The sequence below is a fragment of the Hylobates moloch genome, unplaced genomic scaffold (assembly GCF_009828535.3).
Source record: "Hylobates moloch isolate HMO894 unplaced genomic scaffold, HMol_V3 SCAFFOLD_13, whole genome shotgun sequence".
NCBI classification, from domain to species: Eukaryota; Metazoa; Chordata; class Mammalia; order Primates; family Hylobatidae; genus Hylobates; species Hylobates moloch.
This window is the reverse complement of record NW_026652288.1, coordinates 68,396,394-68,468,482: the sequence shown is the minus strand read 5'-3', so window position 1 is coordinate 68,468,482 and position 72,089 is coordinate 68,396,394.

The window sequence follows — 72,089 nt, the reverse complement described above, 5'->3', positions numbered from 1 at the left end:
TTCGAGAGAGTCTGACTCCTCGGTTTCCAGTCACGACTGCCCCTTAAAGGGAGCACAAAGGGCTAATTACAGGTTTTGGTCCGCAAGAAACCGCGGAGTTGCCAAGTTTTTTTGCAGGGAGTGGGAGGGGGCTAGGAGCTGAAATGGGCCACTTGGAATTCGTTTCACCCGGTGGGGTAGGGGAGTGTCCAAGCTTGCCTCAGAGGAAGCGTCCTGGCTGGCGGGCCGGGCAATTGCTAGACTTGGCTGGGCTGGCGCTCCCGGGAGGTGCGAGAGAGATGCCCCGACTTGTTCCGACTCCCTTGCTCCTCGCTGAGGAGGGATGTCAAGACCTGTCTGCAGGCTGAGCGCGGCGGCGGCGGGTGTGGAGTGGGGAGGGAGGCGGTGGAGCTGCGTCAGCGCTGGCTCCCAGTCCTGATGTCACTGCTCCCTGGTTTCACCGTCCGCATCGGAGGGTAAACCTGGGCATGGCTAACACTTGGTTTCAGTTCCTAGTGCCGCCGTGACTCACGCTGCGTTTGCTAGTTAACCTCCAAAACCCTGGCCGAAGCTTCTTCCATGCACGTCTGCAGCGTGAAGTCATTGGGCACAGAACCGGGCGGGACGTGGGCTGCCCCTGATGCCTTGGGTGGGGTGGGTGGTGCCTACACCCGCGCCTCACCCCATCGTTTAGTGGAGAGAGGAGACTTTCACCTTGACTGTCAGAGTGCTTGGATGTAATGAAGCTTACATAATTCTCCAGAAAAACCTCTCAGAGGCAAACTCGCCTGAGCTGGAGAGAACCCTGCCAACATTCACCCAATGTGTAATGTCCGCCAAGCGTTTTACATGTACTGTCACTCCTCATGATAATCATTATTTACCCATTTTAAAGATGAGGAAACTGAGGCTGTGAGATGATCAATAATTTGCCTGCGATACCACAACTAGAAAGTGGCCAACCTAAGATTCTAACCCAGGGATTTGCCTGCAGAGCCTAGTGTCATAACCACTAAACCATACTTACCCGTCACATGAATGTTCCGGTATGTCATTCTTTCTTAGGGTGATTTTAGAGGCAGTGTGATCAGACTGGCTCTTAAACCCAAGAGGGACCTCCGCCGACAGCCACCCTCTGGCTCTCCTCTGGCAGTGCCCCTCTTGCGGTCAGGCTGATGGCCCAGCTGGAGCCTGACCTTCTTCTAGACTACATACGCTCCATGTAGTCAGAACTCTGGACTGCTCTGCCCAGATGGTGCCAAGTTCACTTTCAAGATCTGGTCAGGACTCTGAACTCACTCCTGTGTCCAAGAAATAGCTCTTCTTTGGGGTGTGGACAGTACCTGGACCTGTGGGCTAAGGTGTGCACTCCCAGGTGCTTTGGGCCCCTCATAATGCAGGAAGAGGGATGATTCGCGATCAGCTTTATCCTTCATGACACCTTCCAGCCTGGCCCTTAGAGAAGTCCAGGAATTCATAGTTCACAACTGGCCATCCAGCTCCGTGTAGGAGGTATTTGTCAAGGTGGTAGGAGAGATCATATTTTGTTTAACAGTTTGTTATCTTGATTTATGGCTTAAATACTTAGGTTAATGCTATGTGGGCCTCTATTGGTACTCTTAACCACAAATATTAGGTGTGGTTCTGAGTGTGATATAGAAGCAGACGCTTTGTCCTTCTGGGCCTGACGTCTGATCTCAAGTATTGGATATCAGTTATTATCTGAGGCCTTAGGCGAGTCTCTTAAGCTCTCCTAACCTTAGTTTCCCTTTCTATAAACTGGTGATAATATAATTTGCCCTACCCACCTAGCTACACAAGGAACCTTGGAGAAAATCTGGTCACCAAATCAATCATTTTACAGCAGAGAGAACTGAGCAGAATTAGGACCCTGCTGTCTTAGCTGCCGTTACCATGTGCCAGGCTGTCCAGAGGGATAATAATTAACAGATAATAGATGGAAACATGTTTCTAAAGCTGCAGCACCCCATACATGCATCAAATTACTGCTCAGACCCAGACAGCCTGAGAGTCCCTTGAGAAATGACCATTCCTAAGACTCTAGGTAGCCATGTGGATGGGTATTACTGAACCTTTATGGCCTCCTCAGTACCAGAAAGATGCCACAATTTGAATACTTTTTATTAGGGATTCTTCAATAGCAATTTTTATTACATTCAGATGGTCTTCCACAGAAAGATTTATATTGGAGCTTTGGGGTTTCAAATGAAGCAATGAAAAATGTACAATTTTTTTTTTTTGAGACAGTGTCTTGCTCTGTCGCCCAGGCTGGAGTGCAATGGCATAATCTCAGCTCACCGCAACATCTGCCTCCCAGGTTCAAGTGATTCTCCAGCCTTAGCCTCCTGAGTAACTGGGATTACAGGCACGTGCCACCATACCTAGCTAATTTTTGTATTTTTAGTAGAGACAGGGTTTCATCTTGTTGGCCATGCTGGTCTCGAACTCCTGATCTCAGGTGATCTGCCCACATCAGCCTCCCAAAGTACTGGGATTACAGGTGTGAGCCACTGCGCCCGGCCCACTGTACAAATTTTTAAGGTTGATCATTTCTTCATGTAAAATTTGTTAGGAAAATTTTTACCCCCACTCACAGCATGAAACATTATCTATCCTGTACTATAATTATTACATTTACATAGCTAAGTCTGGCCACCTTAAGCACCATGTGAAATACTCAAGGGCAAGGTCCATGTCTAGTTTGTCTTTAGAGCCATGTTTGTCCTTCATAGCACTTAGTACTGTAGAAAGCCCTCAAATATTTATTAATGGATGTGTGAATGGTATTTTATCCTTTTCCAAACTCTATTTGTGTTAGAAGATCATATCAATCCTTGATAAGACATAACACGTTCTCGATCCACAGAAAAATGTATACTAATGTGTCAGTCTGTCTCCCTGAGTCACAAAGATGCTGGAGTCATCGAAGTCTTCATTTATTGGGGTGAAAACACTAAATCAGTGCTATCTTGAGGAAAGATACCAAAGCATCCAACGGATAAACCTTTTGTCTGAAGAAGACAACATTTTCAGATCATGTGGAAAGGCATTTCTGAAAAACAATCCAACATAAAAGCTATCAGGAAGACACAGCTTAACCTTGATACTTTACATAAACAGGGGTCCCATTCCTAACCTTTGCTCACACAGTATCCTTCCAAGATACACAGGTTGAGCCTTGAAAGAATTAGGTTTCTTAGAATGTGACTCTTTCAAGTCCTCAAGAAAATAAGTACCCGCTTGTTCTAAAGTGGAGGTTTATTTCATGATGTTCATAGTTTTAGTGTCATCTATAGGTAAACAAAAAATTCTAAACAAATTCTAATTTTGAAAGCATCAAAGGGAAGTTGATAGTGACCATATATCATTATTTGAAAGTGGACGTAGGCCAGGCGCAATGGCTCACACCTGTAATTCCAGCACTTTGAGAGGCCAAGGGGGGCAGATCACGAGGTCAGGAGTTTGAGTCCAGCCTGGCCAAAATGGCAAAACCCCATCTCTACTAAAAATACAAAAATTGGCTGGGTGTGGTGGCACACGCTTGTGGTCCCAGTTACTTGGGGGGGCTGAGGCAGGAGAATCACTCGAACCTGGGAGCGGAGGTTGTAGTGAGCAGAGATTGCGCCACTGCATTCCAGCCTGGGTGACAGAGTGAGACTCCATCTCAAAAAAATAAATAAAGTGGAGGTATAAGTGTGAGAATAACTGTGACTTACTGTGTTCTCAATATGTGTTAAGTAACTGAATATATTATAGCATGACCACATATCCACTAGTAGGCTTAGGATATTTTACTTTATCAATGGTCCTTTTTTAATAATCTTCAGTAATGTCTCTAAAAATATTTTGTAAATCAACCAAACCGTCATTATCATTTCATACTATTCATACTATTCAGATTACAGTTTGGGTAGACAACATATTGCACATTATTTCACACTACTATATACTATTAATATTATACTTTGGGAAGCCACTTTGTAAGAACAATTACTTGTAATGAGATTTTATGTCTTTATATTTTAACAGTGTCCTAAAATCCTAGCATGATAACTAGGAGAGACAAAGATCTGCCTAGTTTTCTAATTTCAGTGTCTGCCTATATAACTTGTACTCTGATTCTTTTTTCCTATTTTAATTATTCTTCAAAGGAAAGTGTGTAGAGGAGTCTTAAATTGGCCAGGCGCGGTGGCTCACGCTTGTAATCCCAGCACTTTGGGAGGCCGAGGCGGGCGGATCACGAGGTCAGGAGATCGAGAGCACGGTGAAACCCCGTCTCTACTAAAAAAAAAATTAGCCAGGCGTGGTGGCAGGCGCCTGTAGTCCCAGCTACTCGGAGAGGCTGAGGCAGGAGAATGGCGTGAACCCGGGAGGCGGAGCTTGCAGTGAGCCGAGATGGCGCCACTGCACTCCAACCTGGGTGACAGAGCGAGACTCCGCCTCAAAAAAAAAAAAAAAAAAAAAAGAGTCCTAAATTTTAAATTAAATAACCTCTTAAAATCAAGTTTTCTATAAACTTTTTTACAGGCAAAAACAAATAAAATCAAAATAGCTGTGTCTCAAAGCTGTTAACAGTTTAATATTAAATAATGATCTCAACATATAAATTAATAGTCTAAGATTTGTCTCCTCACAACCTTCTGTTCCAGAAAACCAAATACAGCAAGAATGAGAGAAATTGCACCGTTGCATTAAAAAGAATTTTCCTGCCCAGCGCGGTGGCTCATGCCTGTAATCCCAGCACTTTGGGAGGCCAAGGCGGGTGGATCACGAGGTCAAGAGATCGAGACCATCCTCGCCAACATGGTGAAAGCCCATCTCTACTAAAAATACAAAAAATTAGCCGGGCATGGTGGCGGGCGCCTGTAGCCCAGCTACTCAAGAGGCTGAGGCAGGAGAATCACTTGGACCCGAGAGGCGGAGGTTGCAGTGAGCCAAGATTGTGCCACTGCACTCCAGCCTGGAGACATAATGAGACTCTGTCTTAAAAAAAAAAAAAAAAAGGAATTTTCCTCTCACTTTCTTTTCACTAGCACTAGATTAAAGGGGCCCCCTTTTCTCCTGCAGGTGAGAGGTGACAGCATACTGGCAGTCCTCACAGCCCTCGCTCTCTCTCCGCACCTCCTCTGCCTGGGCTCCCACTTTGGCGGCACTTGAGGAGCCCTTCAGCCCACCACTGCACTGTGGGAGCCCCTTTCTGGGCTGGCCAAGGCAGGAGCCAGCTCCCTCAGCTTGCAGGGAGGTGTGGAGGGAGAGGTGCGAGCGGGAACCGGTGCTGCGCGTGGCGCTTGCGGGCCAGCTGAGTTCCGGGTGGGCGTGGGCTTGGCAGGCCCTGCACTCAGAGCTGCCAGCCGGCCCTGCCGGCCTGGGCAATGAGGGGCTTAGCACCCAGGCCAGCGGCTGCAGAGGGTGTACTGGGTCCCCCAGCAGTGCCTGCCCACCGGTGCTGTGCTCGATTTCTCGCCAGGCCTTAGCTGCCTTCTTGTGGGGCAGGGCTCGGGACCTGCAGCCCGCCATGCCTGAGCCTCCCACCCCTTCCGTGGGCTCCTGTACCCCCGAGCCTCCCCAACGAGCGAGTGCCACCCCCTGCTCCACGGCGCCCAGTCCCATCTACCACCCAAGGGCTGAGGAGTGCGGGCACACGGCCGGGGACTGGCAGGCAGCTCCACCTGCAGCCCCAGGGCAGGATCCACTGGGTGAAGCCAGCTGGGCTCCTGAGTCTGGTGGGGACGTGGAGAACCTTTATGTCTGGCTCAGGGATTGTAAATACACCAATCGGCACTCTGTATCTAGCTCAAGGTTTGTAAACACACCAATCAGCACCCTGTGTCTAGCTCAGGGTTTGTGAATGCACCAATGGACACTCTGTATCTAGCTACTCTGGTAGGGACTTGGAGAACCTTTGTGTCCACACTCTGTATCTAGCTAATCTGGTGGGGAGGTGGAGAACCTTTATGTCTAGCTCAGGGATTGTAAACGCACCAATCAGCACCCTGTCAAAACAGACCACTCAGCTCTACCAATCAGCAGGATGTGGGTGGAGCCAGATAAGAGAATAAAAGCAGGCTGCCGAGCCTGCAGTGGCAACCTGCTCAGGTCCCCTTCCACACTGTGGAAGCTTTGTTCTTTCACTCTTTGTAATAAATCTTGCTGCTGCTCACTCTTTGGGTCCGCACTTCCTTCAGGAGCTGTAACACCGCCAAGGTCTGCAGCTTCACCACGAACGTGCAGCTTCACTACGAACCCACCGGGAGGAACAAACAACTCCAGATGCGCTGCCTTAGGAGCTGTAACACTCACTGCGAAGGTCTGCGGCTTCACTCCTGAGCCAGCAAGACCACGAACCCCACCAGAAGGAAGAAACTCCGAACACATCCGAACATCAGAAGGAACAAACTCCGGACACGCCGCCTTTAAGAACTGTAACACTCACCGCGAGGGTCCGCGGCTTCATTCTTGAAGTCAGCGAGACCAAGAACCCACCAATTCTGGACACACAGGGACAACAATCCACCACTTGCCATGATGTAGGATCGAAGCCTATCACCCCTTCTGCAGCAGTGGCTCCAGTGAGTCTTTCAAACTTTGTGGTTTTGATGGAGACAATGAGACATCAATTCCCCCAATTTCCTTTGGGGGAAAAGAAGTTTCCTTTGTAAGTTTTCCTTCAAAAGCTAGCCACAGGGTCTGGTTTAAGGAATCTGCCTAATAGGAGTTCTGTTTTACTGGCCCCTTGTTACATAATCTAGCAATCAGAAGATAAAAGAAAAGACTGTGTGTGTGTGTGGGTCTTAAGAAGATAACACATGCCGGGTGTGGTGGCTCATGCCTGTAATCCCAGCACTTTGGGAGGCTGAGTTGGGCAGATCACTTGAGGCCAGGAGTTCGAGACTAGCCTGGCCAACATGGCAAAACCCCTAAAAATAAAAAAAATTGCTGTGTGTGGTGGTGCACACCTGTAGTCCCAGCTACTTGGGAGGCTGAAGCAGAAGAATTGCTTGAACCCAGGAGGTGGAGGTTGCAGTGAGCCAAGATCACGCCACTGCACTCCAGCCTGGGTACAGAGCAAGGCTCTGTCTCAAAAAATAAAAATTAAAAAAAAGACAATAACACATAATACTGCAATATTCAGGCTATTTAAATAATTTTGTGATTGTTATATTCAGTTCTGTCTAGAAGTTTGTAAATCTTTTGAAGTTTTCTCTAAATCTATTTTAAAACACATGTAAAATGGAAATTACTGCTCTATTATTCAACTATTATAATATGAATATATTACCACAAAATATGAAAATAAAATTCTTTCTGTCAAGAAATTTACATTTTTAAAATACTATTGCCTTGTAGACTATAATGTGAAATTAACAAGACATGATCCTGGAAAACTGAACAAATATTTCTGTGTTTCACATAAGCTAAATATCCTAAATAACCAGTTCAGACATTTTTGTGTAAAGGGCCAGATAGTAAATACTGCAGATTTTGCAGGTCATACCATCTCTGTTGCACCTACACATTTCTGTTGCACCTTGTAGCATGAGAACAGCCATAGAAAATATGTAAATAGATGTGTTCTAGTAATACTTTATGAAAATAGGTGGTGGACTGCATTTAGCCCACAGATCCATAGTTTGCCAATTTCTAAACCATGTATTGAGAGGAAAAAAATCTTTGTTTCTGAAGGTTCTTTTAGTCAAAATAAACTACTAATCTGTCATTAGATAGAATCATAACTCTTGGTCATAAGTTATAGTAAAATGGTCACTCACATAGTGAGTATATTTCCACCAATATGACTAATTCTGTATGGTTGCTATTTTTACATAAATCATGTAAAATTTCTTCTCAATTCACTCTATCACCCAGACTGGAGTGCAGTGGCACAATCTCCGCTCATTGCAGCCTCCGCCTCCCGGATTCAAGTGATTCTCCTGCCTCAGCCTTCCCAGTAGCTGGGACTACAAGTATGCGCCACCACACCCAGCTAATTTTTGTATTTTTAGTAGAGACAGGGTGTCACCATGTTGGCCAAACTGGTCTCAAATTCCTGGCCTCAAGTGATCCACCTGCCCCGACCTTCCAAGGTGCTGAGATTACAGGTGTGAGCCACTGTGCCTGGCCAGTATCTGCCATTTTTTATTGTACTTCTAACATATTTTTCTTATCAATTTGTAATTGTTGATTATGAATTATGGTTATATATAGGGGAAAACTAGTCCCATGTCAATCATATGCCTCACAAATAACTTTATAAGTTTATTAGACTTTTATTTGTTTATGCTTTTTTATTTAGTTTTTTTAATTTCTATTTTGAATATATTGATCTCTTCCTTTATGAGTTTCCTTTGTGAATTTCTTGCTACAAATTGGAAGACCCCTCACACTCCAAGATATTTTATACAATTAATGTTTTCTTCTAGCATTGTTAGGGTTTTATTTTTAATGGTTAAATTTTGGTTTGTTTTTCCACTGAAGGGAGAGCATCAGTAAAGATGGCAAGATTGAAATCCAAGCAATAGGATTTCCACTGAATAGAAATTTCTGAGGAAAGTGCAAGGACAGGTGTGAGAACTCTGGTGGCAAGGATGAGGAAGCATCCCCCTTCTCAAACAGGAAAGAAGAGCCAAGAGACCTGAAAAGGAGCTGGAGCCAAGAAGGTGAAAAGGTGAGAGTTCCCACTGCAAATAACCTTCTCTCTGTAAATAAAAATGGTAAGGCACCTGCTGAAAGATGGGAAACCATGTGTGAATTTGGGAATCTGCTTAATAATAAAGCTGTTTCTAACAGTGACTGTTCAGTGCAGCACAAAGTTGCCAGGCTGCTAAATTTGGGTTACAGAATTTGTGAAGATGCCAATTTAGGTTTGTTTTTATTAAGAAGGATTCTAGCAATTCTTAAATCTATCAGATCAGATTATCTTAAAATTTCTGAAGGCTTTTTTTCCACACAAATAAATATTTATAAAATGAACTATGTGCTCATACCCTTAGTGAAAATATGCACATCAACTTATGACTTATGTAAGTCAATTACTAATTCAATTACTAATGGGAAATTGGATGAACTCAATAGAACTGTCTTACCTATATCTCTTGAGTTTCTCTTTCTATTACATGCTAAATTACAATAAAACCTTGACTACCTAAACTCTCAGAGATTTTTTTTTTTTTTTTTGAGTAGTTGAGTATTTGTTTAGAAAACATTGCTGTTGTCTGAGTTGTTCTGTCACAGTAAGAAAAATATTTAGGCCGGGCGCGGTGGCTCACGCCTGTAATGTCAACATTTTGGGAGGCCGAGGTGGGTGGATCACCTGAGGTCAGGAGTTTGAGACCAGCCTGGCCAACATGGTAAAACCCCATCTCTACTAAAAATACAAAAATCAGCCAGGCATGGTGGTGGGCACCTGTAATCCAAGCTACTCGGGAGGCTGAGGCAGGAGAATCACTTGAACCCAGGAGGTAGATGTTGCAGTGAGCTGAGATTGTGCTATTTCACTCCAGACTTGGCAACAAGAGTGAGACTGATTAGAAGAAAAAAAAAAGAAAGAAAAATATTTATATTCTCTTCATTAGATAACTAGTATGTATTTACTGTAATAAATTTGGAAAGTATAGAAAAGAAAAAAAAAGTAAAAATAACAAATTACCCAAAAACAAAAAATTAACATTCTGGTTAACAGTCTTCTTGTCTTTTTATCATAGAATTATTTTATATATTCCATAGATCTAGTTTTCTTGTGCCTGTTTTAACTTGCCACTCAATGTAGGCCTCAGGTATTCTATAAACTACTGGTCAGGAAATAAGTCAAGAGAGAGATCTTCACATTTTTTCTCTCTTATTTAATAGTTTGGGGTAATATAATATTTATATTTTTTATGCTAAAGTTGTCTCAATGCTACCAAGGTTAAAAGTTGTCCAGGCAGTTGCTTTCCTGACAAAGCCCCTTAGGGCAGCCTGGTTGGGGTTGTTCGCCTGTTTGTCCTGCAGGTGGGATAAAGCATGTTCAGGTTCATGAACTCTGGGGCAGCAGAATATGGTTGCCCATCTGCACAATTAACCAGTGAATCGAGGGCATCAGCTGCATTCTCCCAAATGGTTTTGTCACTCTCCAGAAATTATCTTCCTCTTTGTTGCAGACAGTGCCCTTTGATGTGTCAGCACCATTCAAAGCACCAGCAGTGACTTCTGCATCACTAACACATTTCTGCTTTCTTTGTCAGTTTGCACCCAGGCTTCTATCTCTTTTGCTCAAAGTTTTTCCTGAGGCTTAAAAGAAATCTGCCCCTTACTCTTACCAAAGTATGTCCCAATAAGCATTTGGAAATGACTTATTCTCTCAAGGCTACAAAATATTTACCAGAAAAATTTTTAAAAAGGTACTTATGCTGACATGATTTCAGGCTATTTTCTCTAAATTGTTCGTGTTTGATTTGACTAGAATACCAGGCATAAGCAGTATTTAAAATTGTATATTCATTATAATAATGGAGTGAGAATTCCTAAATATTATATGCCTGATAAACCTACTTCTTCATTAAACCTCATATGCAGTACAATTTTCTATCTTGAATAAAACTTTTTTTTTTTATAGGCTAACCCAGGGAGTTAATATTTGGTGGCTAGGAGATAGAAATAATGTTCACAGATACCACAGTATTTCCTCTGGATGAGCTGAATAATTGTGTGAAAACAGGATATATTGTTATCCTCAGATAAGCCTCTGGTTCTGAAAGATCCTTCATCAAATGTAAATAGAAATGGTTCAAGGAGGTTGGGTATGACAAGAGAAAATATCTTTGACTTTCCAAGCATTGTTTATACTTTGGGTACTACACTACACTCTAGCATACTCTAGTAACATACAATTTCCTAAATATTAAACTGTCAGCATATTCTTATTCTGTTTAATTCAAATAAACTTTTTTTTTTTTTAGATGGGGTCTTGTCAATTTGCCCATGCTAGTCTCAAACTCCTGGCTTTAAGCAATCCTTCTGCTTTGGCCTCCCAAAGTGCTGGGGTTACAGGCATGAGCTACCATGCCTAGCCCAAATAAAATTTTATTGAATGTATAAAGCTATAAGTGACATTAGACTGGCCGGGCGAGGTGGCTCACGCCTGTAATCCCAACACTTTGGGAGGCCGAGGTGGGTGGATCATTTGAGGTCAGGAGTTCGAGACCAGGTCAGGAGTTCGAGACCAGCCTGGCCAACATGGTGAAACCCTGTCTCTACTAAAAATATTAAAAAAATGAGCTGGGCATGGTGGCATGCACCACCAGCTACTTAAGAGCTGCTTAGGAGGCTGAGGCATGAGAATTACTTGAACCCAGGAGACAGAGGTTGCAGTGAGCCGAGATCACGCCATTGCACTCCAGCATGGGTGACAGAGTGAGACCCTGCTTCAAAAAAAAAAAAAAAAAGTTACATTGGACCAACTTTATATGACTTTCATGTATCAAGCTTGAGCCTAAGTTTATTTCATTCTAGGATGCAGGCAAGTCTGGGAAGGAAGGTCTAGGACAAGTAAATCAAGCCAGGAAATAGACCATTCTGTAAAGGTTCAAGTTACCACTGGGGAGGTATGAGAAGGGAAGATGGTTGAGGCTCATAAATGTGATTCAAGGACAACAGAAATCAAAAGAGAAAGGGAGATGTCTGTCTAAAGTAGAGTTTACATCTTAGATTATCCTTTGGAATTTCCCCAATAAGTCTATGTGGGGGAAAGAGACTGTAATAGAATAGCAAGACGTTTTAACCATTGAAATTACAAGATACAAGCAGCATTGGGGCCCATAGCTTCTGCAACATGCCATGCCATGGTCTGCAGCTTTGATGGCTACAGCAGTCACAGGGGGTCTGTGATAGACCTCTAGGGCAGCAAGCAGTCACACTGGGCATTGGCAGCTGCAGCAAAGACCTCAGTATAATGAGTAAAGAAAGGCAATGGTCCAGTACATAGAACAACCAGGGAGGCTGGTCAGGGAAAGGGCAAGATAGACCACCATAATGGTGCTGTTCGTGAGGAATTCAGGAGGCCTGGACTTCCTGCACTGTTACAGACTAAGGCAAAATAATAAAAATAAGATATATCATTGTTATTTTCTTACCCCTAAGCTAGAATAATACAGGAAATTAGGTTATATGGGAAATTGTTTAGAAAGAAGTTTTCTACAAGCCACAAAAGTTTTCTAACATCCCTCTCCCACTTCATCCTTACAGAATTTGCTGGGTTTCTTTTTAATGTCTTCTAAAGTTATCTCACACTGAAGGAATTAGAAATACTTATGGCTGCACTTACCAGGAAACCCAACTGATACAGTTTGGCTGTGTCCCCACCCAAGTCTCATCTTGAATTATAGCTCCCATAATTCCCACATGTCGTGGGAGGGACCCAGTGGGAGATAATTGAATCATGGGGGCGGTTCCCCCATATTGTTCTCATGGTGGTAAATAAGTCTCATGAGATCTCTTGATCTTATAAGGGGTTTCCCCTTTCACTTGGCTCTCATTCTGTCTTGCCTGCTGCCATGTAAGACATGCCTTTCACCTTCTGCCATGATTGTGAGGCCTCCCCAGCCACGTGGAACTGTGAGTCCATGAAACCTTTTTTTCTTTATAAATTACCCAGTCTCAGATATGTCTTTATCAGCAGCATGAAAACAGACTAATACACCAACTAAGGGTGGTGGGACTAAACAAATAAATATTTATTTATCACATAACAAGAAGTCTGAAAGAAGACTTCTGGACTAATTGGCCTTGGTCCAATTGCTCAGTAAAGAGAATTGCTGTCCCAGAAACATAGTCTGTTTTTGTGGCAGGAAAAAGATGGCCTGGGAAGGTGGAATGAAGAATGCACAAGCACAAACTTCAGGAGACTTTCAGTTACATTTCTTGGCTGGTACTGCATTGAATGCCCTTCTATCTGTAAGGGAGGCTAGGAAAATTAATATTTAATGTTTCCACCTTCTATAGTGGAGGGAGACAAAGGAGAAATAAAAGGAGAATGGTGTTGAGTAAGCCAGACTATAGTGTCTACCCTAAACCACTCTTCAGAAACTCAGTATTTTTCTCTCTATTGAATTTGCACATCATTTCTTCATGCCCTTGCAATAAATATTGGGCAAGAGGTACAATCATTTATCTTTTCATTAAAAAATACATTTAAAAGGCTTTATTTGTTTTCCAGTTTGGTTGCATAGTTTTTACCAACTCAACTTTTAAAAAATATTTTATGCTGTTCGAAACAGGGCCTCCATCTGTCACCCAGGCTAGAGTGCAGTGGCATGATCACGACTCACTGCAGCCTCAACCTCCCAGGCCCAGATGATCCTCCCCCCTTTGCCTCCTGGGCAGCTGAGACTACAGGCATGCACCACTATGCCCACTAATTTTTTTTTTCTTTTTGAGACGGAGTCTCGCTGTGTTGCCCAGGCTGGAGTGCAGTGGCGCAATCTTGGCTCACTGCAACCTCCGCCTCCTGGGTTCATGCCATTCTCCTGCCTCAGCCTCTCGAGTAGCTGGAACTATAGGCGCCCACCACACACCCAGTTAATTTTTTTGTATTTTTAGTAGAGACCAGATTTCACCATGTTAGCCAGGATGGTCTCGATCTCATGACCTTGTGATCCGCCCATCTCGGCCTCCCAAAGTGCTGGGATTACAGGCGTGAGCCACCGCTCCCGGCTAATTTTTTTATTTGTTGTAGAGACAAGGTCCTTTTGCCTAGGCTGGTCTTGCACTCCTGAACTCAAGCCATCCTCCCACTTCAGCATCCCAAAGTGCTGGGATTATAGGCATGAGCCACCATACCCAGCTGTCAACTTTCACTTACATAGAAATCTGCCAAAACATAACTTTTTTTTATATATTTTTTGAGTCCTGACATACAATTCATAGTAAAAAGAGCACTAGATTTTTAGTCTATAGACTTACTTTTAAATTTTGCCTTTCGCCGGGCGCGGTGGCTCACGCTTGTAATCCCAGCACTTTGGGAGGCCAAGGCGGGTGGATCACGAGGTCAGGAGATCGAGACCACGGTGAAACCCCGTCTCTACTAAAAATACAAAAAAATTAGCCGGGCGTGGTGGCGGGCGCCTGTAGTCCCAGCTACTCGGAGAGGCTGAGGCAGGAGAATGGCGTGAACCTGGGAGGCGGAGCTTGCGGTGAGCCGAGATTGCGCCACCGCACTCCAGCCTGGGCGACAGAGCGAGACTCCGTCTCAAAAAAAAAATAAAAAATAAAAAATAAATTTTGCCTTTCTCTTTTTAGTAGAGACGGGGTTTCACCATGCTGGCCAGCATGGTCTCGAACTCCCGACCTCGTGATCCACCCATCTCAGCCTCCCAAAGTGCTAGAATTGCAATTAGCTGGGCATGGTGGTGCATGCCTGTAATCCCAGCTACTGGGGAGGCCAAGGCAGGTGAATCGCTTGAACCCAGCAGGAGGAGGTTGCAGTGAGCCGAGATCACACCACTGTACTCCAGCCTGAGCGATAGAGACTCTGTCTCAAAAAATAATAATAAAAGTAAAAGTAAAAAATTTGACTTTCTAGATGTAAAATTTGGGACAACTTAATTTCTATGGTAGCTAGTCTTCAAGATGGCCCCTACCGATCTCACCACCTGCTGGCATTCATACCTTTGAATCGCCTTTACCCATGGTGTATAAGGTTGGTCTGTATGATCAATGGATCATGACATAAGTGACGGTATGCCACTTTTTAAGATTAGGCTGTAAAAAAAGACAGCAGCTTTTGTCCTGGGCTCTGTCTCTCTTGGCATTTCTCACTTTGGGGAATCCAGCTTCCACTTCTTCCAGACATCCAAGCAACCCTGTGGAGAGGGCCATGTGACAAAGAACTTGGACACATATGAATTGTTCATGTTCATTTTCACAGATTTACTCTTTTTAAAACTCCTTTTTTTGTTTAAGGTTAGCACAATTTAAAAAATGTCTTTGCCCTTTGCTTTTTGCTGGAACTAGTGTAGTATACATGTCATTGTACACAGCTGGCTCTGTGACATCGCCTTGGCACCCTACTGCAGTGAGGGTGGTTTGTTATTTAAGGTCACTTGTATTTAATAATGAATGTCTTTCCCAGAATGTTGAATGGTCAGTCTGATGTGTCTTTAGTGGGCTACCAACTAAATAAAATATTGACCTATTGATGTAAATGGCCCTGTCTGCCACTAGAAGGCCTCAGGTGATTTTAATATGTCCCACTAGGGGAATGCACCTCCATTACTGAATCACTGATATGGGGAGGATGTGGTGAAGATGATTGTCTGTCACACACTCTGCAGAGTTTTCCAGTCTTATTTTGCTTTGTCTCTAGCCCTTTGCCCCTTTCCATTGCCACATCCATTTCCATTCACAGAATCCATGACTGCAACTGCTGCCAACTTTGCTACACAGCCTCAGATCATCTCTACTATTTTTCTTTACACTTTTTAAAAATTACTTTCTTATTTCTTATCTTATGCTACTTCTATACCTCAGTGCTTTCATGCCAGAAAAGAAGTGTGCATAGATAAGTGTATATATACACACATATATGTGTGTGTGTAAACACATATACACAAACACATTTATGTGTGTGTATTCTATCTAATTATATATTCAATTAGACCATCCCTTTTTTTCTTGGTCAACGTAGCATGCTGGGAATAATTTTCAGTTCACTGAACTGTCTTCACTATCATTTGTTGCTGGATACTCAGGGCCTACTTCTTTGCCCCAAGGCAGGGCTTTTGCATTGTTGTTGCTGTTGATTCAGATTTTTAAGTTTGTTTTGTATCTGCAGTGGTTCTAAAAGTCTGAGGGTTTTGAAATACTGATTTCTAGAGAGAAGACATGTCCTGTGCTATTATTTATGGGTCCCAGGCTCTCACCATGGTTATTGCCAATTAGCCCTACCTCCTAACTGGTCTCTTTGCCTCCAGTCTTGCTCTCACCCATGTACCAATCAATCCTATGTAATTCTGGTAGATACAGCTCATTGAAAACATAACTGGGAAAATGAATGAATCATAATATGGATGACCCTTAAAGACACAATGTTGAGTGAAAAAAGCCAGACACAACAGAAGACATGCTGTATGATTCTGTTTATAACATTCATAAAAGGCAAAATTAAACCATTTTGTTCAGACATGTAGAGAGTAAACTGTTAAGGAAATCAAAGAATAATGATTAAATGCACTATAGGAGGAATTTTGCATTTGGATATGTTGCAGAATGAGGATTGGGGGCAGGAAAGGCTACATAATTTGTGGGGTCCAATGCCAAATAAAAATGTAGGATCCCCTATTCAAAAATTATTATGAATTTCAAGTTGGCAACAGCACAACATTAAACCGAGCAGAGGACCCTTCTCGGTACCAGGCTCTGTGCAATTGCTCAAGTTGCAAACACCCATGAAGCCAGCCCTAATTTGAGGACTGGCTTCTGGGATTCTGTTAATGCTTTTCTTTTCTTTTAACTTGGGAGGAAGGGAGTCATACATATATTTGTTTCAGAAAAATACTGAAGTTGAACATTTACAATATAAGTACTTTTCTATAAGTTTATATATTTTACAATTTTTAATGTGAAAAACAAAAGCAATCAGAACTGACCAGACCACTTCCTGCTCAAAAACACATAAAATGTTTTCCCATATATTAAAATGCTTCCCTTTGCATTTTCATTTGTTGCAGGCTCAGCTCAAATGCCAGCTCATCTATGAAACATCCTAGATTTCTTCTGTTAAAATTAACCATTTCCTTCCTGTCCTCCCTTAGTACTTTCTCTATTATAGCTTCTAATTTCCCTGCTTCAAATCAGAGTTCTTTGAAATTGTTTTTTCTGATGAACATGAAATCTTGGAGAAATATTTCAGTCTTATTTCATATTTAGGACCCTATAGGGCATTAGATAAGTGATTATTGAATTTAATTGAAGTTATTTCCAAAGATTATCATAACCCATTATAAAACTTAAAATGCTCAAAATCCTACACATCGGAAGTCCTTAAACTATTCAATGACGCAAGGTAACAAAGGTAAAAGTTCCTATGCAAACTAAGGTATGTCTGTTCACCTGGTAAAAATTTGAAATAGACACCAAGTGTTTCATGATATCATTCAACATTTTTCTGTGATATCTTTCAACATTTTTCTGTTTCACACCTGAGATGAATCTCATAGTCATCTTTTTAAGACTTTTAACATTGTAAATGTAATATATTAGGAGGCACTTTTTATGTAATAGACACCCTAGATACCATTTTCACCAGGAACACATTTTAAAACACTATTACCCACTATTTTCTTTGAATTTTTTTCTGGGCATGTTTTAGCTCTCACTAACACTTTGGGTTTTTTTGATAAACATGTGACTTGGACATTTTCTTACAACAGACAGATGGGTGTGTTCTGTGGGTATTATTTCTCAAATGAAGAAAATGTTCCTCTTTACCAGCATCTGGGTAAGATTTGGATTTCTGTTACAGATTCAAAATATAGACAGAAGTATCATCTCTCTCCTACATAAGGTGACTCTGCAAGTAATCTTTTTCTTTTTTTTTTCTTATGCCAAGCTTTGAAATCACAAATGAAGTATGGGTTCAGAAAAGCCACTATATCATTAGTATTAGTATTTGGACATATCTATTCATCATTCATTTTTATGGATATCTCCAATCATACTGCCCAGAGAGCCAGTTTACAAGTCTGTGGTAGCATAAATGCCTTTCATATGTAAGTAAAACACTGATGAATAGACTGAAAATAATTTTTTTTTTAATAGTGATGAGGTCTCACTATGTTGCCTAGGCTGGTCTCAAACTCCCGAGTTCAAGAGATCTGCCCACCTCGGCCTCCCAAAGTGCTGGGATTATAGGCATGTGCCACAGCGCTCAGCCTGATGAATAGACTTTTAAATGTATACAGAAATAAGAATATTTTATTCATCTCTACATGTAACTTAACTGTACAAATCCTGCCCAACTGAATTATGACATTTGGCTGGCAAGCATGATTACGTACTCAATGGTACAGACGTAAGGTAAAATAATTCAAGGAAAAATGTCTGCCATTTCTATAAGATAATTTATCTTAATTGACACAAAGATTTTTAAGGCTTCTTCTCTTACTCTGCTAAGTAATCATATGAAAAAATCAACCTCTTATTCTTTGCTGGAGACAATTACAGGAAGAGACTATAAAATTTCATTGAAGGATTATTTATGCCCTATGGCATCCCTTTCTCCAACACTTGTCACCTAATGACCAGGGATCAATACCCACAAATACAGTAAGACCTATTTTTAAAGGTTTTCAGCTTAACTGTTTTGTCTCTTAATAAATTTTTGTATAGAACATGTGGTTTCTAGGAGCTCCAACTGCTCCCAGGTCTTTGCATTTGTTGTTTTCTCAGCCTGGGGTACTCTCTTTTCAGCTCTTCCCATAACTGGTTTCCTCGCATAAACTAAGATGTTACCTCTTCAGAGAGGCCATAGCAACCTGTATCTATGTCAACAGCATTCCCTTCTCCCTGAACCCTGTAGCCAGAAGTTAATATAGAGGGCATGTCTGCAGGCCAAATCTGATCCTCTCTCTGTTTTTGTACAGCTCATAAGTTAGGAATGGTTTTAAACTTTAAAAAAAAAAAATAGTTAAATAATATTTAATGACGTGAAAATTGTAAGAAATTCAAATGTTAGTGTCAATAAATAAACTTTTATTAGAACACAGCTCTGCATATTCATGTGTACTGGCTCTATGGCTGCCTGTAGGCTTCTTCAGTAGAGTGGAGTAGGGGCAACAAAGATAGAACAGCCCACATACAGTCCACATGGCCCTTCCCAGGAAACATTTGTCATCCCCTGCTATAGCCTATTTCACACGATATATCTTGTTTCACTGCACTTATCAAATCTGTAATTATGTTTCTTTTTTGTTTGTTTGAGACAGAGTCTTACTCTGTCACCCAGGCCAGGGTGCAGTGGCACAAGCTCGGCTCACTGCAACTTCTGGCTCCCAGGCTCAAGTGATTCCATGCCTCAGCCTCCTAAGTAGCCAGCACTACAGGCACATGCCACCACACCTGGCTAATTTTTGTATTTTTTAGTAGAGACGGGTTTTTGCCATGTTGGCCAAGCTGGTCTTGAACTTCTAACACCAGGTGATTCACCCAAAGTGGTGGGATTACAGGCGTGAGCCACCATGCCTGGCCTGTAATTATGTTTTTTATTTATTAATTTGCTTGCTCTCCTATATGCCTAATGAGGACAGGGACATTGTCTATATCCCCAGTGTCCAGATCAGTAAATACCTGCATGTACTAAGAGGAGCTTATAAAATATTTATTGAATGACTATTAAAAAATAATTGGACAACAGCCAGTGGGATGAAGCCCCTTACCTTGTTTCTATATCCCTCTTTATAGGTGAGGCAGAATGAGGGAAACCCATTTCTTATTAGAATTGATAGCAACAATTCACAAGATTATAAACTACACACAGAAGGCATTTTCACAAAATAGGATCGTCACTACTTAAGGATATTAATTTTTATTTGAGCTCTCTAATTTTTGGATGGCTCGCTCTAGCTTTGAAAACATGATGATGCCAGGCCCATACAGAAGTTGGGTGATTCCACTGTGGTTTTACTTCTGAATCAGATACAAGCTTCCAGGGAAGAGTGGATCTCTGAAAGTTCCATCCCCACAAAAGTTCTTTCCCCTCTAGTGATGCTTTTCATTGATTATATTCTCTGCTCACTTGGAGGCTTGACTCCACACTTTCTTTATTATTTAGAGTTCATCTGACTCCCAGCAATGCCAGTGGTCTTGAGTTTTTACCCATTAGCAATTGAACCCTAGGAATTATCTATAGTAAACAGTACATATATGCATCTTTTATCCCAGATGAAGATTCAGGAGAATTCCTACATAAATCTAAGTTTCCAAAGCCATTTTCTTTCCATTTCAAATGGGGGTAAGCTGTCACACTTGGTAATGAGAATGTGCTCAGGTGCCCTTCAGTGCCCTACACTCAGAGTACACACTGACTTGTCCTGTTTTAAGCTACAACATTCCAGAGAGGAGTGATCTTGATGTGAAGGGAAATTACCATTCCAGAATTACAGCACAGTGTTTCACTATTACAGCTAAGAGTCACCATTTTGCAAGGCAATTCCATGAAGAGAAAAATTATGTTATCATTCAAATAATGAGATAAATATAGAGTTTGCCCTGCTTTGGTGAGACCTGGCCAATAGGTTGAGGTCTTTGGTCTGGAGCTGAGTTCGGAAGCAGGTCATGCTAAAAAAAAAAAAAAAAGCGAGAGAATCTAATAAACCTGAGTGATTTATTCATTAAAACATGTGGAATAGGTGGGGTGCAGTGGCTCATGCCTGTAATCCCAGCACTTTGGGAGGCTGAGGCAGGTGGATCACCCGAGGTCAGGAGTTTGAGACCAGCCTGACCAATATGGTGAAATGCCGTCTCTACTAAAAATACAAAAATTAGCTGGGCATGGTGGTGGGTACCTGTAATCTCAGCTACTCGGGAGGCTGAGGCAGGAGAATCGCTTGAAGCCAGGAGGTGGAGGTTGCAGTGAGCCAAGATTGTGCCACTGCACTCCAGCCTGGGCGACAGAGTGAGACTCCAACTCAAAAAAAAAAAATGTGTAATATTAGTGAACTACCTAGTGCTGTTATGTGACTCATTGCCCATGGTTTAATAAATGCCCTGTGACTTCTATTGATCTTTGCTGCATGTTCCTAAAACCATATTTGTTTTATCTGTGCATAGCAGCATCTGAATACAAAGGGCATGTCTGTCTCCAATGTTCAATAGAGAAGGGAGGTTCACCAATAGTCCCTCCAAAAAGGTGACTGGTTATAAATTGTAATAGTCTTTAGGGCCTTTAAAGTGAATTTCATGTGTGCATATAACAGAAACCAGATCATCCCAAAAATATTATCCACTTTTCATAAAAGAAATCTGTCCAGTCATTTTTGAATGATAAGTAACTAAGAAAATATTTGATTTGTTTATATATATTACATGACCTTAGAATTTTATAGCCTAAAGCTCATAAAAAGACATGTATGTGCACTCAGAGGTAGAGTGATTCACTTCACATGTTTACACTTTAGCAGAATGTGTACGTTTTGTGAGATGCACAGTACTGAGAACTCTGGGTTTGATTTTAGGGAAGGCTATGACTTTCTCTTTAGATGCTGGATGTTTTCTCTTGGTAGACAGTGTGAATCGTTTTTTCTCTTTTTCTTTAGTTTCCAGGAAATAAATTCAAAACTCCAGTTCAAATTTTTAGTTGTTTAAAATGCGAAGGGCTATCTTTTTTTCTTTTTCTTTTTTTTTTTTTTCAGACGGAGTCTCACTCTGTCTCCCAGGCTGGAGTCCAGTGACAGCGATCTCGGCTCACTGCAAGTTTCGCCTCCTGGGTTCACGCCATTCTTCTGCCTCAGCCTCCCAAGTAGCTGGGACTACAGGTGCCCGCCACCACGGCTGGCTAATTTTGTGTATTTTTAGTAGAGACGGGGTTTCACCATGTTAGCCAGGATGGTCTCAATCTCCTGACCTCGTGATCCACCCGCCTCGGCCTCCCAAAGTGCTGGGATTACAGGCGTGAGCCACCAAGCCCAGCCTTTTTTTTTTTTTTTGAAACTGAGTCTCTCTGTCACCTAGGCCAGAGTGCAGTGGTGCCATCTTGGCTCACTGTAACCTCCGCCTCCTAGGTTCAAGCGATTCTCCTGCCTCAGCCTCTTGAGTAGCTGGGATTACAGGGGCCCGCCACCACGCCCAGCTAATTTTTGTATTTTTAGTAGAGACGGGTTTTCGCTGTGTTGGCCAGGCTGGTCTCGAACTCTTGACCTCAGGTGATACATCTGCCTTGGCCTCCCAAAATGCTGGCATTACAGGCATGAGCCACCATGCCCGGCCCAAGGGCTGCCAGTCTATGCATTCTAACATTTCCCCTTGAGTTTCCTGGACAGTGCACAGATTACTTCACCTCACTAGGCCTCAGAGTTCTTATCAGTACAATAAAAGCATCAGGAAGCATTCATACTTTCCAAATTATTTTGGAGCAGCACTTGAAGGGCCTCCTCTAGCAGGAGAAGCTTCAGGCTGAAGGTGGGCTTCAGGGTGGACTAAGGACTGAAGGTGGACTGCTAACTCTTTCCCTCCAATTCAAAAGCAATGACAACACCATTTTAGTTAGTTTGTACCCTAAGAAAAGACCTCTCTGGAACACAATGTTAGTAGAGTATGAGAACTCTTCTGCCTCTTAACTTCCGAGGCCTTTTCAGCTTTATAAGATTTTAGACACAGATTAGAATGAAAACACTGGAATTACGATTTACGTTCTTCCACTCACTTGCTGTGTAATGTAGGCATGTCACTCCTCTTCAGGCCTTCAATTTTTTTCATCTATAAATTTAGAGAATTGAATGCAGTGATTTTGAAGGTTGCCTCTGCTTTAAAATGCTTTCTTTATTCTCTCTCATCCTATTTTCCCAGGTATCTGCACACAATGGCCTCCGGTAGAGGGATAAATGGGACTTAAAGAGAGGAAGGTTACACTGCCTCCTCCTTTGTTTTCTTTTCTGTTGCTTGATGTTATGACTGAACCCATTTCAAGAAAAGTAAATAAAAACGATTAGTGGAGAATTGCATAAGCAGAGACATAACATTTAAATATGGCATCATTGTGAAACTGTTTTATTTGCTCCAGGAAAGATTCATGAAAATAACCTGTGAGGTTCTGACAAAGGACTGAGTCAGACTAAGATTACCTCACAACATTGCAATCTTACTTGTTTATAGCCAAACTGACTGCTGACCTGACAGAACACGTTGGGGATTTTCCTCCCTGCCAGCTTCCGCCATGGCAATGCCGAGTCATGCTTTCCCTACCCACTGGTTTCTGGAACACACTGCACTTTGTATCATAGGAAATGGGCAGGGTAGTTTCACCCACTGAGGTTCTTTACAGCAGTTTCCGTTAATGAGTCTTATGCACTGTATCTTTGGGCAACATTCTCATAAATTATGATATGGTATCACAATGTTATCCTAAATTATGTGCATACCTTCATTCCCTTGCAATTCCTGTATTCTATTCCCATCACCACAAGGAGGGGAATATTTTGGCCCCAGATAAAGGTTACCAAAGGAATGCTATTGACTCAAGGGTTCCCTTAAGAGCCCTAGAACTACTTAAGGGTATGTACTAGCATGTACTGGCCAAGGAAAGAGGTCATGCTTTAGAAGGGAGGTCTGTAACCATTACCCATATTGGCTATTACCTGGTCTACTCACATTCCACACCCATTGGCATTTAGAGTTAGATTTCAGGCCTCTGAAGTTTTTTCCAAAGATATTTAGTCCTCCGCTTCTCGAATCACTTCCTGTTTGCTTTAAGATCTGTCCCTAGAATGTTTTTCTTTTAAGAATTGTTTGGCCAGGCGAGGTGGCTCACGCCTGTAATCCCAACACTTTGGGAGGCTGAGGCTGGCGGATCACCTGAGGTCAGGAGTTCAAGACCAGCCTGGCCAATATGGTGAAACCCCGTCTCATTAAAAATACAAAAATTAGCCAAGTGTGGTGGCGGGCGCCTGTAACCCCAGCTACTGAGGCAGGAGAATCGCTTGAATCCAGGAGGCAGAGGCTGCAGTGAGTTGAGATCGTGCCATTGCACTCCAGTCTGGGTGAAAAGAGTGAAACTCCATCTCAAAAAAAAAAGAAAGAAGAAAAAAAAAAAGAATTTCTTAACTTATGTACATTTCCTGCCTCTCCTGAAACTTCATCACACTCTCTTTCACATAAGACTTTACCCCCACTTTCTTGCCACCTGGAGTAATAGGAAGTGAGCATTTGTTGCATGATATCAAATCTCACCACTCTTCTGTTAGTTCCTCAATCATATAACAGAATCCTTTTATAATATTGGTGAAAGATAGACTATTACAGTCACATATTCTTCACATGGCAAATGGGGAAGGGGTCCTTTTCATGGGCATCAGGTATTTGGGCAGTAACTACAGAGGTGGCCTCTGGGAGAGAAGTAGTTCAATGGAGCTTGTAAACATTAATCACCAAGTCAAAAAAAAAAAAAAAAAACCAGAATAATTTCATCCTCCTGTATACACGTACAGACTCCAGATGGTCATGTTAAGCCTTTGTGACATTTTATCTCCCTCAAGATTGTTCTTAAAGATTTTCATTCAAATGTATTCAACTAATTATTCAACTAATTTCAGCCTAGTGGTTTAACCAAGGGGCTCACTAAACCTAGTTTTAATTTTTCTTATTTTTTAATTTTCTTAAAAAAAATTTTTTAGACCTGGTGCAGTGGCTCACACCTGTAATGTCAGCACTTTGGGAGGCTGAGGTGGGTGGATCACCTGAGGGCAGGAGTTCAAGACCAGCCTGACCAACATGGAGAAACCTTGTATCTACTAAAAAAATACAAAATTACCTGGGCATGGTGGTGTATGACTGTAATCCCAGTTACTGGGAAGGCTGAGGCGGGAGAGTCGCTTGAACCTGGGAGGCAGAGGTTGCAGTGAGCCGAGATGGTGCCATTGGACTCCAGGCTGGGCAACAAGAGCAAAACTCTTATCAAAAAAAAAAAATTTCTGTTTATAACTTCACTAGGACTAGTTTTAATTTTAAAAGAGAAAATTATCAGGTTGATTACCTGCAAACTTTTACTTTCTTAAAATAACTAAAAAAAATTAATTGTAGATTTTTTTTCTTTCTTTTTTTTTTTTTTTTTTGAGACAGAGGCTCACTTGTTGCCCAGGCTGGAGTGCAGTGGTGCGATCTCAGCTCACTGCGACCTCTGCTTCTCAGGTTCAAGCAATTCTCAGTCCTCAGCCTCCCAAGTAGCTGGGATTATAGATGTGCATCACCATGCATGGCTAATTTTTGCATTTTTAGTGGATACGAGGTTTCGTCATGTTGGCCAGGCTCATTTTGAACTCCTGGCTTCAAGTGATCCGCCCACCTTGACCTCCCAAAGTGCTGGGATTACAGGTGTGAGCCACTGTGACCAGCCCTAATTGTAGATATTACATCTTCTCCATAACATCGACTTAACCTGAAGTATTTCTAGAAAATTACAAGAATAAACTTTGAAGTTAGAGAGTTCTGTGAAAAACAACGAAAAAGAATCAAGTTGGCTTTAATCTTATTTTAATTTAATTTAGGGGTAAGTTTGCTATTGAAAAAGTAGAACTTAGGAAAAATACTAGTACTTTAAAAAGGAAGCAATACAAAGAAAAACATGCTATGTATAATTTATTTACAAAATATTTTCCCCTTAACTGCTTACGTGAAAATAACAAGTGGCCAGGCGCAGTGGCTCACACCTGTAGTTCCAGCACTTTGGGAGGCCGAGGCAGGTGGATCACCTGAGGTCAGGAGTTTGAGACTACCCTGGCCAACACAGTGAAACCCCGTCTCTACTACAAATATAAAAATCAGCCTGGCGTGGTGGCACACGCCTGTAGTACCAGCTACTGGGGAGGCTGAGGCAGGAGAATCATTTGAACTTGGGAGGCAGAGGCTGCAGTGAGCTGAGATTGCACCACTGCACTCCAGCCTGGGTAACAGAGTGAGACTCTGTCTCAAAAATAAATAAATAAATAAATAAAAGTATTTTGCTGGAATACTCTAACTCATGGATATGCAACGTAAACTGTTATTTTGAGGAGACTGATTTGAGCAATAATGAAACTCCAGTCTCCCACAAAAAAAAGTAAATAAATTTATTTTGAATGCGTATCATCATATTAATATTTATTTAGAAGAAAGGAGCCCACAATTTGGAAGACCTTTGTCCATAAGACTTCTAAATGGTTTCTGGCATCATCCAGTCCTGCATTAGCTAATAGGTTGGGCAGAAGACAGTTTCTAGTAGCACTTCCAAGTAGTATGCTCTAAATTGAAAGGCAAAGCTTGCGTAGACAACAGACATAAAAAGACAGTTTGGGGAACACAAGATGCTAAATGGTTCCTCACACCAACACATACTACAGTATTTAGCACTACTGCTGGTCCTGAAACATACTCAACAATTGCACATTAAATAGGTGTTGTGGCTGGGGGCAGTGCCTCACACCTGTAATCCCAACACTTTGGGAGGCTGAGGCTTGAAGATCACTTGAGATCAGGAGTTCAGTACTAGCCTGGGCAACATAGTAAGAGTCTGTCTCTACAAAGAAAAAATTTTTTTAATTAGCTGGCAGTGGTGATGAGTACCTTTAGTCCTAGCAACTCAGGAAGCTGAGGTGGGGGGATAGCTTGAACCCAGGAATTAGAGGTTACAGTGAGCTGTGATCATGCTACTGCACTCCAGCCTGGGTGACAGAGCCAGACCAATGAATGAATTGGCTCATCTCACTGGGACTGGTGAGCTTTATAGACTCTTCGCTTATTAAATGTTACCCACAATACTTTCCTTTTTCACTAATTTATTCTTCCAAGAGATCTTTAATTCCTCTACCTCCCTAGATCATGTTACTAGTTATTACTTTCCTAAACACGCTCCTCCCTCTGCGTGACTCCAAACTATTCTCGACTTTCATCCCTCTCTAGATTTGTTCTCTGCCACAAAGCCCAATTCTTCTCCCTGAGATTTAACTACAGCACTATGGGAAATAGATGATAGCTATAAGGTAAGGGGGAGACAGGTACATGGGCATTAAAATCAGGGAGCAAAACAGCAAGACAGCAAGTTAGAAAGACAATTTAAATGCATATCATTTTTCTAGTTTAGGTAAAATCCACATTGTATGGCCAAGGTTACCTTTTACAGGAATATTTCCCAAAATTAATCCATTCTGCAATGGGATTAAGACTCGAATGAGATTAAAGCACTTTCCTAGTTGAGATCAGGATGAGTCAGTTAAAATACGACCATTGCATCCAGGAAATATACTTCAAAACAGAGAAGTTCACTTCAGGCAATGGGACTGCCTGAGATAAGCATAAGGAAAGCTTCTGGGTGGTGGATGTGTTCTATATCTTTATCCAGGTGATGGCTACATGGGTATATACTTATGTAAAATCTGTCAAGCTTTACATTTAAGACCAGGTACTTTACTGTAAAAAAAAGCTATATCACAATAAAAAATAAATAAGACCCGGGCTTGGTGATGTGCACTTGTAGTCCCAGCTACCCAGGAGGCTGAGAAGGAAAGATCGCTTGAGCCCAGGAGTCCTGAGCTGTAGTGTGCTTTGTGGAGTAGGTGTCCACACTAAGTGGGGAATCAATACGGTGACCTTCCGGGAGCAGGGGACCACCAGGTTGCCTAATGAAAAGTGAATAGGGCTGGGTGTGGTGGCTCACGCCTGTAATCCCAGCACTGGGAGACCGAGGCGGGCGAATCACGTGAGGCCAGGAGTTCGAGACCAGTCTAAACAACATGGTGTAACCCTGTCTCTATTAAAAATACAAAAATTAGTGGGTGTGGTGGTGCGTGCCTGTAGTCCCAGCTACTCAGGAGGCTGAGGCAGGAGAACCGCTGGAACCCAGGAGGCGGAGGCTGCAGTGAGCTGAGATCGTGCCACTGGACTCCAGCCTGGGCAACAGAGAGAAACTCCGTCTCAAAAAAAAAAAAAACAAAAACAAAAACAAACAAACAAACAAAAAAACCAATATAGGTAAAACAGAACCTGAGAGCAATAATTTGGTAGCATTTCCTAGCAATTTGTAAGGTGACGTGATAGTCTCTGAGGGCCATAATGTCTAGAAGTAGCAAGAAGAAGGGCAGTCCACCACAGGATCTTATTTATTTACTTTTATTTTTGACACAGAGTCTTGCCCTGTTGCCCAGGCTGGAGTGCAGTGGCGCAATCTTGGCTCACTGCAACCTCTGCCTCCTGGGTTCAAGTGATTCTCCTGTCTCAGCCTCCAGAGTAGCTGGAATTACAGGGGTGTGCCACCATTCCTGGCTAATTTTTGTATTTTTAGTAGAGATGGGGTTTCACCATGTTCACCAGGCTAGTCTTGAATCCCTGATTTCAAGTGATCCGCTCGCCTTGGCCTCCCAAAGTGCTGGGATTACAGGCATGAGCCACTGCGCCTGGCCTAGGATCTCATTTTTTTCATTGCACATGCACCATTCTAACCCCTAATTCTAAATTAATAAATTGTCCGGGAACGGTGGCTCACGCCTGTAATCCCAGCACTTTGGGAGGCCGAGGTGGGCGGATCACCTGAAGCCAGGAGTTTGAGACTAGCCTGACCAACATGGAGAAATCTCGTCTCTACTAAAAATACAAAATTAGCCAGGCACGGTAGCGCATGCCTGTAATCCCAGCTACTCGGGAGGCAGAGGCAGGAGAATCACTTGAACCTGGGAGGCGGAGATTGTGGTGAGCTGAGATCGTGCCACTGCACTCCAGCCTGGTTGACAAGAGCGAAACTCTGCCTCAAAAAAAAATTAATTGATTAATTAATTTTCTGGTATATATTCAGCCTCTTTTGCATCTGAATGGCTTAATGAGCTGGTTTTCTGTGTGTCCTTCCGACTTTATGAGGCAATCACCAAAGATCTGGAGTAACCAGGCTAATTGTAGTTTCTGGACCCATAATGGCCCTATTGACCTTCAGGTTCTAGTGTCCTATCAGCCTTCCTAATGTCAAAGCTAAGGGTAGAAATCCCCTGGTTGACAATTTGTGGGTAATGGGGTGGAGGAGAGCTTATATACAATATTGTTTCTTTCCATCTTGAAAGGGTGATAAAAGACAAAACTAAGCTGGTATTTAAAATACTACTCTCTAAATTGACATTTTTGCTTTTGTGAAGTAATATTGCTGCAGACACTAAATATGTTTCAAAACATTTACAATACAACGTTTGGTAGGTTGGTGTTGCCCAGTAAAAGGAATATAAAGAAAAGCATCTGAAAATACGTGAAGATGGACTTCGTTTTAATATGTTTAAAATGCAACGGTGGCTGGGCGTGGTGGCTCAAGCCTGTAATCCCAGCACTTTGGGAGGCCGAGGCCGGCAGATCACTTGAGGCCAGAAGTTCAAGATCAACTGGGGCAGCAAAGTGAGACCCCATGTCTCCAATTTTTTTTTAAATTAGCCAGGAGACCAGCCTGGGCAACATAGTGAAACTCTGCCTCTACAAAAAATACAAAAATTAGCCAGGCATTGTGGTGCACACCTGTGGTCCCAGCTACTTAGGAGGTTGAGGTAGGAGGATCGCTTGAGGTCAGGAGGTAGACTGAGGCTGCCATGAGCCGAGATCACACCACTGCACTCCAGCCTGGGTGACAAAGCGAGACCCTGTCTCAAAAAAAAAAAAAAAAAAAAAATTAGCCAAGAGTGGTGGTATGCACTTCCTTGCTACTTGGGAGGCTGAGGCAGGCGGATCACTAGAGCCTAGGAGTTTGAGGCTGCAGTGAGCTATAATTGCACCACACCACTGCACTCCAACTTAGGCAACAGAGCAAGACCCCATCTTAAAAAAGGAAAGAGGCCAGGCACGGTGGTTCACTCCTTAGTCCCAGCACTTTGGGAGGCCACGGTGGGTGGATCACGAGGTCAGGAGATCGAGACCACCCTGGCTAACACGGTGAAACCCCGTCTCTACTAAAAATACAAAAAATGATCCGGACATGGTGGTTGGCGCCTGTAGTCCCAGCTACTTGGGAGGCTGAAGCAGAATGGCGTGAACCCAGGAGGTGGAGCTTGCAGTGAGCCCAGATCGCGCCACTGCACTCCAGCCTGGGCGACAGAGTGAGACTCCGTCTCAAAAAAAAAAAAAGGAAAGAAAAATAAAATGTCAAGGGAAAAGTGTTCTAGACCTTTACTTAGTGGAAAATGCAATATTTACAGGCATGCTGTACATATTTGCTGACTGGCTGAAAGGGAAATCAGTTCTGAATATTTTGACATGCCCCAAAAATGGAAAACACTCATCCATATGTAGCCTAGGCAGTCATTTATATGTGAGGAGGTAATAATGGATTTAAGAATAATTATCCCAAATTTCACAGCCTCCAGAGAAGCCTACATGTCACAATTGCAAAAAGCAGATACTTATTATTTAAACAATCTTCCTTGCTATTCTATTTTGGGAAAGTCATTCCTGAAAAATACGTAAGAAGCTAATAAGGCCAGGTGCGGTGGCTCACGTCTGTAATCCCAGCACCTTGGGAGGCCAAGGCGGGTGGATCACAAGGTCAGGAGATTGAGACCGTCCTGGCTAACACAGTGAAACCCCATCTCTAATAAAAATACAAAATAAATTAGCTGGGCATGGTGGCAGACGCCTATAGTCCCAGCTACTCAGGAGGCAGAGGCAGGAGAATGGCGTGAACCCTGGAGGCAGAGCTTGCAGTGAGCCGAGATTGCGCCACTGCACTCCAGCCTGGGTGACAGAGCAAGACTCCATCTCAAAAAAAAAAAAGAAGCTAATAAAAAGAAAGATTTATATTTAATAATTTGCATTCCAAATGTAAAATAGATACAAAAGTTATCATGAAATATTTTTTCGTAGTACATTTCAATAACTTTGCTAAATTGTAATGATGAAATTTTTTTTTAAATCATGCAATATCAAGAAATTATATGTGAGACAGAAATATACTGAAGAGAACTCTTCAGTGCTGTCCTCAATCACTGGAAAGCCAGAGCTCGAGTAAAACTAAAATAAAAGGCTCAGATCATTTTGAGTATGTCACAGATTTTTGTTTTCTAAAATTCATCAATGATGTCACAAAGCAAACAAAAGCAAGTTCTGAGCTGAGGTTTTCTCTATTTAAGGAGTCTGATTTGGGCATAAGGCTCTCTCTCCACTCCATCTATCATCAGTCTAGTGAACCAATTCAATTTCAAGAGCATTTATCACGGAAATTTTGTGGCCCTTAGGACTATGCTATAGAAACTACTTAAAAAGAAGTAAAAACAATGTGAGTCATAATTTTAGTATGCTTACAGATGAGTAAGACAGCCCAGGGGGGGAATTGAAAACTTCCTTGTTGTAACTTCTTGGTAATTAAGATTTAGTGAAAGCTCTGAAAATATCTAAGGGATACTCATGTTGAGGTTCCTTAGTATTCCTTATCAAAGTGTTCGAATCTAATATAGTTTTATTTATAGAGTACTCCCACTGAAACTACTAATAGAGAACTATGTGTAAAAAGGTGGTAAGTCATGGACTGATAGTCAAAGTGAGAGCAAATCTTGCCATTCGCAGTGCTTTTTCAACAAGAACATTTTTACATATATCTAAACGTACAAATTTTTCTTAAAAAAATCTGGAGAGCTTCAAAATGATTTTACTGCGTTTCACTTGGGCCTAAGCAAATGTTGATTTTAAGACTTTAAAGATGAGCAAGTGTGTTAGTTTTCACCCACACTTCCCAGTGGGATAATAAAACATGGCTTTGTATAATTCTTAGAATTTTAACTCTATATAAGTGTTATAAAAATACATTTACTGCCTAAAATAAAGTTTTAAACAAGACACTTTAATAACAACTTAAAAAAAATGTTCCAGCTGGGTGCAGAGGCTTACACCTGTAATCTGTGATTTGGAAGCTCAAGACGGAGGATTGCTTGAGCCAGGAGCTCAAGACCAGAGTGGACAACATAGCAAAACCCTATCACTAAAGAAAAAAATCAAAATATTATCGGGATGTGGTGATGCATGCCTGTAGTCTTAGCTACTCAGGAGGCTGAGGCAGAAGGATTGCTTGAGGCCCAAGAGGTCAAGGCTGCAGTGAGCCGTAATCACACCACTACACTACAGCCTGTGCAACAAGCAAGACCCTGTTTCAAAAACAAAAAATTCTATCACTCAACATTACTTTTCTTGACACAGGATCCTTGAAAACAATACTATGGAATACCATGTTGCTAATAGTTCTTATTATTTGTGTGTGTGTGTGTGTATGTAAAACATCTATAATGTTTTTAAACTTCTGCTTCAAGAGTTCAGTAAGGAAGTATAATTTTCTTTAAAAATTTCTTGAAACAAATGAAAATAGAAATAAAACATATCATTTTCAAGATGGCGGACGTGGCCGGCCCCTCCCGCCCCGGCGCCACGGCGTTCTGGAGCCGGGACTTTTCTGAGGAAGAACAATCAGTAGTGTACCTTGGGCGAATTTCTACTGAAGGAAATGTCAGATCAAGACACAAACTGATGAGTCCAAAAGCTGATGTTAAACTTAAGACTTACAAGGCGACTGATGCTTCCATCTCCATGGAGTCTTTAAAAGGTGCAGGAGATTCAGTAGATGAACAAAATTCCTGCAGGGGAGAAATAAAGAGTGCATCATTGAAGGATTTATGTCTTGAAGACAAAAGACGCATTGCAAACTTAATTAAAGAACTGGCCAGAGTAAATGAAGAAAAGGAAGTGACAGTGGAAAGATTGAAAGCTGAGCAGGAGTCATTTTTTTTTTTTTTTGAGACGGAGTCTTTCTCTGTCCCCCAGGCTGGAGTGCAGTGGCGCGATCTCGGCTCACTGCAAGCTCCGCCTCCCGGGTTCCCGCCATTCTCCTGCCTCAGCCTCCTGAGTAGCTGGGACTACAGGCGCCCGCCACCACGCCCGGCTAATTTTTTGTATTTTTAGTAGAGACGGGGTTTCTCCGTGTTAGCCAGGATGTCTCGATCTCCTGACCTTGTGATCCGCCCGCCTCGGCCTCCCAAAGTGCTGGGATTACAGGCTTGAGCCACCGCGCCCGGCCAGCAGGAGTCATTTGAGAAGAAGATCAGGCAGTTGGAAGAACAGAATGAACTGATCATCAAAGAAAGGGAAGCTCTTCAGCTACAGTATAGAGAATGCCAAGAACTTTTAAGCCTGTATCGGAAATATTTATCAGAACAACAATGTCTCTCTCAGAACTTGGTGCTGCTAGAATGCAGGAACAGCAGCTATATAACAATCTATACATCTGACAGAGGACTAATATCCAGAATCTACAGGGAACTCAAACAAATTAGCAAGAAAAATATAAACAATCTCATCATAAAGTGGGCTAAGGACATGAATAGACAATTTTCAAGAGATATACAAATGGCTAACAAACATATGAAAAAATGCTCAATATCACTAATGATCAGGGAAACGCAAATCAAAACCACAATGAGATACCATCTTACTCTTGCAAGAATGGCCATAATCACAAAATAATGGATGTCGGTGTGGATGTGGTGAAAAGAAAACACTTCTACACTGTTGGTGGGTATGTAAAGTAGTACAACCACTATGGAAAACAGTGTGGCAATTCCTTAAAGAACTAAAAGTAGAACTACCATTTGATCCAGCAATCCCCACTACTGGGTATCTGCCCACAGGAAAAGAAGTCATTATACAAAAAAGATACTTGCACATGCATGTTTATAGTAGCACAATTCACAATTGCAAAAATATGGAAACAGCCCAAATGCCCATCAGTCAATGACTGGATAAAGAAATTGTAGTATATATATATATACTACATATATATATATGATGGAATACTACTCAGCCATAAAAAGGAACAAATTAATGGCATTTGCAGTGACCTGGATGGAACTGGAGACTATTGTTCTAAGTGAAGTAACTCAGGAATGAAAAACCAAATATTGTATGTTCTCACTTATAAATGGTGGCTAAGCTATGAGGATGCAAAGGCACAAGAATGATACAATGGACTTTGGGGACCTAGGGGAAAGGGTGGGAGGGGAGTGAGGGAATAAAAGACTACAAATTGGGTTCGGTGTATACTGTTTGGGTGATGGGTGCACCAAAATCTCACAAATCACCACTAAAGCACTTACTCATGTAACCAAATACCACCTGTTTCCCCAAAACCTATGGAAATAAAAAATTGTGAAGATTATACAAAATTCAAAAAAAGAGGTGGGCAAAGGACATAAGTAGACATTTCTCAAAAGAAGACCGACAAATGGCCAACAGGTGTATGGAAACGTGCTCAGCATTACTAATCATCAGAGAAATGCAAATCAAAACTAGAGTGTCATACCATCTTACCTTAGTCAGAATAGCTAATATTTAAAAAAACAACAAATAGCAGATGTTGGCAAGGATGTAGAGAAAAGGGAACTCTTACACTGTTGGTGAGAAGGTAAAGTAGTACAGCCACTAAGGAACATAGTATGGAGGTTCCTCATAAAACTAAAAATAGAATTACTATTTGATCCATTAATCCCACCACTGGGTCTCTACTCAAAGGAAAAGAAATCAATATATCAAAGGAATACATGTGTTCCCATGTTGATTATAGCACTATTCACAAAAGCAAAGATATTGGAATCAACCTAAGCTTTCATCAATAGATGAATGGGTAAAGAAAATGTAGTATATCTACAATGGAATACTATTCAGCTATAAAAAGAATGAAATCATGTCATTTCCAGCAACATGAATGGAACTGGAAGTCATTATCTTAAGTGAAATAAGGTAGGCAAAAAAAGAAAAATATCACATCATCTTCTCACTTATGTGTGGGAGCCAAAAAATTTGATCACATGGAAGTAGAGAGCAGAAGGGAAGAGACTGGGAATGGTGAGTGGAGAGGAGGAGGGAGCATGAGGAGAAATTGGTCAAAGGGTACAATACAGTAAGTTAGAAGGAATAAATTCAGTGTTTGAGAGCACAGTAAGGTGAGTATAGTTAACAAAAATGTATGGTAATCAGGTGACGGATACCCTAAATACCCTGACTTGAACACTAGGCATTATATACCCATAATAAAATATCACATGTATGCCATAAATTTGTACAAATAAAAAAATAGTTCTTAAAAAAAGAAAGAAAGCATATCAGCTGGACACACCTGTAATCCCAGCACTTTGGGAGGCCAAGGCAGGTGGATCACCTGAGGTCAGGAGTTCGAGACCAGTCTGACCAACATAGCAAAACCCTGTCTCTACTAAAAATACAAAAATTTAGTCGGGTGTGGTGTAGGATGCCTGTAATCCCAGCTACTCTGGAGGCTGATGCAGGAGAATCGCTTGAACCTGGGAGGCAGAGGCTGTAGTGAGCCGATATCATGCCACAGCACTCCAGCCTGGGCATCAAGTGCGAAACTCTGTCTAAAAAAATAAATAAATAAATAATAAAATAAAACATATCAAAATCTATGTAATAAAGCAAAAGCAGTACTAAGAAGGAAGTTTATAGCAATAAACAGCTACATCAAAAAAGCAGAACGACTTCAAATAAGCAACCTAATGATGCACCTCGAAGAACTAGAAAAGCGAGAATAAAATGATCAAACCCAAAATTAGTAGAAGGAAAGAAAAAATGAGGATCAGAGCAAAAATAAATGAAATTGAAACTAAAAAAGTAAGACAGAATACCAACAAAATGAAAAGATGATTTTTTTCAAAAGATAAAATTGACAAACTTTTAGCCAGACTAAAAAAAAAGAAAACCCAAACAAATAAAATCAGAAATGGAAAAGGGATCATAACAACTAATACTGCAGACATACAAAGGATCATTCAGAGACTATAATGAACAACTATATGCCAACACATTGGAAAACCTGGAATAAATGGATAAATTTCTGGACATATACAATCTACCAAGATTGAACCGTAATGAAACAGAAAAACCTTAACAGACGAGTAACAAGCCCAGTGTGGTGGCGGGTGCCTGTAGTCCCAACTACTCCGAAGGCAGAGGAAGGAGAATGGTGTGAACCTGGGAGGCAGAGCTTGCAGTGAGCCGAGATCGCACCACTGCACTCCAGCCTGGGCGACAGAGTGAGACTCCATCTCAAAAAAAAAAAAAAAGAAATTGAAGCTATGATAAAAAGTCTCTTAAAAAAAAACTCGGGATTTGATGGCATCACTGTTAAATTCTACCAAACATTTAAAGAACAAATACCAATTCTATCAAACACTTCAGAAAAATTGAAGAGAAAGGAATACTTCCAAACTCATTCTGAGGCCAGCATTACCCTGATACCAAAACCAGACAATGACACAACAAAAAAACTACAAGCCAATATCACTAATGAAAATAGGAAGAAAAATCCTCAACAAAATAATAGCAAATCAAATTCAACAACACATTAAAAAGATGATTCACCATGATCAAATGGGAATCATCCCAGAGATGCAAAGATGGTTCAACATATGCAAATCAATAAATTTAGTACATCATATTAGCATAACCAAAAACAAAAACCATATGATTATTTCAATACAAGCTGAAAAACCATTCAATAAAATTCAACATCCCTTTGTGATAAAACACCCTCATCAAAATAGGCATAGACAGAATATACCTCTAAATAATAAAGGTCATAGATGACAAATGCATGGCCAACATCATACTGATTGGGGGAAAAACTGAAAACTTTTCCTGTAAGATCTGGAACAAGACAAGGATGTGCTTTCACCACTTTCATTCAACACAGTACTGGAAGTCCTGGCCAGAGCAATTAAGCAAGAGAAAGAAATAAAGGGCCTCAAAATAGAGAAGAAAGCAGTCAAATTAGCCTCGTATGACATGATCTTATATTTAGAAAAGCTTAACGACACCACCAAAAAACTGTTATGGTTGATAAGCAACTGATAAACAAATTTAGTAAAATTGCAGGATACAAAATCAACACACAAAAATTAGTATCATTTATATATGCCACCAGCAAACACTCTGAAAAAGAAAGCAGAAAAGCTATTTCTAATAGCTACAAAGAACATAAAATACTTAGTAATCAATCTAATCAAAGATGCGAAAGATCCACACAAGCCAGACGTGATGGCTCACGCCTGTAATCTCAGCACTTCATGAGGCTGAGGCAGGTGGATCGCAAGGTCAGAAGATCAAGACCATCCTGGCTAACATGGTGAAACCCAGTCTTTACTAAAAATAAAAAAAATTAGCCAGGCATGGTGGCACACACCTGTAGTCCCAGCTACTTGGGAGGCTGAGGCAGGAGAATTGCTTGAAGCCAGGAGGCAGGGGTTGCAGTAAGCCGAGATCACGCCACTGCACTCCAGGCTGGGCGACAGAGCAAGACTCTGTCAAAAAAAAAAAAATCCATACAAGGAAAATTATAAAACATCGATGAAAAAAATTAAAGAGAACACAAACAAATGCAAAGATTTTCCATGTCTATAGAATTAAAGAATTAACATTGTTAAAATGACAATACTATCCAAGGCATTTTTACAGACTCAGTGTTATCCCTATCAAAATGTCAACGATATTCTGCACAGAATTAGAAAAAACAATCCTAAAATTTATATAGAACTACAAAAGACCTTGAATAGCCAAAGTAATCCTGCCTAAAAAGAACAAAGCTGGAAGCATCACACTACCTGACTTCAAAATATACTACAAAGCTATCATAACCAAATCAACATGGCACTGGCATAAAAACAGAGATGTAAACCAGTGGAACAGAATTAGAAACCCTGATATAAATTTGTGCATTTATAGTCAACTCATTTTTGATGAAGTTGCCAAGAACATACAATGAGGAAAGGGCAGTCTCCAATCAATAGTGTTGGGAAAACTGGATAATCATATGCAGAAGAATGAAACTAGACCCCTATCTCTCACCATACACAAAAAAACAATCAAAATAAATTAAAGACTTAACTCTAAGACCGGAAATTATAAAACTACTGGAAGAAAATATTGGGAAAACTCTCCAGGATATTGTTCTGGGCAAAGATTGTGTTTGTGTGACCTCAAAAGCACAAATAGACAAATGGGATTATATCAAGCTAAAAATCTCCTGCACAGCAAAGAAAATAAGCAACAAAGTGAAGAGGAAGTCCTAGCGAGAGCAATCAGGCAAGATAAAGAAATAAAAGGCATCCAAATAGGAAAATAAGTCAAATTATCTCTTTGGTGATGATGTAATTCTGTAACTAAAAAACCCTAGGCCTGGTGGATTGGCTCACGCCTGTAATCCCAACACTTTTGGGGAGGCCAAGGCAGGTGGATCACCTGAGGTTAGGAGTTCGAGACCAGCCTGGCCAACATGGCGAATCCCCATCTCTACTAAAAATACAAAATTAGCTGGGTGCAGTGGCGCACGCCTGTAATCCTAGCTACTTGGATTGCTGAGGCAAGAGAATCACTTGAACCTGGGAAGCAGAGATTGCAGTGAGCTGAGATTACACCACTGCACTCCAGCCTGGGCGACAAGAGCAAAACTTCATCTCAAAAAAAAAAAAAAAAGAAGAAGAAGAAAGAAAAAAAAGAAGAAAACCATAAAGACTGTGTCAAAAAGCACCTAGAATTCATAAATGACTTCAATAAAGTTTCAGGATACAAAATCAATGTACAAAAATGGTAGCATTTATTTATTTATTTATTTTTATTTTTTCATATTTTGAGATGGAGTCTCTCTCTGTCACCTAGGCTGGAGTGCAGTGATTAGGTCTCGGTTCACTGCAACCTCCACCTCCCGGGTTTACACCATTCTCCTGCCTCAGCCTCCTGAGTAGCTGGGATTACAGGTGCACGCCACCATGCCTGGCTAATTTTTGTATTTTTAGTAGAGATGGGGTTTCACCATGTTGGTCAGGCTGGTCTCGAACTCCTGACCTTATGATCTGCCCACCTTGGCCTCCCAGAGTGCTGGGATTAAAGGTGTGAGCCCCGCACCCAGCCTTTTTTTTTTTTTTTTTTTTGAGATGCAGCCTTGCTCTGTTGCTCAGGCTGGAGTGCAGTAGCATGATCTTGGCTCACTGCAACCTCTGCCTCCTGGGTTCAAGTGATTCTCCTGCCTCAGCCTTCCTGAGTAGATGGGACTACAGGCACGTGCCACTACACCCAGCTACTTTTTGTTATTTTAAGTAGAGATGGTGTTTCACCATGTTGGCCAGGCTGGTCTCAAACTCTTGACCTCAGGTGATCTGCCCACCTCGGCCTCCCAAAGTGCTGGGATTACCGGCATGAGCCACCGTGCCCAGCCAAATGGTAGCGTTTCTATACACAAATAACATTCGAGCTGACAGAGAAATCAAGAATGCAATTGTCATTTAGATTGTCATTTATAACATTTATAACATTATAAGCATTTATAACAGCCTCACACACAAAAGAAAATATCTAGGAATACATCTAAGCAATAAGGTGAAAGATCTCTACAAGGAAGGCTGCAAAACACTGCTGAAGGAAATCAGAGTTGACACAAACAAATGGAAAAACATTTCATGCTTATGGATTGAAGAATCAATATTGCTAAAATGGCCATATTGCTCAAAGCAATCTACAGATTCAATGCTATTCCTATCAAACTATCAATGCTATTTTTCACAGAATTAGAAAAACTATTCTAAAATTAATATGGAACCAAAAAGCCAGAATAGCCAAAGCAATCCTAAGCAAAAAGAACAAAGTCGGAAGCATCACATTTCCAGATTTCAAAATATACTATAAAGCTACATAACCAAAACAGCATGGTACTGATACAAAAACAGACACATAGACTAATGAAACAGATTAGAGAATCCAGAAATAAAGCCACACACTTGCAACCATCTGATATCTGACAAAGTCGACAAAAATAAGCCCTGAGGAAAGGACTCCCTATTCAATAAATGGTGCTGGGGTAACTGGCTAGCCACATGCAGAAGAATGAAACTGGACCCTTACCTTTCTACCATATATAAAAATTAACTCAAAATGAATCAAAGATTTAAATGTAAGACCTCAAACTATAAAAATTCTAGAAGAAAACCTAGGAAATACCATTCTGGACATGGGCCTTGGCAACTTATAACTAAGTCTTCAAAAACAATTGCAACAAAAACAAAAATTGACAAGTGGGACCTCATTAAACTAACGAGCTTCTGCACAGCAAAAGAAACTGTCAACAGAGTGAACAACCTACAGAATGGGAGAAAATATTCACAAACTGCATCTGTCAAAGGTCTAATATCCAGAATATAGAACGAATTTAAATCAACAAGCAAAAAACAAACAATCCCATTAAAAAGTGAGCAAAAGATATGAATAGACACTTCTCAAAAGAAGACATACGGATGGCCAACAAACATCTGAAAAAATGTTCTACATCACCAATCATCAGAGAAATGCAAACCAAAGCCACAATGAGATATCATCTCACCCCAGTTAGAATGACTTTTATCAAAAAGACAGGGAATTGGCTGGGCGAGGTGGCTCACACCTGTAATCCTACCACTTTGGGAGGCTGAGGCGGGTGGATCACCTGAGGTCAGGAGTTTGAGACCAGCCTGGCCCACATGACCAAACCCAGTCTCTACTAAAAATACAAAAATTAGCCAGGCATGTTGGCCTGTGCCTGTAATCCCAGCTACTCGCGGGGCTGAGGCAGGAGAATTGCTTGAACCAAGGAGGTGGAGGTTTCAGTGAGCCGAGATTATGCCACTGCACTCCAGCCTGGGTGACAGAGCAAGACTCTGTCTCAAAAAATAAATAAATAAATAGACAAGGAATTAACAAGTGCTGGTGAAGATGTGAAGAAAGTGGAGCCCTCATACACTGTTGGCAGGAATGTAAATCAGGACAGACATTATGGAGAACAGGATGGGGATTCCTCAAAAAACTAAATACAGAGCTACCATGTGATCGAGCAATCCCACTGCTGGGTATATACCCAAAAGAAAGGAAATCAGTGTAATGAAGAGATATCTGCACTCCTGTGTTTTGTTTTTGGTTTTGTGTTTGTTTTTAATTCTTTAATTTTTATTTTTTGTGGGTACATAGTAGGTGTATATATTTATGGGGTACATGAGATGTTTTGAAACAGGCATGCAATGTATAATAATCACATAATCAAGAATGAGGTATCTATCCCCTCAACCATCTATCCTTTGTATTAAAAACAATTCAGGCTGGGCTCGGTGGCTCACGCCTGTAATCCCAGCACTTTGGGAGGCTGAGGCAGGCGGATCACGAGGTCAGGAGATTGAGACCATCCTGGCTAACACGGTGAAACCCCATCTCTACTAAAAATACAAAAAATTAGCCCAGTGTGGTGGCGGGCGCCTGTAGTCTCAGCTACTCGGAAGGCTGAGGCAGGAGAATGGCATGAACCCGGGAGGCGGAGCTTGCAGTGAGCCGAAATCGTGCCACTGCACTCCAGCCTGGGCGACAGAGCGAGACTCCGTCTCAAAGAAAAAATAAAATAAAAATAAAAAAATAAAAACAATTCAATTACTCTTAGTTTGCACTCCTATGTTTATTGCCACATTACTCACAATAGCCAAAATACAGAATCATCCTAAGTGCCCATCAGTGGATAAATGGATAAAGAAAATGTGGTATATATACACAATGGAATATTATTTCGCCATTAAAAGAATGAAATCCCATCATTTGCAGCAACATAGATGAAACTGGAGGTCTTTATGTCAAGTGAAATCAGCTGAGCATGGAAAGACAACTATCTCTTGCTTGCAGTTCCTGAAAAGAATGGAAGAAAAAAATTAATTTAAAATTTAAAAAAGACAAATATCTCAGGTCCTCACTCATATGGGAGCTAAAAAGTGAATCTCGTGAAGGTAGAGAGCAGATGGATGGTTACCAGAGACCAGAAAGGATATGAGAGAGGGAGGGATGAAGAGAGGTTGAGTCATAGGTACAGGTATACAGTTAGATAGAACAAACAAGACCTTGTATGTGATAGATAAGCAGGGTGGCTACAGTTAATATTAATCTAGTTTGCATTTTAAAATAGCTAGAAAAGAATAATTCAAATGTTTCCAGCATAAAGAAGAAATTAAATATTTAATGTGATAGATATATCCCAATTACTCTGATTTGATTATATGACTGTGTCAAATTATCACATATAGTCCCAAAATATGTACATCTATTATGTGTCCATGAAAAATATGTAAAATAATAATAATAAATTGTTTAAAGAGATATATAATTTCTTAAGACTAAGCTGAAAATGCAGAAGGGTTAAGGTGATAGCAAATAATAGTTAAAGCTTTTTTAGATTGTCATTTGGAATTCAGCATATATTTTAGCTAGCGAGACAATATTTCAGCAGGAATATTCTTTACCATATTTCTAAGATCAGAAAGAAAGCTGTCTCATCATCCACAGGAATTCAACATTCAAAGACCATGCCAAATAAATACTGTGAAAACAGGTATGGCAATCTTGTTTGGGAACTAAAAAAATAATAAATGCCTTGACTAAACAAACAGTAATTGGGGCTTATGCCAATTGTCTCCGTAACTCTTTGTTACTATGAACTAGGGTGTGGCCAGATATCCTTGGCAATGAAAAGTCAATATTTAACCAATGATTTGGCTCAGTATCCCTAATAGAGCATAAGTCTCATTTCAAGGGAGGAATATGGCAGAAGAGGAGCTGCTGAAAACATTTCCTCCAGTGTCTTTATCTACTCCTGGCTCCACCCTATTTCACTCAGTTATCAATCTGGGCTCACCAACTGCGTGCCCTTTCTTTTTTTTTTTTTTTTCCTGAGACAGGGTCTCACTCTGCAGCCCAGTCTAGAGTGCAGTGGTGCAATCTCAGGTCACTGCAGCCTCGACCTCCTAGGCTGAAGCAATCCTCCCACCCCAGCCTCCTGAGTAGCTAACTACAGGCATGCACCACCACGCCTGGCTAATTTTTATATTTTTTGTAGAAGTGGAGTTTTGCCATGTTGGCCAGGCTGGTCTAGAACTCCTGGACTCAAATGATCCAACCTTTGGAGCCTCCCAAAGTTCTGGGATTACAGGAGCCACTGGACCCGGCTGATGCCCTCTTCCTTTCCTTCCTTCCCTTCCTTCCCTTCTTTCCCTTCCTTCCCTTCTTTTCCTTCCTTCCTTCCTTCTCTCTGGTTGCCGGGCTGGAGTGCAGTGGTGCGATCTTGGCTCACCACAACCTCTGCCTGCCGGGTTCAAGCAATTCTCCTGCCTCAGCCTCCCGAGTAGCTCGGATTACAGGCATGCGCCACCATGCCTGACTAATTTTTGTATTTTTAGTAGAGACGGGGTTTCGCCGTGTTGACCAGGCTGGTCTCGAACTCCTGACCTCAAGTGATGTGCCTACCTCGGCCTCCCAAAGTGCTGGGATTACAGGCATGAACCACCATGCCAGCCCCTTTGTTTCTTCTGGACGTGTTTTCTAATCACTGACTTCCAATCAGGGCTGCTGATTAAAATAGAAAAGAAGCAAATCATTCAAATATAAAAACCTTGACTGAAACTGGAAACAATCATCAGCAAAGGAAGAAAACTGATGAAGTGAGTAATTACTCACATCCTGTTGTTACAAAGTCACACACAGCCCGTGGAAATGACAGCACTGTATCAATACATACTATGACATCAGAATGTGTCATGAGGGGGAGTCAAGGTGCATTATAAATTGACCATTTCAGATTGGTATGCACAAATGAGATGAAGTATACATCTTGTCTCCCATTTGTTTTAATCAAAACTGCCCCTGTTGGCCAGGTGTGGTAGCTCATGCCTGTAATCCCCACACTTTGGGAGTCTGAGGTGGGAGGATCGCTTGAGAGCAGGAGTTTGAGACCAGCCTGGACAATATAATGAGACCTCGTCTCTACAAATAAACGAATAAATAAATAACTGCCCATGTTATTTATAATCAATTTCATTGGTCTTTCCAGAGCACTTCTTTATACTTTTCATATTTTGTGGGCTAAAGTAGATAAAACACTAAGCTAGGACAATGTTGCCTAGAGGAAGGAGCCTGGGACAATACTCAGAAGAGTCAGGTTCCTCTAGTTTTGACATTGCAACTAACTAACTCAGGCAAGTTACAACTGCTTGGTGTCTCATCACCATTAGTCAAATGAGGATAATATTGCCTGCCTTGCATACACTTGTCTCACAGAGTGATCATGAGAATCAAGAGACATAATAGATGTGAAAGGATTTTGAAGTTAAAAGTGCTATGCAAAAGCAAGTGATTATTATGAAAAAAGATGCTGGCCAGGCTCGGTGGCTCACGCTGTAATCTCAGCACTTTGGGAGGCCGAGGCGGGTGGATCAGCTGAGGTCAGGAGTTCGAGACCAGCCTGGCTAACATGATGGAACCCCGTTTCTACTAAAAATACAAAAAATTAGCCGGGCATGGTGGCGTGCACCTGTAATCCCAGCTGCTCAGGACGCTGAGGCAGGAGAATAACTTGAACCGAGAGGCGGAGGTTGCAGTGAGTCGAGATCACGCCATTGCACTCCAGCTTGGGCAACAAGAGCAAAACTCCTTTTCAAAAAAAAAAAAAAAAGATGCTGCTGTAGGCAATTCAGCTGGAAAACCCTGTAGGTTGATAGAGCTGCAAGGAACCTGAAAAAACAACTCCAACCCCTAATTTTGAAGATGGGAAAACTTTGACCCAAAGAGTAGTAAAATGCACAGATAATGCCCATGATTTTAGATGATAATAATTAGAGCATAGACTCTGAGCCAGGCAGTGTGCTAAGTGCTTACATACATTATCTTATTTAATCTTTTCAATGTCTTCATTAGGCAGGCGTGAGGCTTAGGAAACTGACCTGTCCGAGATCACATAGCTAGTCACTAGTAGGATTGTGATTCCAAGTGAAGAATTTTTTCCGGGTGGCTGATAAGCACTAAACATAAACTTCTTTCTTCTCTCTTTGGGAAGCTATGAGAAGCTTCCATGAGAAGCTACCCCACCAAAAGATAAAAAGCTAGCAGAATTGCAAATCCATTTATAATAGTCTACACCTATGAAATGGGAGAGTTGCCTGATCCCCCTCGCAGGACGTGCAACAGGGGTATGGCTCACCTGTTTGCCCACCACGCCTTCCCAAAGTGCTGGGATTACAGGCATGAGCCACTGCACTCAGCCCTGAAAATGAATTATCTCATACGGAGGTAGGAACTCAGAGGAATCCAGAAATGGCTTAGTTGGATAGTTCTGTCTCAGAGTCTCTCATAAGGCTGTAATAAGATGTGCTCTCTGGTGGTAGTCATCCAAAGGTTTGACTTGAATGTCTTTCTCTTAAAACAACAACAACAACAAAAAAACAAAAACAAACAAAAAAAAACAGAGTCTCGGCCGGGCGCGGTGGCTCACACCTGTAATCCCAGCACTTTGGGAGGCCGAGGCAGGCAGTCACGAGATCAAGAGATCGAGACCATCCTGGCTAACATGGTAAAACCCCGTCTCTACTAAAAAATGCAAAAACTTAGCCGGGCGTGGTGGCGGGCGCCTGTAGTCCCAGCTACTCAGGAGGCTGAGGCAGGACAATGGCATGAACCTGGGAGGCAGAGCTTGCAGTGAGCCAAGATCATGCCACTGCACTCCAGCCTGGGTGACAGAGTGAAACTCGGTCTCGAAAAAAAAAAAAAAAAAAACCTAGGTACTAGTTTTAGAATACCAAATGGAAGGATAGCCAACGTGTGCAGTTTATGATTATTATTATTATTATTTTTTTTTGAGAAGGAGTCTCACTCTGTCGCCCAGGCTGGAGGGCAGTGGTGCAATCTCGGCTCACTGCAAGTTCAGCCTCCCGGGTTCATGCCATTCTCCTGCCTCAGCCTCCTGAGTAGCTGGGACTACAGGCGCCCGCCACCACGCCCGGCTAATTTTTTGCATTTTCGGTAGAGACAGGGTTTCACCGTGTTAGCCAGGATGGTCTCGATCTCCTGACCTCGTGATCCACTCACCTTGGCCTCCCAAAGTGCTGGGATTACAGGCGTGAGCCACCGCACCCAGCCAATGTGCAGTTAATTCTTAATAGGATATACCCTTGTCCTGTACACAGGTGATAAAAACAGGAGGCAGGGAAATACTGGGTAAAAGAGGGTGCTTCTTGGGCAAAGGCCTTACCCCCAAGCCTGGATACCCGTGGCCCTAAATGAGAACAGACATTCCTGTTTTCATGCCCAAGAAGTTGCTTTTGGCCTGCCACACCCCCTGTCCTGTACCCATATATACCCGGAACCCTAGGCTCCAGAGCAGACCAGCAGATGAGGAGATGAGATAAGCAGACGAATGGCAGACAGACACAGCAGAAAAAGGGAGAAGAGAGGGGACGTCTAAACGCCAAGAGGAGTTCGCCTGGAGGTGGTCAGAAAGGAGTTTGGCCGCTGGATGGCCCAACTCCAAGGAAAGATTGTCTTCCCACTCCATCCCTCACTTCCAGCTCCCAATTCATCCCACTGAGAGCCACCTCCACTGCTCAATAAAACCACACATTCATCCTTCAAACCCGTATGTGACCCAATTCTTCCAGGACGCTAGGCAAGAGCTTGGGATTTAGAAAGGTGTCACAGAGGCCAGGCATGGTGGCTCACGCCTTTAATCCAAGCACTTTGGGAGGCCGAGGGATGGATCACCTGAGGTCAGGAGTTTGAGACTAGCCTGACCAATGTCGTGAAACTCGGTCTCTACTAAAAATACAAAATTTAACTGGGCATAGTGGCACATGCCTGTAATCCCAGCTACTCAGGAGGCTGACGTGGGAGAATTGGTTGAACAAGGGAGGCAGAGGCTGCAGTGAGCCAAGATTGTACCACTGCACTCCAGCATGGGCGATAGAGCAAAACTCCATCTCAAACAAACAAATAAAAAAGGATAATTCATTTTCAGTGTTGTGTTAAGCTGTTAAGTTTGGGATGTAATTTATTACAGGAAATAGATACAGCAGTACATCAAAAAATGCTTATCTCAAGCCAGGCGTGGTGGCTGATACCCATAATGCCAGAGACCTGGAGGCTGAGGCAGAAGGATCACTTAAGCCCAGGGAGTTTGAGGTTACAGTGAGCCACGACCATGCCACTGCACTCCAGCCTGTGTGACACAGCACACAGCAAGACCCTGGCTCTAAAAAAAATAAAAAGAAAGAAAAAGAAAACAAACCAAAAAATGCTTATCTCAACCGTTTAACTTACTTCAGAGATCATTAATCATAATTTTAGAAATAAGGTGAAATTGAGTAGATTGGAGTAATTATTTCAAATGCAATGTGTGTGTGTATGTACGTGCACACACGTGTGTACCTGAACCATTATCTAGAGATCCTTAGGTTCACCTTCATTTTTTTCCCCATCAATTTCTTCCTGAGGTGGCCATTAGGAAGACCAGTTGCTCAACTGCTAAAAACTCTCCAAACAATGGTACTTGAGAGAAATGGAAACATACCTGTGTAGATAAGATTAAAAGTAACTGCTGTGCCCAAATTCCTTCAGGGAGTTTCTAAGCAAAAATTCCTTTTTTTTTTTTTTTTTACTTTATTGTTCTTTAGGGAAGTGATGATTGAAGAAATCCTATCCTTCCCACAGAATTTTAGAGGCAAAATTAAATGTGATGAGGTATAGCCAATAGTTACAAACCAGCATGGACCTTTTCTCAGCGCTTGCCTCTCCCCCATCCCTCCATTTTGTAAAAGTTTGGAGCATTGGCCGGCCAGGGTGGCTCACGCCTGTAATCCCAGCACTTTGGGAGGCCGAGGCGGGCGGATCACAAAGTCAGGAGATCGAGAGCATCCTGGCTAACACGGTGAAACCCCGTGTCTACTAAAAAAAAGTACAAAAAATTAGCCGGGTGTGGTGGTAGGCGCCTGTAGTCCCAGCTACGTGGGAGGCTGAGGCAGGAGAATGGCGTGAACCCGGGAGGCAGAGCTTGCAGTGAGCCGAGACCGCGCCATTGCACTCCAGCCTGGGCGACTGAGCGAGACTCTTGTCTCAAAAAAAAAAAAAAAAAAAAGTTTGGAGCATTATCCTCTCCCTAGCATCACAGATTTTTAAAATTCATGGTTTTTATTTGTTTCTCCTTTTTAAAAGGCTTTAATGCCTCCGAGGTCAAGATTCTAAATTTCTTGAGGGAAGATTACTGACATTGGTATGGCAGGATTCATTTTGTTTTGGTATAAGAAATCATCAAGTAAACAAAATATGCTCCACACATTTCAGAAACTATGAGGTCCCCAAAGGCACACAGAAAAAAAAGAACAAGATAAGTGAAACAAGACAGGAAATGATGAGAATATTTTAAACAACCAGAAATAAAGTGGATTTATGATCCTTTTTTTTTTTTTTACCAGACATTACTAATAATTGCCCATAGGTGATTTTTTTTTTCAAGTTGAACCTTAGTCTTTTTCCTACATTGAAAAAAAAAAAAGGGCCAGGTGCAGTGGCTCACGCCGGTAATCCCAGCACTTTGGGAGGCCGAGACGGGTGGATCTCTTGAGGTCAGGAGTTGGAGACCAGCCTGGCCAACATGGTGAAACCCCATCTCTACTAAATATACAAAAATTAGCCAGGCATGGTGGTGTGCACCTGCAATCTCAGTTACTCAGGAGACTGAGGCAGGAGAATAGCTTGAATCCAGTAGTTGGAGGTCGCAGTGAGCCAAGATTGTGCCACTGCACTCCAGTCTGGGTGACAGAGCTAGACTCCATCTTAAAAAAAATAAACTCCATCTCAAAAAAAAATAAACTCTCCTGAGATTTTTCTGAGTCCTAAACCCTTTAATTTACCATACTTAAAAGTACACGTATGGCTGGGAACAGTGGCTCAGACTACAGTCCCAGCTACTCGGGAGGCAAGGTGGGAGGATTGCTTGAGCCCAGGAGTTGAAGGCTGCAGTGAACCCCATTGAGCTATGATCATGCCACTGCACTCCAGCCTGGGCAACAGAGCAAGACTATGTCTCTAAAATAAAACAAAACCTCACATACACATAACCTACGTTGTCCTAATACTTTTAACTCAAAAAAGAACAGAATCAGAGTCGTAGAGGATTTGTAGGGTAGTTCAATTCCAGCTTTATCCGTTTTAAGAAATGAACAAATGGCTGGGCCCACTGTGGAAAGAGAATGGCATTTCTATTGCCAAAGAGTGTGGAGAAAGAAGGGTGAATATAAAAGAGTAAGAAGTGTAGAATATGATGTATTACAGACTAAGTGTCTAGTTTTTTCAAATTAGAGAAATGAAGAAAATCAATTTAATTTTGTTTATGTATTTCTATTCTATATAGACTTTCTGTCAAATATTATTGATTGGTATTAAATAATAATTGACTATTGAATCATAGTAATATGTCTTTCTGATCCAACTGGGTCTGATGTCTGATTCTTTTTTTTTTTTTTTTTTTTTTTTTGAGCCAGAGTCTTACTCTGTCACCCAGGCTAGAGGTGCAGTGGTGTGATCTTGGCTCACTGCAACCTCTGCCTCCTAGGTTCAAGCGATTCTCATGCTTCAGCTTCCTGAGTAGCTGGGATTACAGGTACCTGCCACCACGCCCGGCTAATTTTTGAATTTTTAGTAGAGACGGGGTTTCACCATGTTGGCCAGGCTGGTCTGGAACTCCTGGCTTCAAGTGATCTGCCCACTTTGGCTTCCCAAAGTGCTGAGATTATAGGTGTGAGCCATGGCACCTGGTCCATACTTTTCTTGAAGTATATATCATATATAGATGAAAGGGCAGTAACTTTATATGTATGACTAGATGAAATGTATGTATAATTCCACCCATGAAACTACTATCCATAACAAGATAATGAAAAGCTCCCTCAGGCTCCTTCCCAGTGATTAACTGGACATCTTTATTCCCTATAATAACCATATTCTTACTTTTATCACCAAAGATTAGTTTTTCATGGTCACTTTTCAAAACAAAGTCTCAGAATCTCATAATAACCTTTATTTGTTGCTTCATGGTTATATGAATTAGAAGCGATTATATCATAAGCTTGTGGAAAATTGTGTACTAAAAAATCCTCTCCTTGTAAGATGCTGCTTCCTTGTCAGGCTGAGGATATAAAGATAACAATGAAGATTCTTAAAAGTCCATACCTGTCTATAGGAAGAAATGAAAATTACATCTTCTTTAAATGTCCATCTTGTATTCTTTATGTTTTTTTGTTTTTCTTCTTTTGAGATAGAGTCTCGCTCTGTCGCTTGGAGTGCAGTGGTGCGATTTCCGCTCACTACAACCTCTGCCTCCTGGGTTCAAGCAATTCCCTTGCCTCAGCCTCCCGAGTAGCTGGGACTACAGGCATCCACCACCACACCTGGCTAATTTGTTTTGTATTTTTAGTAGAGATGGGGGTTTCACAATGTTGGCCAAGCTGGTCTTGAACTCCTGACCTCAAGTGATCCTCCCACCTCGGCCTCCCAAAGTACTGGGATTATAGACATGAGCTACCATGCCTAACCAACGTCTTCTATACTTTGAGATCCAAACCAAGTAGGTGTTATTCATCATGTTCAAAATCATGACAAATAAAAGTAAAATTAGAAAGAACTGCCCTGTACAATACCAACTGCCCATGCATTTATTTTAAACAACAAATCCAAAACCCAGACATGAAAACTTACCAAAGAGATGAAAGCATTAATAATTTTTAACAATGTTAAACTCTGTTAAGCATTTTTTAAAAGCCCAGGCGCGGTCGCTCACGCCTGTAATCCCAGCACTTTGGGAGGCCAAGGCGGGTGGATCACGAGGTCAGGAGATCAGGACCATCCTGGCTAACACGGTGAAACTCCGTCTCTACTAAAAACACAAAAAATTAGCCGGGCGTGGTGGTGGGCGCCTGTAGTCCTAGCTACTCGGGAGGCTGAGGCAGGAGAATGGCGTGAACCCGGGAGGCGGAGCTTGCAGTGAGCCGAGATCGCGCCACTGCACTCCAGAACCTGGGCGACAGAGCGAGACTCTGTCTCAAAAAAGAAAAAAAGAAACAATAATTTGTTGTTGTTGTTTTGAAATGACTTCACTTTGCTTAACCTTCATACATTAAGGTTGATTCACTGTATATTTTATGTGCAGATGCACTTTATTGATACTTTCTTGGTTGAGAGAGCACTGTCATTGCTGATGCAGAAAATCTATTTTTGAATATTCAGAAGAAAAATTCACCAGATATATCCTTATCACACTTTAAAAAGAGATCCATTTTATGTTTTTGCTAGGGAAGAGAAAAGTTAAAAATAAAATACTCAGGGGATAGGTGTGTTGGCTTACGCCTGTAATCCTAGCACTTTGGGAGGCCAAAGTGGGTGGATCACCTGAGGTCAGGAGTTCAAGATCAGCCTGGCTAACATGTTGAAACCCCGTTTCTACTAAAAATACAAAAAATTAGCCAGGCATGGTGGCCGCAACTGTAATCCCAGCTGCTAGGGTGGCTGAGGCAGGAGAATCGCTTGAACCCGGAGGCGGAGGTTGCAGTGAGCCGAGATCACGCCATTGCACTCCAGCATGGGCAACAAGAGCAAAACTCCTTCTCAAAAAAAAAATAATAATAATAAAATAAAATAGTAAAAGTTTAGTGTTTCACCTAAGCCTTTGTAGATAGCCAGCAATTTAGAGGCAGTTAACTAAGAATTTCATGTTGAATTCGAAATTAAAAATAGGCGGGGGGCGGTGGCTCAAGCCTGTAATCCTAGCACTTTGGGAGGCCGAGGCGGGCAAATTACATGAGGTCGGGAATTCAAGACCAGTCTGTCCAACATGGAGAAGCCCCTTCTCCACTAAAAATACAAAATTAGCCAGATGTGGTGGTGCATGCCTGTAATCCCAGGTACTTGGGAGGCTGAGGCAGGAGAATCACATGAACCCAGGAGGCGGAGGTTGCAATGAGCTGAGATCAGGCCATTGCACTCCAGTCTGGGCAACAAGAGCGAAACTCCGTCTCAAAACAACAACAACAACAACAACAACAACAACAACAAGTAGCCGGGCATGGTGCGTGTCTGTAGTCCCAGCTACTCAGGAGGCTGAGGTGGGAGAATCGCTTGAACCCAGAAGGTAGAGGTTGCAGTAAGCCAAGATCCCCCCACTGCACTCCAACCTGGGCCACAGAGCGAGACTCTGTCTCCAAAAAAAAAGAAAAGAAAAAGAAATTAAAAATAGATGCACTAGTGAGAAATGTATTTAAGGCCCTGCCTACACTGCAGTAAAAATCATGTTCACAAAAATTAGGAATGATTCTTCCTAGCCTGCTGTTAACACAATTTCTCTGGCCAGGAAAGATAAAAATATAGGAGATTTTTTAAATTTCTGAGTTTGAAAAATTATTAATTTTCTTACTATTATAGAAAGAAATGCTGAAGTGATTAGCGCATATTTACCCTTTTGTGTTTTTTATAATTAATTAGGTTGAAGAATATGTGAAATAGTAATATTTAAAATATATGTGATATTTTAATAGAAAATAACTTTATATCAATGTGTTTGAGCTTAATTTTTATGATTAGTTTTACTTATACAGTGCTTAAATGCAATTCTAGTAGAATTATGAGGGGCTTGCTTGAATTTAAATAGCGTTATCCAGAAAGAACATGGCAGTCTATTTTGTACAGACACACACAGGTGCACACATATAAATAGGTATAAACTTTGGAATGTACTAAATAATAGAGGGAACTGCTTCTATAAAAACACATAACCAAGAATTACATGTCCTCTTATATCCTATTTCATAAGGATAAAAACTGTCCACAAATTAAAGCATGATAGTGTTTTATCAGTATATCTCAGAAAACCATCTTTCTCTAGAATATATGTTGTTAATATCTCAATATATTCTGGAGTTGGAATTTTGTAGATACCATTGGAGTATGTTTAAGTGGGTATGTTTATTATAATTTTGACTGCCTAAACTCTCAAAAACTGATCTTTCACTCTATAAACTCTAGGACAGTAAGGGCAGCAACTTGCCAATCAATTAAGTAATTCATAGTATAACTTGTGTCTACATTAACAAACTCTGACTTACAAAATTGCCATTTATGTATTCTGTTGCGTGGTTCTCTAGCTGTCATCGCCAAAGCTGTAAAGCATTCACCATCCAATTATTAAATTGTTTTTTTTCTTTTTCATACTGGTTTTTTTTTCCCCACTGAGGTGTACCATGAACAAGCTGTGGTCTTTCATTCTTCTGTCCTTCACTTTCCACAGCACAATTAATCAATTAATTGCTCTTTAATTGGTGTTTATTATGTACACAGTAGCTTCTTTAATTCCATTCCTCCCTCAGTTTTTGTCCAACTCTTTCTCTTTTACCTCAAAAAAAAACTTCTTATATTTCTTTCTCTCTTAAGGTCTCACTTTTGCCTTTGTAAGCTAAAAGATAATGGTAATCATGGGTCATAAGCCCCACCCTCTAACCATAGAAAGATATGTCATGAGTTTTTGTTGTTGTTGTTGTTTCAGATGGAGTTGTGCTCTCATCACCCGGGCTGGAGTGCAATGGCACGATCTCGGCTCACTGCAACCTCCACCTCCTGGGTTCAAGTGATTCTCCTACCTCAGCCTCCCAAGTCGCTGGGATTACAGGCTTCCGCCACCATGCCTGGCTAATTTTTGTATTTTTAGTAGAGACGAGGTTTCACCATGTTGGCCATGCTGGTCTCGAACTCCTGAGGAATGCCATGAGCTTTAAAGTGAGATTATATATAATATAGAACTAGTTCATTTGATTTCTAAAACCCTCGAAAGTACCCATTGTGATGGAAAATGGTCTGAGACAAAAAGAAAGTATTCAGAGTTTCCATCAGACATTTTATAAATCTCCATCTAACTGTAAATCTTCATCTAACTCTAAATCTTCTTTTAATAAAACCAGCTTTTCTTCAAATACCAGCATCAAAACTGAGGATCAATAAGAAGTCATATTAAATGATATTGCTTTTTCATTTTATTTAATTACTATTATAGAAATAATACTTCTTTTCTTCTCATTATAAGTTCAACAGTTTCAGCCATATTATAGCTTAAATAGGCATTTGTGGACTAACTCTGTCTCTTACTATTCATTCATTCCTAGTTTTTTACCAATAACCTCCAACCTAGCTGTTCTTCCTACCTTTGTCTTAGCCTTTCCTGCTGTCTGTTTTTCACCCAGCAGTCAGAGTGATTATTTTAAAACTTGTCAGGCTGGGCACGGTAGCTCGCACCTGTAATCCCAACACTTTGGGAGGCTGAGGCAGGCAGATCCCTTGAGGTCTGGGGTTCGAGACCAGCCTGGCCAACAGGGTGACACCCTGTCTCTACTAAAAATACAAAAATTAGCCAGATGTGGTGGTCCATGCCTGTTTGGGCGGGCTGAGGCAGGAGAATCACTTGAACCCGGGAGATGAAGGTTGCCATGAGCCGAGATCACACCACTGTACTCCAGCCTGGGTGACAGAGTGAGACTCTCCCTCAAAAATAAAAATAAAAATAAAAATAAAATAAAATAAAATAAAATAAAAATAAATAAATAATACTTGTCACTTTCATGTTCACAACCCTCCATACTTAGAATAAGAACCTAAGACTTAAAATCTATGGCCTATCAGACCTTAAATAATGTGACTCCATATTCCTGCTTCTGTCTTATGTTCTTCCACTAGCTACTCACCACACTTCAGACAAACTGAACTGCTTGCTGTCCTTCCAAAGGAGCGAGTTTATTCCCTCTCTATAAGTCTCCTGCTAGATTTTCTCAGATCTGGACTCACGTCACTTTTAGCTGGTTAAAATTTTAAGTAATAATTGAGTAGCCAGGTGGGGAGAGTTTAAATTGTGTGATAGGAATCTTCTCTAAAGAAAGAGAAATTTGCAAATCATTAACATACAGAAAACACCAAATCAGGTGAGAGAGAGGAGACAGAGGACCTGCCCTCAAAATGGGCTCAGGATTAAGGGACTGGGAAGAGGACATGGAAAGAGAAAGGAAAAAGCAGTAAGCAAGAGAATTCAAAAGTGCAATGTCACTGAATACCCATAATGTGAGGATTACAAAAAAAGTAGGTGAATAATAAGATCAAATGTAACACAAGTTAGGAAGTATGAGGATCAAGAAAAAGCCATTACTTTTGCTGATTAATTGCACTGCTTCAATGTGGAAAATGTCTTTTGTGTTTAAAGTATGTCTTAACTAATGAATTTTTGCACAACAACTTTTGGAAATATCCTATATATTTGTGGAGCAACCTTCATATGTGCTCAACACGAACCTCATTTTTATTCTTCTTTTTTTTTTTTTTTTGAGACAGGGTCTGGGCTGGAATGCAGTGGCGAAATCACAGCTCACTGCAGCCTCAACCTCCAGGGTTCAACTGATCCTCCCACCTCAGCCTTCCTAGTAGCTGAGACCACAGGCATGCATGCACTGCCACACTGGCTTGATGATTTGTGTGTTTTTTTTTTTTTTTTTTTTTTGGTGAGGGAGTATTACTGTGTTGCCCAGGCTGGAGTGCAGAGGCATGATCTCCGCTCACTGCAACCTCTGCCTCCCAGGTTCAAGCGATTCTCCTGCCTCAACCTCCCAAGTAGCTGGGATTACAGGCGCTCACCACTATGCCCAGCTAATTTTTGTATTTTTAGTAAAGACAGGATTTCACAATGTTGGCCAGGCTGATCTTGAACTCCTGACCTCAGGTGATCCACCTGCCTCCGTTTCCCAAAGTGCTGGGATTACAGGCTTGAGCCACCGCACCCAGCCTATGTGTTCTTCATTATATGCACATAATAAGAAAGTCTATTCACAATCCCATTGTCCTTTGAAGGCTTCTATGAAATTGCTGCTTGTAAAAGATAGAGATCATGGAGTGCTTATTTGGCCGGGCGCAGTGGCTCATGCCTGTATTCCCAGCACTTTGGGAAGCCGAGGCAGGCGGATCACGAGGTCAGGAGATCGAGACCATCCTGGCTGACAGGGTGAAACCCCGTCACTACTCAAAATACAAAAAAATTAGCTGGGCTTGGTGGCGGGCACCTGTAGTCCCAGCTACTTGGTAGGCTGAGGCAGGAGAATGGCATGAGCCCAGGAGGCGGAGCTTGCAGTGAGCCGAGATCGTGCCACTGCACTCCATCCTGGGCGACACAGCGAGACTCTGTCTCAAAAAATAAATAAATAAATAAAAATAAAATAAAATAAATAAAAAGAGGTCACGGTATGTAAGAGGTTTTGCTTTACCAGGAGACAATTGAATCAGAAAGAAACAAAATTGTTTATTTTAAGTTTAAAAATACTTTATTAGTCTCTGTACGCTTTACATAACAAGTTTATAGAGCTAGGTTAATGTCATCTAAAACATTATCACAAAAATCCCTTCTGGGATGTCATTGACTAAATCAGCTTACCTATTGTAAAAAAACTGCTTTTTTTTTTTCCTACTGTCAGTATCATGAAAGTCTTATAATCAAGCAAAGTTATAATGTAATTAACTTTTCTATTTTCAACTAATTAAAGGAAGACCTGAAAACCCATAATCTCTGTATAACAAGGTACATTGAAACTTAAAGTTTGAACATTTAATTTTTAAAAAAAGGCATATCTGCTGGGCTCGGTGGCTCACGCCTGTAATCCCAGCACTTTGGGAGGCTGAGGCAGGCAGATTGCCTGAGCTCAGGAGTTCGAGACCAGCCTGGGCAACACAGTGTATTTTGTTCTAAAATACATAAAATTAGCCGGGCGTGGCGGCATGTGCCTGTAGTCCCAGCTACTCTGAAGGCTGAGGCAGGAGAATTGCTTGAACCCAGGAGGCAGAGGTTGCAGTGAGCTGAGATCGTGCCACTGCACTCCAGCCTGGGTGACAGAGCAAGACTCCATCTCCGAAAAAAAAAAGAAAAAAGGCATATTTATTCTGACTTCCTCTTATCCCTTTTATTAACAAAAATAATCCACAGGCTCCAGAATAGAAATGCCAGCCTTTGAAATTATGTGGTGTTAGGTTGAGTATAAATTTGCTGTCATATTTTTAACATACATTTTAAAATTTAGATCTCAAAAGATCTAAAGCAGTGTAATTTGTAATTGAAAATAACATAATTAATACCACATGACTGAAAGAGTCAAAACAAAACAGAAGACAAATCCTCTGAATAACATCTAAACAAAGACAGATGATATCTCATAGTCTTACTGGATGACAAAACTTGCATATATATATATATATATATATATATATATATATATGACTCTTGAACAATGTCAGGGGTAGGCACGCCAACACTCCCACAACATAGTTGAAAATCCGCATACAATTTTTGACTCTCCCAACACTTAATTACTAATAGCTTAGCCTACTGTTGATCAGAAGCCTTACTGATAACATAAACAGTCAATTACCACATATTTTGCATGTTATGTGTATTATATACTGTATTGTTACAATAAAGTAAGCAAGAGAAAAGAAAATGTTATTAAGAAAAGCATAAAGGCTGGGAGCAGTGGCTCACACCTGTAATCCTAGAACTTTGGGAGGCTGAGGTGGGCGGATCACAAGGTCAGGAGTTCGAGACCAGCCTGGCCAACATGGTGAAACCTCATCTCTACTAAAAATACAAAAATTAACCAGATGTGGTGCTGCATGCCTGTATGGGGGTGTTGAGGCAGGAGAATCGCCTGAATTTGGGAGGTGGAGGTTGCAGTGAGCCAAGATTACACCACTGCACTCCAGCCTGGGTGAAAGAGCGGGACTCCGTCTCAAAAAAAAAAAGAAAAAGAAAAAAGAAAAGAAATGTATAAAGAAGCTTGGCGTGGTGGTGGGCGCCTGTAATCCCAGCTACTCAGGAGGCTGAGGCAGGAGAATCGCTTGAAGCCAGAAGGCGGAGGTTGCAGTGAGCCGAGATCGCGCCACTGCACTCCAGCCTGGGTGAAAGAGCGAGACTCAGTCTCAAAAATAGAAAGAAAGAAAGAAAGAAAGAAAGAAAGAAAGAAAGAAAGAAAGAAAGGAAGGAAGGAAGGAAGGAAGGAAGGAAGGAAGGAAGGAAGGAAGGAAGGAAGGAAGGAAGAAAGAAAAAAAGTATAAAGAAGCTGGGCATGGTGGCTCACACCTGTAATCCTAGCACTTTGGGAGGCCGAGGCAGGTGAATCACTTGAGCCCAGGAGTTCAAGATCAGCCTGGGCAACATGGCCAAACCCTGTATCTACAAAAAATACAAAAATTAGTTGAGCATGGTGATGCTTGCCTGTAGTCCCAGCTACCCAAAAGGCTGAGGTGGGAGGATCACATGAGCCCTGAAGGTCAAGGCTGTAGTGAGCCATGGAAGGAAGGAAGGAAGGAAGGAAGGAAGGAAGGAAGGAAGGAAGGAAGGAAGGAAGGAAGAAGGAAGGAAGGAAGGAAGGAAGGAAGGAAGGAAGGAAGGAAGGAAGAAGAGAAAATATATGTACTATGTATTAAGTGGAAGTGGATCGTCATAAAGTTCTTCATCCTCATCATCTTCGCATTGAGCAGACTGAGGAGAAGGACAAGGAGGGCTTGGTCTTGCTGTCTCAGGATGGCAGAGGCAAAAGAAAATCCACATATAAGTGTACCTATGCACTTCAAACCTATGTGGATCAAGAGTCAACTCTATATGTAATATACACTCATTTAACTTACACTACATCTGTTAAGAGCTAGATTATTTTCCAAATGTTACCACTGTTTTGTATTACAGCTAGAGAAACATAAAAATATTTTGCATTTCCTGATGATATGATCCCAAATATTTATACAGAGCATGACTTTGCCATCAACATGGACTTTATTTATAAAATATAAATTATAATTGATCATGAAAAAATTTGATCATGAAAGAATATCTAATATTATAGAAGGGAAGGGTTATTGTTGCAGAAAAGTATTTTTTGACATGGGAAAATTCTATGTTAAAGAACTACAGGGCTGGGTGCGGTGGCTCACACCTGCAATCCCAGCACTTTGGGAGGCTGAGGCAGGAGGATCATGAAGTCAGGAGATCGAGACCATCCTGGCTAACATGGTGAAACCCCGTCTCTACTAAAAAATACAAAAAAATTAGCCGGGTGTTCTGGCTGGTGCCTGTAGTCCCAGCTACTCTGGAGGCTGAAGCAGGAGAATGGTGTGAACCCGGGAGGCGCAGCTTGCAGTGAGCCGAGATCACGCCACTGCACTCCAGCCTGGGCAACAGAGCGAGACTCTGTCCCAAAAAAAAAAAAGAACTACAAAAATAATAGCTATTATTAATTAGTTTTTAATTTTTGGTAATGTGTAGACAAAGGGTTTTATTTCTCTTTTCTTGAAATTAGAGAAGAAGCAGAGCAGGCAAAACCAAAGCATTCACTGTACAAAAATCTATAAAGTAGTGTGGAACTAAAAAGTGATAAGCCATTACTGAAAGTAATAAGCCATTACTGTTCAATGTGAAATTAATAGTTAAATTGAGAAAAAAGAGCTTTAATATAATCAAAACCTTATATGTGTTGTCTTACACCTGTAATCCCAGCACTTTGGGAGGCCGAGGCAAGAGGATTGCTTGAAGCCAGGAGTTTGAGATCAGCTTGGGCAACATAGCAAGACCTTGTCTCTCTCTCTATAAATATATATACTTTTTGTTATTTATATATATAATATGTTATTTAATATATAATATATTGTTATTCATATTATTTATATATTTGTTAATTTTATATATTTTGTTTAAAAGTAAAATGTTAACACATTCCTTATAATATGTATATTGTCTTATATTATATTTAGATATAATATAAAGAATGTGTTAACATTTTACTTTTAAACATAACATTTTAGCTACATTAGTATATTAGTATTTTCATTTCTATGTTTACACAGGAGTGAGAACACATTTGGCCTATCAGAAAATAAGGAAAACTTTTTCTATCCATCTTTAATATGGGAAGAATACTTTTATGTAATTTACTTGATATAAATTGACGTCATAGGACATGGGGAAGAAAGGATGCTTTGAAGATGCAAGGTAATTACTACTATTTTTTAAACGGCTATAATTTCTACTTCCCTACTTATCAGGTTTAATTAATTACTGTGTTCACCGTGCTCTCTGATGTGTAGTTTATGGTATGTACTATATAAATGCTGTGAATTTGCCAGTGACTTTATTTCAAATTGCTATTTGAAGTTTTAAATTTCTTTTTTTTTTTCAGACGGAGTCTCGCTCTGTTGACCAGGCTGGAGTGCAATAGCCGATGTCGGTTCACTGCAACCTCCGCGTCCTGGGTTCAAGCGATTCTCCCGCCTCAGCCTCCAGAGTAGCTGAGATTACAGGCACTCACCACCACGCCTGGCTAATTTTTGTATTTTTAGTAGAGACAGGGTTTCACCATGTTGGCCAAGCTGGTTTCAAACTCCTGATGTCAGGCGATCCGCCTGCATCAGCCTCCCAAAGTGCTGGGATTACAGGCATGAGCTGCCTTGCCCAGCTTGAAGTTTTAAAATTTTATTCCAATTAGAATAAATAGAGTTGAGAGGCAAAGTGGTGTCAGGATAAGATGTTCAGCACAGTGAATAGATTGCTCTAAAGTTAGAACAGCTGTTTTGCAATAATTACTTATACTAGAGTCTTATTTGATACTTCACTCATCTGCTTTCCTTGAGACCTACCTTTTGTGCTAGGTTACTCCATCTACAAAGATAAATAAGGTCAGGCCCCTGCCCTCAAGACATTTAAAGCCTAGTAGGGAAGCAGACATGTGAATAAGCCATTACTGTTCAATGTGAAATTAACAGAGAAGTGTTAGAAGGAGCCAAATTTTTCTACCTGGAATTGAATATGTAAAAGTTTTTTATGGTACCATTTGTTAGAAAACTTCCGTAGAACACACACATATCTATGCATATCACAGTGATTTCTACAAATCATCAAGGTGTAACAGCAGAATTGGAGGGTCGTGGTGTTGGGCAGTGGCAGAAAGATAAGGTTACTCCCAGGCAGTGCACTTTTTTTTTTTTTTGAGACAGAGTCTTGCTCTGTTGCCCAGGCTAGAGTTCAGTGGCACAATCCCAGCTCACTGCAACCTCCGCCTCCCGGGTTCAAGCAATTCTCCTGTCTCAGCCTCCCCAGTAGCTGGGACTACAGGCGCCTGCCACCACGCCCAGCTAATTTTTGTATTTTTAGTAGAGATGGGCTTTCACCATATCGGTCAGGCTGGTCTCGAACTCCTGACCTCAGGTGATCCACCTGCCTCAGCCTCCCAAAGTGCTGGGATTACAGGTGTGAGCCACCGGGCCCAGTGGCAGTGCACTTTTTACTAAGACTTAACATACCAGGCCGGGTGCAGGGGCTCACGCCTGTAATCCCAGGACTTTGGGAGGCCGAGGTGGGTGGATCATGAGGTCAGGAGATCTAGACCATCCTGGCTAACACGTGAAACCCCGTCTGTACTAAAAATACATAAAAAGCAAAAAAAAAAATAGCCGGGTGTGGTGGCGGGTGCCTGTAGTCCCAGCTACTCGGGAGGCTGAGGCAGGACAATGGCGTGAACCCAGGAGGCAGAGTTTGCAGTGAGCTGAGATCGCCTGGGCGACAGAGCGAGACTCCTAATCAAAAAATAAAAGAAAAAAAGAAAAAAAAAGACTTAACATACCAGGGCGTAGGTATTTGTGTGCTGTACTATTTTCTTAAGGCCATCTCCCTTACTTCCACTATCCTGTATTCCCTCCTTCCAAATGGTGTGAACTTGATGTTTCCACAAATGAATTAGTCAAACCAGAAACATTAATTTGTATGAGCAAAACTGTATCAATAATGCCACAAAGGAAAGTTTTTGGAACTCAGGAACCCTGTATAAAACCACCACCACAAAAAAAGCGAACTTTTTTTTTCTTGAGATGGAGTTTATTTAATCTTTAAACTTGCAGGAAATAAGAGAAATGCGCCGGGCGCGGTGGCTCACGCCTGTAATCCCCACACTTTGGGAAGCCGAGGTGGATGGATCACCTGAGGTTAGGAGTTTGAGACCAGCCTGCTCAACATGGTGAAACCCCGTCTCTACTAAATATACAAAATTAGCCGGGCGTGGTGGCAAATGCCTGTAATCCCAGCTACTCGGGAGGTTGAGGCAGGAGAATCGCTTGAACCCAGGAGGTGGAGGTTGCAGTGAGCCGAGATCGTGCCACTGCACTCCAGCCTGGGCGATAGAGGGAGACTCCATTTCAAAAAAAAAAAAGTACCAAGGAAATGAGGGAACAAATTAGTTTACGGTTTATCCTCTTCTATTACAGAGTATAGTAAGTACAGAGAATGGGTAATTCAAATGCCTTAAGGTAGCCAGTAATAGGTAGAGAGTCCACACTTACGACAATAGTGGGGCCTGTGGTATGTGGTAAACTTGACAATGCCTAAATCTATTCTAACTTACTTTTCTTCTAATTCTTTTCTCCTCCACCTTCTGCTCCTCTCCCAACCTCCCCTTAATTCTCATTCTTATTCTTCATAAGTTAATGCTGTAATGGTCAAACACAGAAAAAAATCTGTAGACTACATTAGGGCATCAATTTTTGACCCAATTTAATAAATTCGAATTTGAGATTTCAAAGGAGTTGAACTAACAGATACTGACACAGGACTGATACAGGACAATATAAGAGCTTACTTTGTTAAGAATGAATAGGGCTGGGCGTGGTGGCTCACGCCTGTAATCCCAGCACTTTGGGAGGCTGAGGCGGGTGGATCATCTGAGGTCAGGAGTTCGAGACCAGCCTCAACATGGAGAAACCCTGTCTCTACTAAAAATAAAAAATTAGCCGGGCCTGGTGGTGCATGCCTGTAATCCTAGCTACTTGGGAGGCTGAGGCAGGAGAATTGCTTGAACCTGGGAGGCAGAGGTTGTGGTGAGCCGAGATTACACCATTGCGCTCCAGCCTGGGCAACCAGAGAAAAACTCCGTCTAAAAAAAAAAAAAAAAAACAGAAGAAGAATTAATAAATCTGCTGGGCACGTTGCCTCACGCCTGTAATCCCAGCACTTTGAGAGGCCGACGCGGGCAGATCACCTGAGGTTGGGAGTTTGAGACCAGCCTGACCAACATGGAGAAACCCCATCTCTACTAAAAATACAAAATTAGCCGGGTATGGTGGCACATGCCTATAATCTCAGCTACTCGGGAGGCTGAGGCAGGAGAATCACTTGAACCCGGGAGGCAGAGGTTGCGGTGAGCTGGAGATAGCGCCATTGCACTCTAGCCTGGGTAACAAGAGCAAAACTCTGTCTCAAAAAAAAAAAGAATGAATAAATCTAACAAAAAAGCAGGAGGAGTAGCAATGTAGATTAGGTTCATGAAGACTAGACTAAGGGGGAGATGCAAAGAATATCACATTGAAGTTACATTCGTTAAACCTAGTACTCAAGCTGCAAGGCTCTAGAGGTTTGAAAGCAAAAGCTCTCAAAGATGTTGACTTTCCCAAGTTCACAAGTAGCTTTGTGTAAGTATATTAGGCAATAACAGAGTTAACTAGGACATGTGCAGAATTCAGTTTCCTCTAAGGAAATAATTACGTAAAAGTACAGCCCCATTGAACCATAAACTTCCCAAGAGCTTATTTATACACATTTAACAATTCATCACATGCCTTGTACAAAGTAGGTACGAGATAAACATTAGTTGTTTCAAATAGAATTTAGTAATGTATAAGTAGTTAATATGTTATCTCAAAGGCCTTGTCAGTCCAAGAGAAGAGAAAGGAAAGTCTCTGTAAGACGAATAACTTTGGGGCATTGAGTCCTGAGGCACACCTCCAAGCAGGGCTTCTTGGCAGGCCTTGGATCAAAAACATCCCTTCCTCAAAACCCTCTGTGAGTGTTTTGTTTTTTATCTTCACATAACATTCCCCAATTCCCACAGCTAAAGATGCCATTTAGCTAAAGCATTTTCTTTAAAAAAAAAGAAGAAGAAAAAAAAAAAAGGCTGGGCACGGTGGCTCACGCCTGTAATCCCAGCACTTTGGGAGGCCGAGGTGGGCAGATCACGAGGTCAGAAGTTCGAGACCAGCCTGACCAACATGGTGAAACCCCGTCTCTTCTAAAAATGTAAAAATTAGCCGGGTGTGGAGGCGTGCCTGAAATCCTAGCTACTTGGGAGGCTGGGGCAGGAGAATCACTTGAACCTGGGAGGCGGAGGTTGCAGTAAGCAGAGATCACCCCACTGCACTCCAGCAGCCTGGGTGACAGGGCGAGACTCCGTCTCAAAAAAAAAAAAAAAAGCAAACTACATTTTTAGAGTTAATGTGACCCTAGTCACACCAAGATGAAGCAGTTTAAATTTGGTAGTTTTTCTCATAAACATTAGCCAAAATTGGCTTTATTTGTAGAAATGGGGGATTTTTGTTCTTAGTTTGGGAGTAGGAAACATTTTAAGGAGGGTATGGCAGGTTGTCATAGTAAATGTATCTATTTGTATATTTTTTGAGACAATGTCTTGCTCTGTTGCTCAGGCTGGAGTGCAGTGGCACTAACATGGCTCAGCCTCGAACCTTTGGGCTCAAGTGATCCTCCTGCCTCAGCCTCCTGAGTAGCTGGGACCACAGGTATGTGCCACCATACCCAACTAATGTTTTTTGTTTTTGTTTTTGTTATCTTTTTTTGTAGAGAGGAGGTCTTATCGTGTTGCCCAGGCTGGTCTTGAACTCCTGGGCTCAAGCAATCCTCCCACTTCAGCCTCTCAAACTGCTGGTGGGATTAGAGGTATGAGCCATTGCGCCCTGCCTTGTCACAGTAAATTTAGAAAACAATCAACAAATGGGGGCCTGGGCAGAGGGACAGTAAGCATGAATGTCTTAAGGCTAGTTAAGGTAATTTAAGATCTTGACACTCAGAGTGTTGTCTGAGGGCCAGCAACATGGCATCACCTGGATGCTCGTTAGAAACGCAGACTCTCAGGCTTCACTCTGGGCCTACTGAACCAAAATTGGCTGCATTTTAACAAAAACCTCAAGTTATTTTTATGCTCACTAAAGTTTGAGATATCTTGTTCTAAAAAATTCTTTTTTATTTCTAGGCCGGGCGTGGTGGCTCAAGCCTGTAATCCCAGCACTTTGGGAGGCCGAGGCGGGTGGATCACGAGGTCAGGAGATCGAGACCATCCTGGCTAACACGGTGAAACCCCGTCTCTACTAAAAAAAAAAAAAAAAATTCTTTTTTATTTCCAAATAACATCTAACGAAGTCCCTATGACTAGGAAAGGCTTTAAAAGTAGCTTAAAAGCCAAACCAATGCTTGCAATACAGCATCCACATGGAAATGTGTCCTGATTTAGACAACTAACCTACAAATAAGCTATCTGAACAGAATTTCTTGATAAATTTGGATTGCTTTTAGTCATCCACAGAAAAGGACTATTCTTAGCCTGGAAAACAAAACTGAATTTTGGTGCACCAATATATAAATAGCGGCTTTAATAATATTAGAATCCCTTTTTAAATGTCTATGACAGTGAGAAAAAATCAAATATCTAAACAAAAACAAAATTTAAACATGGCAAATCATTCTAAAAATAAACCACTTAATTTTCCATTGAAGAAATCAAAAAAACAGCTAATGAATGGGGAAAAAATTTCCTTTCAAGATTGTATGTAGCTTAAAGTCAGCCATATTCTATTCATCTATCTCTAGTATCTAGAAGTATATCTAGAACAAAGAAAAGTCTCATTGGATTGTGAATGAATTAATAAATGAGTTAATGTCACGTTTAAAGTATGTTCTAAGAAAATATTTGTCAAATTAGCAAAAATGTACAGGAAGACACTAAATTTAAAAATTATTTAGTTAGGCCGGGTGCGGTGGCTCACGCCTGTAATCCCAGCACTTTGGGAGGCCGAGGCAGGCAGATCACAAGGTCAGGAGATTGAGACCATCCTGGCTAACACGGTGAAACCCCATCTCTACTAAAAATACAAAAAATTAGCCAGGCATGGCGGCATGCGCTTGTAGTCTCAGCTACTTGGGAGGCTGAGGCAGGAGGATGACGTGAACTGGGGAGGGGGAGCTTGCAGTGAGCAGAGATCGCGCCACTGCACTCCAGCCGGGGCGACAGAGCAAGACTCTGTTTCAAAAAAAAAAAAAATTATTTAGTTAATAAAAAAGGATGATTCAGGGTGACTAGCACATATATGCTAAATTAAAACAGCATGTTTTACACTAATGAAGATAGAAAAATTTTTAAATGACCTTTAATGACTATACATTTTATTTAGATATATTGATATGGTTTTTATCAGTAAAGGAGGTAAAATTTGTAGATTACTAAAATGAATTGGTTTTCTTTGCAAATCTTCGAATCTAGGTAATCACTCATTTGTGCAGTACTGACATTCATTGTCAAAGTTTTAACCTCAAAATATAAGAGAATAAAAATCAGCTTGCCAATTAATATGCTTCGGTTAATTGCTAATATGTATTTTGAATATTTTGTTCTGTGTCATATTCTCCCATGGCATGGCAAACTAATTAAAGGCCTGAAATGCGAAAGGTTTTATAAACATCTCATTTTAATCCAATTCAGATTAACTCAGAAAACTATCAAGCCAGTAGGTTTTATGTGTGAAGTGAAACCTTATATACAGCAACTGCAACCAGTGCCTAAGGACAAAAGGGGCTCTTCAGGTTAACTTTTCTAAAAATTGAATTCAGGATTGGAGTTTACCTACCTTTCTTGTCTGTACACACGAAGCATTTCTTTGCAAAACAGAATTCAGCACTTAAATCATTCCAATGTTTACTTTCAACCTCAGTGCAGGCTGTTGCAAGGCTACATCTCCAAGAAACTAATCACTTTGAGGCCAGGCACGGTGGGTGGCGCACGCCTATAAGCCCAGCACTTTGGGAGGCCGAGGCAGGCAGATCACCTGAGGTTGGGAGTTCAAGACCAGCCTGACCAACGTGAAGAAACCCCATCTCTACTAAAAATACAAAATTAGCTGGGTGTGGTGGCACATGACTGTAATCCCAGCTACTCGGGAGGCTGAGGCAGGAGAGTCACTTGAATCCGGGAGGCGGAGGTTGCAGTGAGCCGAGACCACGCCATTGCACTCTAGCTTGGGCAACAAGAGTGCAATTCTGTCTCAAAAAAAAAAAAAAAAAAAGAAAGAAAGAAACTAATCACTTTGAATCTATGTGCTCAAATTGCTTTTTTTTGTTGTTGTTGTTGAGACAGAGTCTTGGTCTTGTTGCCCAGGCTGGAGTGCAATGGTGGGATCTCCACTCACTGCAACCTCCTCCTCCCAGGTTCAAGCCATTTTCCTGCCTCAGCCTCCCGAGTAGCTGGGAATACAGGCACCCACCATCACACCCGGCTAATTTTTCTATTTTTAGTAGAGATGGGATTTCACCATGTTGGCAAGCCTAGTCTTGAACTCCTGACCTGAGGTGATCCGCCCGCCTCCGCCTCCCAGAGTGCTGGGAATACAGGTGTGAGCCACTGCGCCTGACCTCAGATTGCTTTTTGAATAAAAGCATTTTTTTTTAGTCATTTTTATTTGTCTTAAAACTACCACTTCTAAGAAGTGCTTCTCTGAATCCTAGTACGCTGCAATTGTGTGAACAGAGTTCAGAGTCCACATTCACACTAAGATCACTTTAAATATACAAAGACTTTATATCCCACTTCAGTGTTTACCTTTCCAGAGTAGATGGTACTGATATTTTGCAATCATTGCCATGCCTTTGTAACTCTACCTGAGCTGTACTCTATATACACACACTAATTAAAATATCCTTATTGAGTGCCCACTGTGGGACAGACACTTGGGATACTGGGATATATGACAGAAGTGAACAAGACAGGCAATGACATGACTCTTAAGAGAGCTTACATTCTAGAGGGGACTGGGAGTGGGAAGACAGGAAACAAGCAAATATCAGTTAATGAGCAGTGCTATGATACAAGTAAAACAATCTGATACACAGTACCTCCTGGTCAACCTTAGATTGATCAACGGAAGTGTTCTCTCTAAGGAAATTATATGTAAGTTCAAATGCAAACAAGATGGCAGGCATGTAAGCATCTGGGATAAGGGCATTCCAAACAGAGAGAGAACATCTAATGCAAAATCCTTACAATGAAGAGAAGCTAGGCATGCTTACCAAATAGACAGAAGTGGGCATGAAGAGAGTGATTGGAAATGAGGTCAGAGGGGTAGGCAGAAGCAAGTTCACACAGGACCTTATAGGCAAAAAGTAAAGGACCTTGAATTCTTTTCTAATTAAAACAGGAAATCTTTGAAATGTTTCAAACATAGGAGTGACATGCTCTAGTTTAGTACTTAAAAAGATCACCCTGGCCGGGCACGGTGGCTCACGCCTGTAATCCCAGCACTCTGGGAGGCTGAGGTGGGTGCGTCACCTGTCAGGAGCTCAAGAAACACAGCCTGCCAACATGGTGAAACCCCGTCTCTACTCAGAATACAAAAAATTAGCTGGGCGTGGTGGCGGGCGCCTGTAACCCAAGCTACTCTGGAGGCTGAGGCAGGAGAATGGCTTGCACCTGGGAGGCAGAGGTTGCAGTGAGCTGAGATCACGCCATTGCACTCCAGCCTGGGCAACAAGAACAAAACTCTGTCTTAAAAAAAAAAAAAAAAAATCACCCCAGCTGCTCTGTGAAGATGAATATAGTGGGTCAAGGTTGGAAGCCAAGCCAACCAAGGTTGGAAGCCAAGCCAAGCCAACAGCTACTGCAATCTAAGAGGGAGACAATAATAGGGGCTTAGACAGCCTGGTAAGAGCAGACATGGAGCGAAATGGATGTATTTTAAAAATAATAGAGAGATAGAGGCAATAGAGGCACCAAAGATTCTTTAGCTCTTTATAAGTGTGTGTTTTCCTATTTTATTTCTAATGCTACAATTAGTAATATTAGAATTCTATGGCCCTTTGTGAACCCAGCTGGGCCATAAGATCAATGTCTTCGTAGAACGGCCTGTACAGATTCCTCAGGTTCCTTCTCCTATCCCTCTGGCAAATAAGAAAACTCAAAACTCACCACCTCTTTGAGCAGTTTGGAATGTTTTTATAAAATTATATGATTTATTGTTTGTCTGTGAGCTCTTTAAGGGGAGGAACAGTGTTAAATTTATCTGTCACCTGAGCACAGCACAGAAGGCACAATGGATTCCTGATAAATACATACATAATAAATAAATAAATGCTACCAATACTAAATTTCACTTGTCCCTTTTCTGTGTATATAAACTTTATAAGGTATCCTTAAAATGTATCCCATTTGTTATTCCACCACTTGGAAAATATTCTTTTTTTTTTTTTCAGGATAATTCACATTAACTTCTACATTGGCATTGTTTGAGAATGAAATATTTTCTTTTAAAAGTATTTAATTAAATTGATGGCAGTACCAATACATAGAAAATTATGTTTATATTTTGTATTTGTTGGCTAAGGCTGCCATAACAAATAGCACAGACTAGGTGGCTTAAACAACAGATAATTATTTTCTCACAGTCTGGAGGCTGAAAGTCCAAGATCAAGGTGTTGGCAGGTTTGGTTTCTCCTGAGGTCACCTGGTCTTTCCTCTGTCTGTCTCTCAGCATAACCACCCAAGGCGTTCATTTTGCCTGGTGCCCAGATGGAGCCTATTTATTAAGGCAGGGGAATTACAATAGAGAAAGAGTTTAACTCAGGCAGAGCCCACTGAACAGGAGACTGGAGTTTTATTATTACTCAAATCAGCCTCCCTGAAAATTCAGGACTGGGTTTTTTTAAGGATAATTTGGTGGGAAGGGGGCCAAGGAGTGGGGAGTGCCGATTGGTCAGGTCACAGATGAAATTATGGGGAGTTGAAGCTGTCCTCTAGCACTGAGTGGGTTCCTGTGTGGAGGCCGCAAGACCAGATGAGCTAGTTTGTCTATCTGAGTGGCGCCAGCTGATCCATCCAGTGCAAGGTGTAAAAAATACCTCAAACACCTTTCTTAGGTTTTATAATACTAATGTGACCTATAGGAGCAATTCAATAGGTTAGTAATCTTGTGGCTTCTGGCTGAATGATTCCTGAGCCATAGTTTCTAATCTTGTGACTAATTTGTTAGTTTAACAAAAGGCAATCTGGTCTCCAGGCAAGAAGGGGGTTTGTTTTGGGAAAGGGCTGTTATTATCTTTGTTTCAAGTTAAACTATAAACTAAGTTCCTCCCAAAGTTAGTTTGGCCTACGCCCAGGAATAACAAGGGGAGCTTGCAGGTTAGAAGCAAGATGGAGAAGTTAGGTAAGCTCCCTTTCACTGTCTAATTGTCTCACTGTTATTATTTTTGCAAAGGCGGCTTCATCTATGTCCGAATTTCCTCTTCTTAAAAGGACTCCAGTCAGATTGGATTAGGGCCCACCCTAACAGCCTCATTTTAACTTCATCACCTATTTAAAAGCCTTATGTGTAGGCCGGGCGCGGTGGCTCACGCTTGTAATCCCAGCACTTTGGGAGGCGGAGGCGGGCGGATCATGAGGTCAGGAGATCGAGACCACGGTGAAACCCCGTCTCTACTAAAAATACAAAAAATTAGCCGGGCGTGGTGGCGGGCGCCTGTAGTCCCAGCTACTCGGAGAGGCTGAGGCAGGAGAATGGCGTGAACCCGGGAGGCGGAGCTTGCAGTGAGCCGAGATTGCGCCACTGCACTCCAGCCTGGGCGACAGAGCAAGACTCCGTCTCAAAAAAAAAAAAAAAAAAAAAAGCCTTGTGTCCAAATGCAGTCACATTCTGAGGTACAAGGGGTTATGGGGCTTCAATATGAATTTCAGGGGACACAGTTCCTTTTTTAACATTTCTTTATTAAAAATAGTAATTCATTAACAATAAGAAAACAAACACTATTTTTTAGTGATGACTATATGCCAATGTGGCATAAGAAGAAATATTTATTTATTTTCTGCCTCAGTTTCTGGAACAATAGCTTCTAAAACCCTTGGAGTTTCCAGAATGGTTAGGGTAAGAGGAGTTTTTCGTTATTCATAATAAGCCTCTTTCAACCATACCTGAGTTTATGCTAATGAAGTGACTCTTGGAGGATGGAGGCTGATTGCCAGAGGGACCAACAACATGATTGGAGGATTAAAATTTTTAGACTAGCGGGGCGCGGTGGCTCAGGCCTGTAATCCCAGCACTGTGGGAGGCTGAGGTAGGCGGATTACCTGAGGTCAGGAGTTCGGGACCACTCCCTGTCCAACATGGTGAAACCCCGTCTCTACCAAAAATACAAAAGTTAGCCAGGCATGGTGGCATGCACCTGTAGTCCCAGCTACTAGGGAGGCTGAGGCAGGAGAATCACCTGAACCCGGGAGATGGAGGTTGCAGTGAGCTGAGATCATATCACACTGCACTCCTGCCTGGGTGACAGAAAGAGAATCCATCTCAAAAAAACAAAACAAAACAAAAACAAAAACAAAAGAAAAAACAGGACTTTTAGCCCCACCCGCAGATCTCTGGAGAGGAGAGAGGCTAGGGATAGAGCCAGCCTCTATCACCCATAACCAACGACTTAATCAATTCTGCCTACACAATGAAACCTTCATCAAAACCTCATGTAATAAAGTTCCAAGAACTCCCCAGGTGGTGAACACAGGGAGGTGCTGGGAAGGTGTCACACCCAGAAAAGGCATGGAAGTGCTGTGCCCCTCCCCGCATACCTTGTCCTATGCCTTTCTCCCATTTGGCTGTTCTGGAGTTGTATCTTTCATAATAAACTGGTAATAGTAAAGTGTTTCCTTGAGTTCTGTGAGGTGTTATGGGAAATTATTGCACTTGAGGAGGGGGTTGTGGTAACGCTAATTTGTGGTAATGCTAATTTGTAGCCATATCAGGCAGAACTGTGGGTAACCTAGAGAATCACTACTCACAAGTAGCACCTGAAGTGGCGGGCAGTCCTGTGGGAATCCAGGTTAAATTGTGGGACACCTAGTTGGTGTTACGGAGAACTGGAGAATTGCTTGATGTGGAAAAGCCACACACTTGGTGTCAGAAGTGTTGTAGGTACAAAAAAAGTTTTTCTTTTAGCCAGCCATTAACACAACATATATATACGCACACTCCAGCCCCATGAGATAAACAGTATTATTTACTGATGATGAAACTGTGGCTGAGAGAAATAAGATAATTTGGCAATGATCTCAGAGATAGCATGGTAGGGCTAACATTGGAACTGAGGTCTTTCTTCATGACTTGTTCTTCTAACAATTACAAACTCTTGCCATCCCTAATAGGATTATCGTGAATGTATTTATTAAAAAGTGCATATAAAGCACTTCAAACAGTGCTTGACACATAATGACTTTGCAAATGTCAGTTTATTTCCCCTAACGCTGTAGACTTAATGGACAATAACATTTATTATTTGTTGATTTATTTAGAGATTTATTTAGAGATCACTCTGTTGCCCAGGTGGAAGTACAGTGGCACAATCATAGCTCACT